The 72089-nt window shown below is 44.0% G+C and overlaps 1 protein-coding gene and 1 pseudogene across 1 annotated transcript; one reads left to right on the plus strand and one right to left on the minus strand.

Moving 5' to 3' along the window:
- Nucleotides 1-7607: 7607 nt before the first annotated feature.
- MCHR2 (melanin concentrating hormone receptor 2) lies at nt 7608-50672 on the minus strand. Its single transcript, XM_019486374.2, has 8 exons — nt 50631-50672; nt 50402-50489; nt 49189-49240; nt 47669-47851; nt 38885-39094; nt 14069-14263; nt 10647-10766; nt 7608-8484 (listed from the first exon to the last, which is right to left on the minus strand). Exons 1-8 carry the CDS (start codon nt 50670-50672, stop codon nt 8160-8162), a joined length of 1215 nt encoding a protein of 404 aa, XP_019341919.1. The 3' UTR covers nt 7608-8159.
- Nucleotides 50673-50997: 325 nt separating this feature from the next.
- On the plus strand, nt 50998-53933 carry LOC132249312 (uncharacterized protein K02A2.6-like; annotated as a pseudogene).
- Nucleotides 53934-72089: the final 18156 nt, after the last annotated feature.

Genomic DNA, 72089 nt, shown 5'->3' on the forward strand with positions numbered 1-72089 from the left:
ACTGCTGCTGCTGTGATGTATTGTGCATTAGCCATTATATATGGATTAAATGGCTTCTGCAGGTCCTGTTCAACCTTACTTCTCTATGATTCTTTAAATGTGGTTATGCTGTGTGCCTCCTTGGATACCATGTGTGGCAGGCCAGTAGGGGGTGCTCCTGCACTGAGGCACCCACCTCACTACACCTGAACACCTGCCAAGCTCCGAGTGCCTCCATGGGGTACCTCACATCTGGTTGGCCCCCCCCCCCCCCTTCCTGGAGCATGCCCCCAAGCCTGGGAGTAATGCTGCCACCACTCGTAAGTCTTGGTCTGTTAGTGACTCTGCCTCATGAGGTACACAGGCTTTATAGACCCAAAGGGGGTACTCAACCCACTATAAGAACTTGGTGTATTTCTCTTAGTCTGAAGCACAAATAGTGGCTTCCCTTAGTCAGCCAGACCAAGGGGACCCTAAGGCATAATCTAGACCCTCTCTCAGTAAGTCTCCCACACTAGGTACAGAGGAAAACTTTATTGATTACACGGAGTAGGTTTGGAATAGGGTACAGCAATATCAAAGAATAACGCTTAGAGCAAACAGTGGCATGCTAGCTTTTGATCATGCATCTGAATCACTGCAAGCTATATATCTAGTTAGATCTCAAGTATCTTACAAATATCATCCAGAGGCAGGTGGAGATTCCCTCTGGAGGCAGGCAGTTCCTTGACCATGAGTTTCAAGAGAGAGGGAGCAAGTTTCAGATGGTCCAGCTTCTCTGAGAGTCCTCATCATGGCTACTGGGTAGACTGGCAGGGTATCTAGCCCCCTCCCAATCCTGACGTAATTGCTTAGAACATGGGGAGTTTAAGCCCCCACCCAGGTGTGTCAGGCCAGTCACATAGGCAAAGGGAGCAGCTTCTCCCCTCCCTCTGGAATGTATCCAGCTCAGGTTACAACTGAGGGTTACCTGAAGCAGATGGGGACAGAGGTGTCTGCCTTCTGCAGTGACCACGGTAACCAAATTGTCAGATAGGTAATAAGCCTGATAGCATAGTTTGAGGAGAGACTGAGATGGCATTCTGCTACACCACGTTTGCTTTCAGTTTGGGTTTCTGTTGGAACAAAGTTATCAGTCATGTAAACTACGTGGTACTCTCTCCTGGGCTAGTCTAATCTTTCCACCCCTGTGAAGCTACAAGAGGTGCCTCCAGCTGCTCTGGGGGCAGAGTGAGATCCAGAGCAGTTCCTGCCCTGCTCCAGGAGGATAGCATGGGGAGCTGGGCTTCACTAGGTACAGCAACTGTGGTAGTGGCGATGGGTAGATGGCCCTGTCCTGAATCTGACCCTGGGTGGGTGAGGAACACCCAGAGGGATCAGGCATAAGGGTGGAAACTGCTTCCTGCTGCTGCTGTCCCAGGCTGAGCCCAGCTCCCTGCAGGGCCTGGAGTAGGACAGGAGGGTGCTGGAGTGCAGCTCACCCTGGAACAGCTGGAGATTGTGGGGACAGTAGCAGTAGAAGGTGAGGCAGAGTGAAGGGGAGGGAGGTGCTGATGAACACATAAGGGAAGGAAGGGAGGATTTTTACCTGATTTATGAACTTAAAAAATTCCCCTGCTGCTGCTCCTGTGTTGTGGTCTGAAAGTCAGGGTAGGGTGCATCCATGCCACTGCATTCATTCTGGATCTACTTTTGGCTCTAATTAGAGGGACTAATAGATGCTGTAGCCCACTCATTAAGCCCCACAAATAGAGAAAAGCAACCCAAGTCTATCTGATGCGGGGCAGACAGATACTTGAACACTGCTGTATCAACCAGGTGTTGGGTGGGACACAACTCCCTCAAAATAATAAATGTCATTAAAACAGATGTGAGGAAGGAAGACTCACTAGCAGTCACATGTTCAGAAAGTGGTAGTCCTTGCTTTAATTGTGAAGGTGCCTGAAGCTATCTTTTTGAGCAGCCAAGATACTCTCACTGTCCTTAGTAGTGAATTTGTTGGCTGGGGGAAGAGAGAGCAATCTCTACTCTTATGGTCTTGTGGTGAAAAAGAGAAATTCACCATTGCTACTGAAAAGTCAGGCTGTTAAAAGCGTATTTGAAGGTAGGTGGATTGTAGGTTGTCGAGATGAAAAGGGAGGTCCTGGAAACAGATTGTGGGGGTAGGGGTGAAAGCTCCAGGATTGTTCTAAAGCATTAATGGATTCACTTTGCCACATTCTTTTGGACTCTTGGAGATCCAAAAATTCTCTCCCAAACCTGCATTTCATTAGCTAGCACACCTTTGTGGAATATTAGTAAAATGATTACAATTCAAATGTATTTTCATTGTGCCAGTACACTGCACAGTACTTGACTACATTATGGAATATTCATCTCAAAGTGCATTTCTGGCTATACATAGTAGAGTAGAGAACTCCAAGGAAGTTCTCTAATTGTGTAGAGAACTCCCCTGGAAATATTCACTTTCAACTTTGTATGCATATTTATAAAGCTTAACTTTCTTCAAAAGGGAAATGACTGGGTCTGTTTTATTTAGATTGCTGTTGGTTTTGATTATGCTGTTTCAGTCTAAAAAGTCTCCCAGGCCTGTGCTGATTTTCTTTCTTTCTTTCTTTTTGAGAATGTGCATGCCTAAAAAGCACAAACAATGGATATTTAAACTTAATATGAACTAATCCATCAGTGTAACAAGATAACTTTGAAGGAAGACAGCGGTGTACTAACAGGGGGGCATGCTGGGGGCCATGGTCCCCAGGTGTTGGCCTGGGGGAGGTGGGGGGGCATCAGCCGGAGAGCCCCCCATGTTTGCTGTGTGGCCCACCAGTCTGCCCAGTGGGTTGTAGGCTTGTTCTGCCATTCCAACTGGAAATTCTGGCCAGTGCCCCTCTCCCCACGGCTGGTGTGTTGCACTGGTAACTCCCCTGTAGATGTGCCATGGGGTGGGAGGCAGGGCCCTGCACAGGCTGTCTTTTTTTTTTTTTTCTTTTTTTTTCTCCCCTCAGGCCCACCCCCTGCTTGGATCATCCCAGGGGGAGGCGCAAATGGAGGCGTTGGCCCCCGGGCGCCAGGGACCCTTGGTGCTCCAATGATAGCAGAACTTCTTAAAGGTGAGAAAACATCATTCCTCCCCTGGTCTCCCTGCTGAGATCAGCAGAAAGATTGAAGGCCTCAGTTATGATTTGTTTTATGAACACTTGTTCACTGGAAATTGGATAGAGAGCTCCACATGCCTAACAGTGATGTGTGTGTGTGTGTGTGTGTGTGTGCACTTATGTGGTTTTGCTAGATCATGACTGTATAGGGGAAGTTATTCCTTATCTTACCCCATTACTAACTTCCAAGGTACCTTGTTTTTCCCACAATCACATGCTGAATGACAACCTGTGTATATAAGAGGCTGTGTGTTTATAAGGAGCTAGAGTTTTGCTGTTAATTTTGATGGGAACAGGATCAAGCCTGTAATGTCTCTAAGTACATATTGCATAAAAATACAATGAAGGCATGACTGACTCCTTGGTAGATGAGTACCTTGGAATGTTTCAGGTAGAACATTCTAACTTACCCATCATCACTCTCTTTTAAAAACCTGTTAATGAAGTCGGAATAAAATAACCTACTTGAAATGCAGATCCATACAGTAACCACAGTACAACTTAATAGCTCATATTCAAAGGTTTCGTATTTTACATTAGTGTTTTATACATATTTAGAATACAACCTGTTTCTGAAAACTGAATAATTTAGACAACTGAAGATTGCAAAAAATTACTAAATTGTAAATCAATGTTTTTATGTATGTAGCAATTATGAAGTCATGTTCAAGCAATTACACTAACATTATTAGTGATGGTGGGAAAGTGTTTCAGTGTGATACCAGTAATAAGGTCCTTTATAATGCATGTTACAACTTCTTGCTCTAGACCTGGATAGATTCTTTTTTGCAGATCTATATTTTTCTTTTTCTTTTCAAATTATTTCAGCCAAAATGATAGCAAATATCCTAGTCTTCATTTTGTAGGTGACTTTAAAATTCAGTAAGTTTGTAAAGATAATTATCTTCTATAAAATGGGTATTTTCACTTTGCTACCAATAGCATATTATACCAGAATGGAAAATAGTTTAGATCAATCCAAAAGCTCTGGACATTTTACAGGAAATTGTACTTTGTTTTAATTTTCAGTAATTGAATATCAAATTGAGATATATGCATACTAAATATTAAGACCTTTATTTACCAACACTTAACAAGATTTGAACTTTGATAAAAGACTATAAGAATGTGGAAGTTGAGGGAGAAAGAAGGATGGGAAACAATACCCTATATTATCAGCCTATTGATCAAGCATGACTTCAGTCTCAGTACTATGAAATTAAAAATTGCCCCACACACAAGCTGTATAACTTCATTTCCATTATCCAGCTGTGACACATGTGATATCTCAGAAACCCTGAGGCCTTCAAGGACTATTGTACTGACATGTGATACATTCTATGGAGACACAGGTTCTTCAGGAACACTTCTGAATCAATACTGTAAGCGTTATGTAGCATGGTTCTCCTGGTTCACTGGGAGGTGACTGATGCAAATTACTGGGCAGGTGAAAAAGCCTGAGGAAAGCTTTACCATATAATGGACATTACACAGAGTGCTTTGTTCTGGTTCAAGAACATATTTAGTTAGTCTCTGAGGTGCAAATCTATCCTGCCTTCTGCCTGGTTCAAGAAAGCAGACAAAAGTGGTGAAGGATATTAAGTAGCAGCCCTGTGTAGGGGGCGTTACTTCACAGAGCCACCCACCCACTCAGTTGCCTAGGTGACAAGGTTGAAACCTAATAGCACACAATTTGAAAGAGGAGGGGTGGGATGTCCCAAGGCAGGGCAGAGAGAGAGGGATTTCTTCACACCCTAACCTAGGATCTAGGGCCACATATAGAGCTACAGACTGAATTGATGAACCAACTGAACTATATTTGTACCTGTTAGTGCCTTGTGTTGATGATTAACATCTAAACATCTAGATTAGATGAGCTAGCATGTGTGTGGATTGCTTATCATTTGAGGATGCTTTTTTATTCTTGTCATGCTATTGTCCTAAAATAAATGGTACTGTGTGATGTGAAATGTGATTGATCTCTGTGTCCCTCTTTCACTGTTCATGAGAGTTGGCAGGACTTCAGGTGCTGAATTAAGGCCAGACCTGCTATAAGTCCATGCAAGAAAGATGACAACTGACCTGAGTGGCTTGCACCATATGGGCACATCCACACATGCAAGCACGTGCGCTTGCAGCAGCTCAAATAGAAGTGGTGCAGATTTGAACTGGGGCTTTTTGCCTTGGCGCACATGCTTGGACATGCGTTTTGGTGTGGAGCAAATTGTGCCACTTGGGGCAAAATAACCCTGCCTGGCTCCTCCCAGATCTTCAGCCAGGGGGAGCTAGAGCCTGGGGCTAGCTCTTGTGTTGTCCCCACCAGTATAAAAAGCTTCCCTGTCCTGGCCCCATCCATACAAAAAGCTGCCCTGGCAAGCAGCTTGGGGCTACTTGCTCTCTGGAGCTTCTGGGGCCCAGCCAACTGATACTTGGGGACACTACCAGCTGGACTGCTGCAGCAGCATCCCAAATCCACTTTTAAAAATACCCCAAAATACATGTTCTTCCACATTTAAAACAAACAAACAAAAAAAACACTCTACACACCTACACACCCAGAGAGAGAGAGACAGTGATAAGCTGGGTAATGCTTTATTGGTATATTTACAATGTTAAAGCAATTTGGAATCCTACCACTGTCTCTATCATCATGAAAAAATAAATTCTAAATACCTATATGTGTTGATGTGTGCTTTTGGTTTTCTTCATACGTGATGGGTGTGTGATGGGGGGATATGGTGTTTGTAGACAAGGGATGTGGCGGAAGGCAGGTGGGTGGATGTGGAGGGGTGTGGGTTGGTCTGTGAGTAGGAGTGGGGCAATTGCTGGGAGCACTGTGGTTGTGGGGGACCTTGTGTGGGGGCTGCTCAGGAGGGGTGGGTGCCCTGGCCCCCACAGGGTGTAGGCCCCCCAGCACATGGAATGCCCCCCCCACCAGGGTCCCAGCTCCACCCTGGAAGGCCACAGCCCCTATCCCCCACAGGGTTCCAGCCTCCCCTGCCTAGGATCCCAGGCACCCCGGGAGTACAAGCCACCCAGGCCCAGCCCAGCACACTAGGACCATGTGGAGCCAAGCTGCATCCTGCTGGCCCCAGGTGGCTCATGTTCCCTGGCCCAGCCCAGCGTGCAGGGACCGTGTGGAGCTAAGCTGGGTCCTGCCGGCTTTGGGGCTACTCGGGCTGCCAGGCAGCTGGTGGCACGAGCAGGCTCAGGGCCGGCACAACCCAGCTCGGCTCCACACAGTCACCACATGCTGGGCTGGGTCCTGCCGCTATAGGAAGGGCTGGGCCAGGCGGCAGGACCCGGTGCCGTATGCAGGATCCACGTGCTGCACCGAGTCCTGCCAGTATGGGCCGAGCCCCAGGGCCGGTGCCCGCCTCTGCCCCCTGTGCCTGTGTGAAGGGGTGAGCACCTGGCTCAGCCCCAAGTGGTTCGCTAGTCTGGCTTTGCACCAGAGTGCGTCACAGGGCTGTGGGGGGTGCGGCTCCTGTGTGTACTTCCTGGAGCCGTGGAACCCGCTCCAGTGCAAAGCCGGACTAGTGAGCCTCAGGGATCTGGGCCAGGTCCTCACTCCTCTACCCCGCAGCCCCAGGGACATCACCACTCTCCAACCCCGCCCCCCCCAACATCCCCTTGCCACCCCTCACCCACCTACACCCATGGAATGCACCCCCCCCAACTTACCTTGGACAGTGTTGGGGGCAGCAGGAACACCAAAGAGATGCTCTAGCCAAAACCAGAGCATCTCTTTTGGAGGACTGACTCTGGGCATGGTCTTGAACCATGCCTTGCTCTGCTCTATTGCGGAGCATTTTTTTTTTAGAACACTGGATATCCAGAGGTCTAATTTTCTCCCCGTCCTGCAATCTTGCAGCCCAGGGAATATTTTTTGTTCCCGCACGTGCCTGTTGCTCTGCCTCAGCGGGGTTTGAAGTGGGGCAAGAGGCACGTGTGTGCTCGTCGGGATGCGCCCTACCAGACCAAAAGGTGGGGGTGAAAGATGCAATTAATCCTAACACTTTGGCAGCTGCTTATTTAGATAAACCTCTCAATTTCAATGATTTCAGTAGAAATTTTGCCAAAGTAAGCTGGTCTAGATTTGGCTTCACATTGTAGCTTCATTATAGTCTGGTGATTTCAGTGGGAACCATGGAAATGAAATGCTGGCAACCCTTGCAAATGTGTGCCCAAAGTCTGTCTCCATTGAAGTGGATGGGTGTCATGCCATTGATCTATTAAGCTAGGTATTAATCTAGTGGGAAAAGGACTGTGCTTTAGAGAATGAGGAGTCTTTTTAGGGCTTTCTTGTAAGTAGTCATTTTGGAAAGAAAAAACAATGCTCAGTCCTTGGAACACACAGCTCTTTGTCATAACAAGGTTTAATATTGTCCAATGAAACAAACTGTACATTAACTATAAATATTAGTCCATTCATTCTATCATTTGCAAGCACATGTAGAAAGGCATATTTTTATAGGCATCTTCCCCCTCTAAGAAGTTCCTTTCCTTCTTTGTCTCTTCCATCTTGTAGACTCTCATAACAGTGAGAGTGAGCACCAAAGCAGACTGCTTTATGTATGCTACATATATTGATGGCTGCTATCTTCTGGCTCACAGGTACTTGATTTTTTTGGCTTGTTATTTTTTTCACTGACTCCTTGTTTCCATTACCTTGCATACAATGATGGATATTGAATGCATATCTGAACATATCAGCCAGAGACCTTCTATCCTGTGAACTGCATATTTTTAACAATCCATTTTGGCCTTTTGGCCCATGTCTTATTCATAATTAGAAGACAACTATATAATGACAAAAATACTTTTGAACAAAGTCTTTCCCCATATTCTTTAATCATACAAATGATAAATCTGATTTGCCTCTTGCACTAGCTTCACACTGGTGCAGCTGGTGTAACATACTGAATTACATCAGTGTAAATGAGAAGGGAATCAGGTCAACCCTAGTTTAACCACTGGAACAAACATATAGGTAAGACATTACTCTCCAAGAAATAGAATATTCTAAAAGCTTGACTTCATTGTGTTTTCAATATTATTTACTTCCCGTTCTGTCATCTTGACTTTGATGCTTGTGCACTGAGACAGACGTTTCTGGAAGTTCCCACTAAGCAGTATATAAAGGAAAGGGTTAATACTGCTGCTGGCATAGCTGAGGCAGATTGCAGAGTAATAGCTCACATAGAATGCCAGTGTTGGCTGAGAGATGCGCAGATTCACAAGCTGTATCACATGGTATGGGGCAGCACTTACAACAAACACTCCGACCAGCACAAGCACCATCTTGGTCAGTCTCATGACCCTTTGTCTTGGGATACCGGTGTTGTAACTGCAACACAAACATGAACTGGGCTAACTGTAAAATATCAGGTATTAAAAATAATGGAAAGGGAAATACAGATCAGTGAAAAGCAAGTACCATAGGTTAAATAAATTTGGGATGTAAGCAGGCACAAAAACCAGTACAAGTTTCCCTTGATTTATGCAGGTTCTATTTATGCAAATTTACTCGTATGCGATGACCCTCTATATACCCGAAATTTGTTATATGCGAGGTAAATTCTCTCTTATGTGATCAGCATAAGCATGCTGCCCCTCCCCCAAGCAGGTAAGTCTGTGAGTTTGTGAGGGGAGGGGGCAAGGCCATGAGCGGAGGTTATTGGTGAGGAGAGTGGAAAGGGCTGTTGGGCCGGGGACCCATGGACTTACACCAGCCCGTGATCCAGTAGACCCAGGAGTGGACAAAGCCAGCTACCTGCAGCCACTGGGGTTCTGCTTCCCCAGGGCACTGTGCCCCGAACCCCCAGGTGCAGCACAGCCCAGCGGCTGCAAGCAGGTGGCATCCACTGTTCCCGGGGCTGCAGAACGGGTGGGTGGCAGCTTGGAGCAGGATGAGAGCAGGATGGGGCCAGTGGCCACTGCAGACTGGGGCTGGCAGTGGCACTGGGTTCTGCCCAGTGTTCAGGGTAGGCCATGGCGATGGGAGTGGGGCTGCTGTCACCCCAAAATTTGCTGTAGTCTCCTCCCCCCCAGCACCACTGCTGAGCACTGGGAAGAGCCCCAGCCTGCAGCAGCTGCTGGCCTCAGCCTGTTTTTGTCCTGCTGCAGGCTGCCACCTACCCCTGCTGCAGCCCCAGGAGTGGTGGACACCACTGGCTTGCAGCCTCTGGGCTGCGGTGTGCCATGGGGTTTTGGGGCATGATGCCCATGGGAAGCGGAGCCCCAGGGGGTTCGGGACATGGTGCAAACCAGTGGCTGCAGGCAGCTGGCGTCAGCCACTCTTGGGGCCACTGCAGCAGGGGCTGTGGTGAGTGAGGAGAAGTGGAGCAGTGGGGTGAGTAGGGAGAAGGGTGAGTGGGGCTGCCACCTGCCCTGACTGCCAGGAAGAGCGCAGTGCTGCCCCTGCTGCAGTCCTTGGAGTGGCAGACGCTGCCTGCTTGCAGCTGCTGAGCTGCCCTGCCCACCTCACCCCACCCCACCCCTTCCCTAGCCCCAGCCTCACTCCCTCCCTCCCTCACCACCATAGGAATGCATCCCTCTCTGTTCCACTGTAAGCTGGGTTCGCTTTATGTGAATTCAATTTATGCGCTGTTCTCTGGGAACACATCTACCGCATAAATTGAGGGAAACCTGTAACTTTATTTTTATTTCAGTGGGCATTAATTGTCAGGGTTACATTTGATCCTAAAGATTCATTGATCCTAATGGTTCAGATAAATTGTGGAGTTTTCTATACACTAATGTGATGACAATTTGTTTGGGTCAGACTATAGTAGGCAGCTGCTGATCCTCTGTATCATGGTATGTGTGTAAGAGGTCTAATCAGGTACCTGATAAATCTGTCTGTTCAGAGTCCTGTGATCATCACCCCAGACCTTTGACACATATGCCTAGGCAAGAGTATGGAGGAGTGGAGGCTGCCCAAGACCTACCATTCCCCTTTTAGATTGATACAGAATCCAAAGGCCAGACTGAGTCTGGATATTCAGTGCCTCAATGGTTGTAGCTTCTGCCAGAGACAAACAGATAAGAACTGCTAGTTCTCGAGGTTGCAACATTGTGACATTTTATAGGAGTTACCCCGCCACAAGTAGCCTCACCACAGTGCCACCAAGCCATCCAGTTGGATGGATTTTACAGTCAGAATACGGTGAACCAAATAATAGAACAATTCTTATGTTGCAAATCACTTAGAAAGACCACAACAGGTCAGGATGTTTTTAATGCTATGGATTTCCCATTTGAAATCCCTGGGTTTATTTTGTGAATACTGTTTGCACACTTAAGAGTGCTAACATTGCATGGCAATCTGAGGCACCCTTGAAAGGATCCCCCGAGGCCCCCCAAGGCTCCCTAGGGTGCTGTGGCTCAGTGGAGTTTGGCTTGACAGTACCTCTGCCCTTGTGTGAATCTAAGCTTTGACCCATTGACCCAGTCTTTCCATCACTGATCACAAAGCTGAATTATGAAATACTTTGAATGATACTTTACCATCCTGCTTTCTTGTTTTGCTGATACATTTCCCATGTGTAACACAAAATTAGAATGTAGCAAATAAATATTAGTGGTAAAGGAAAAAAGAAAGTTGTTTTGGTCAGATACAGTGTGTACCTATAAAACAGACAGAAGAGACAATGTGGTTACACATATATCTTATAAGTTATGATTATCTTAGCAATAAACATATTTATTCATATTCATATTAGGAATTATGCACCCAGAGCTACAAATGAAATCAATGGGAGCTGACAGTGTCCAGCATTTTTCAAAATAAACTCAAAAGTTGCTTAAGCTAGGCTCTCAAAAGTAGGCATGCAACTTTAGAGGCTTCTGAACAGTTTGATCAGAACATATTTATAAAATAAAACACAAAATATATATTTACAGGTCATATACTTTGGGCATAATTCTGAATGAACCTAGAACAGATAGTTATAAACTGAGTAAAATAAAGTATTCAGTATTGATTTAACAGTCTGGTGACTCGCAATGATAAAATTCCCACCAAGTTCTATTATTACTACTGCTTCTGCCATTATTACTACCACCAAAGCTATCACATTGGACTGAGAGGCAGGTCTGAAAATCCTGATCTTTAATAATATATTTCACAGACAATTCATAAGAACAATAGGAACGTAGGGCTGGAAGGGACCTCAAGAGATAATCAGGTTCAATCCCACTTTGAGGCATGATTAAGCAGACACAGGCCATTATTGATAGATATTTGTGTAACATTCTTAAAAACCTCCAGTGAAAGGAATTCCACAGCCCTCTTAGGCAGCCTATTTCCCTTGCATTTCAATCCTTATAGTTAAGAGGTCTTTCCGGGTACTGTACCAAAATCTCTGTCTGCAAAGTAAGCCAATTACTTCTTGCTCTGCATCAAGGACCACTAATTGCTACCCTCTTAAAGCCTGTTAAATGTTTGTAGACTGTTATCATGCTTCCCTTCCAAGTCTTTTCTTTTCTAGTGAAAATAAAATCAAGCCCCTTCAGAGGTCTTATATTTTAAACATTTGATAATACTTGTTTTTTTTTCTTTTGGATTCTTCAATTTGCTTACAACTTCTTTAGAGTTTGAGACCCAAAGTATGGCCCACAGGCTGGATCTGGCCCTTGGAGCCAATTTATCTAGTAGGGGTGAGGGACTGATGGCATTTCTTCAGCGGGGGGACTTGGCACGTGAAGCAACTGAGCCATGGGTAGAAGCAGTGGCATTAACACTGTGGGGAGGGAAATGGTGATTGTGGCTGTGGCTGCAGACTAGAGGCAGCACCATGGGCTGGGTTAGAGGAGGCCTGTGTTCAGAGATAAGCTCTGTTATAGTGGCCCCCTGCTGCAAAAAGCTGCTGACCCCTTCTGTATGAGGAGTAAGCAGTCCTAAATAGAATGAAATAATTACCTTCTTCGTAATATGCTCCATATTTTCTGGAAATGGTAGTATGCTGCTGATTCATGTTCATTTTGTTGTCCACTGTAACTACCAGATTGGGGTTTTTTTTCTGATGTTCCCTTGCCTAGCTACTTATTTGTTATTATCAAGGTATAATTGCATTTTTTTCTTCTTCAGTTTTGTTTTATTGATTTCAGACCATTTATCCAACTTAACAAGATTATTTTGAATTTTAATTCTACCCTTTAAAATACTGGTAACCACTCCCACCTTGGATTCATCAGCAACTTTGATAAGTATACTTTCTATTCCATCATTTAGTAATAAGGAAAATGATTCCTGAACAGAACCCTGCTCACCCTTGCTTGATATGATCTCTCAGAATGACCAAGTTTTGTTATGTGGGACTGTAAATCGTACTCAAGTCAAGATAGATCACATCTCCTGATTCATCCTTATCCAATAGACCAGCTAACCAGTCAAAGAAAGACATTAGATTGTTTCGACATGATTTGTTCTTGGAAAATTTAGGATGGCTGTATCACATTATTACCTTCTAAGGACAAGTCTATACTGTGGTTGTGATGTATCCCAGAGAGGACAGCCCAACCATACCCAGTCTATCTGCTACTACACACCCACTCCAAACTAAAAAAATACATTGGTGAAGATGCTCTGGAGTCTTCTTCTGCAGCTGCTGTCAAGCCATCAATATCTGCTGTATTTGAGTGCTGCTACTGGGATGATTCTGGAAAGTCCTCAGTGGTGTATTTCTGAGTTTGGAATATAATGGGCAGGAGCTTTAAACGAGGCGTGCTTGAGGCTACCCCGACTGGGATATGCCACTACTGTGGTGTAAACATACCCACAGTGCTTACAAATGTGATTGTTCAATCTACTTAAATATCTGTCCGGCTGTTGAAGTTAGGTTGGTAGGTCTGTAATTCAGTAGTGTGAATTACAGACCTTCCCCCCCTCCTTAAAAATAGGTACCATTTCTGTCCATCTCCACTCCTCTGGGACCTTACCTTTTTGAGTTCACATAGATAATCACTAAAAAGTCCTTGGTTAGTTCCCTGAATAATTTAAAGTGAATTCTATCAGGTCCTAGCAACTTGAATACATCAAAGTTACTGACGTATTTTTAGCTGCATTCTATCTGTTCTGATTTGTGTTTCAAACCTCTTGCTTATTAATATAATTAATTGCTCACAATTAACAACCCCCTATTTTTGTTGTTGTTGTTGTGAAGACTGAAGCAATGAGTATTTGTTTTCCTGGTTTGACCAGTTCTCTTTCTTTCTCTGTTAAGAAATAGCTTTTCTTATTTTTATGTTCCTGCTTAGTTGTAATTCATCTAGCATGTTCCAATTCCACAAATGAGACAGGAACCTGTAGACTAGGCTCCCAGACCTGGGAGGATCAGGTATGTATTATGAAGAATACAAGCTATTATTTTTTCATCACCCATATTCTCAAACTAGCAGAGTGCGGTTAGTGATCATGGGGCATGTTTGTAGAAAAAAACAGTTGCCTAGTTCCAACCAAAGGATAAGTACATGAGGTCAAGCCTTCAGCTCATGTTCAGCTCCATTGAATTTCATAGTGCTGAAGGCATAAATAGTAATTATAAAATCCAAGAGTGCTTTAGAGGCCATGGTGTCCTGAAAAGCTAAGTAAAAGATCAAAGTTTACCTCATGCTTCCACTCTTGTCAGGGGATAGTAATACTGCAGACAAATTGGGTCAGACCTTCAAAGGATATAAATCAGAACTGAAATCAACAGTGGGCATGTCTATATGTGTCCCTGACTGTGCAGTACCCACATAGTTTTCGACCCTACTCCCCAGCAGCTGTAGCATCACAGTTGGTACCCACTGATGCTATGTCACTGTAGCAACAAGCTACATTGCCATAGCTCATTGCTACAGTGACATAGCATTTCATGTAGATGTGCCCAGTATCACCCTAATTTACATGAGGGGACTATCTGGAGCACTGTATTTTAAAATCTTACCAAAGTACGTGGTCAGGTGATGTTAAATCAAAAGCACAACTTTCCAAACCATCTTTGAATTTGATTACTTTTGTGTAGACCCATGCAGGAAATACCAGAATAAGAGAAGCTATCCAAAGGCATAAATTGACTCGAATGGTCTTAGATATTGTTCTCAGGTGGGTGAGGCGAAATGGTTGGACAAGAGCCAAGTATCTATAAAAACAGGTAAAAGAACAAAATTATGGAAAAACGATAGAATTCTCATGTTGTGGTTCCTAAAATAATGAATAAATAAAATAACCAACCAAAGCTACATTTCAAAAGTTGTCAGTTGCTACACACAGGAGGAAAACATTCTGTCAGTCTTTTATTCAAGTAGTGCTTTTACGAACCCACAAGGGCAGTTATGATTTAAGCTTTGCCCCCAATGTCCTTTAATAGTTCTTACACAACTTTTTCATAAGCTGTGGATCTGAAGGAAGTAGATTTCAGAAGTCATCTGTATAAGGAGTTAGCAAAGACAAAAACCTTGAATTGGTTCTTGGAAGGCCATGGAACTATAAAATTTCATCACAGACTGTCATTTTGCAATATAATTAAAAGATGCCATGGCATATCTGAATGATAGATTTGTTAAACCAGTGGTTTATAGAATGTTAAGGCATCTACTATCAACATGGCCAATGAAATAGAATCAGAACAATTCAGGGTTTACAGACCAAAAAGTAACTTTCAGTTATCTACAGTTTTATTAAATTCAAATGCAATTTCATGACCTGTGTATGCCATAAAATGTTAAAGGTAACTTTTTTATATCAGCTCAAAGTAGATTAAAGTTGGTAATCTGTTAGCTGAAATACTGAAAATTAAACACAACAATTCATATAGCCACAAATCTGACTTTTAAATTTTTTTTTCTAGGAATATCACAGGGGTATCTGTGTGATGGGCATTAAAGTGTATTGAATTTGACATCCTTTTTTAATTCCAGTTATGTACAGTCTATTACTAGCATGGCAGCTTGGTTCACATATAAATGTTTTGTTTTGTGGAGAATGCATTGTAATGTGCAGGGAAATTCCATTTTGTTGGTGAAAAATATAAGGTTAAGGACAAGAAATGCAAAACTTGCCAACACATCTCTACCACACCCACAATAACTACACCCCACAACAAAGCCATCATCATTCCTGGATCTTGCACTTGCACCTCCAGAAATGTAATATATCTCATCCAGTGCACCAAATGCCTTGACAGAAAATATGTAGGAGAAACCAAACAACAACTGCATACCAGAATGAACACACACCGAAAATCTATTAAAGACAAGAATACCCAACTATCTGTGGGAGCACGCTTCTCACAAGACAATCATTCTCTCCAATCTCTCAGTTCTAATCCTCAAAGGGAACTTACAAAACACCTTTCGTAGATGAGCCCACAAACTTCACTTCATAAATCTAGTTCATACAAATAATCATGGACTCAATATAGACATTGGATTTATGACACATTACAACCTGCCTGACATCTGATTCACCAGGTACCTGCCAGACCTGACCTCTTACACTTTCTCCCCCTGTCCCTTTTTTCCCTCCCCTCCCCTCCCCTCCATTTCTTCCCTTTGTCTTCCTAATTTCCAGCTATTTCCTTTTGTATAGACAGTCTCTTTACTGTAGAGTCTCCCTTACTCACCTTTGGCTTTTTGCACCCCACCCCACCACTTTCTTCCCCCTCCCTTCCCTGCTCTACCTTTTATTTTCCTAATTTCTACCTATTTACATTTTCACTGACATTCTGTCACACTTTTAGCTTCTCTCATTCCTTGGAGCCTCAGAACAGCAAAGACTTCTTATGCCTGAAGAAGAATGATTACACCTGAAAGCTTGCTAAGAACTTTCTTCCAACTAAGTGGGTCTAATAAAAGATATCACATCTACTTAAAGAACCCTGCCCGCCTAAGGCTAAGTTCTACATTTTGTGGGTGCATCTATGCAAGACACAAAGTAGCATAGTTTGCTATGCAGTAAGCATATGTGTCTACACATGCACATACTTACTCTTCAGTGAACCTTGCTAATAGTGAGTAAATTTGGTACCTGCAAATGCAAGAAGCAAATTTACTCATGAGTAGCTACTGTGCAGTAATGCTTGTGTAGATGCCTGACCAGGAGCAAATCTGCTCCCAGTCAGCCAGCCACCAGGAGGCAAGAGATTTCTTCCTGCCCCCGGGACCTGCCTGCTGCTGGGGCAGGGTCCACCACCAGATCCCAGGCAGGGACTACATCTTCCTGCCCCAGCAGCTGGCAGTTCCAAGCCTCACACTCTGAGATTGCTATCAGGGAGTGGGGGATGGGAGATCCTTATCTCCCAGTACCAGCTCCATGTTTGCCGGGTTCAGGCTGGGAGATAAGGATCTCCCAGCCTTGGACTTGATGTTGTGATGCTGGTGCTGGAAGCTTGTTCCCCACCCAGTTCCATGCACGCAGAGCTGAGCAGGGAACAGGTTCCCCAGCTTGTTCCCCAACCAGCTCTGTGCTTGTGGAGCTGAGAGGGGAACAGGCTCTTCAGGCCCCACCCTGTGAGCATGGAGTGAAAGATAGGAACTGTCTAGGTTACAGGCAGGTCCTATCCCCCTGCCCCATCTGCCAGTGGGGCAGCTAGTAGTGAGCCCCCATCTGGATAGGGAATCCCCACCCAGCCAGAGGCTCACTGCTAGCTGCCCCACTGGTGGATCGGGGCAGTGAGCTGGGACCTGCCCCTCCCCTGCAGGTCTTTCAAAGTCCCCTGCCCTGATCTGGGAGCCAGGGTTGGGAGCTCCCTGCTGCTGGGGAAAGGGAGGATTGTCCCTGCCCTGGCAGAAGACAGCTTAGCCAGGGGCAGGGAACAATGTCCCAGCCCTGGCCAGGAGACAGCTGTCTCCTGGCCTGGTGCTCCCTGCCAGCCCCTGGCTTAGCACCCAGGGGGAGTCTTGAGCTCCCCTTGGTGGCAGCAGGGGTCCATTGTAGGGCCATAGGAAGTGGAAGCAGTTTGCTGCTAGGAGAAGCAAATCTTCTCCCAGTTCCCTGCATGTGTAGACACCTGTCTGGGAGGGGTTACTCATGCGTAGTTTACTCACATGTAAACTGATTTTGCATCAAATGCATGTGTAGACATGCCCTGTCTGCACCTTTTCCACACCATGCAAGCAGGATCCAAAAAACTGAGTCAGACATAGACATGGACAAAATGAATAGAATACAAATACAGACCTGTTATGTGAAGGTGGTATAAAGCTCCTATTTACATTGCCCTGAATCCTGGTTTTGTTTAATGCATGTCATGCTCACTGGGTACGTCTGCACGAGATGCTAACTGTGCAATAGCCTAATAACACTGCACAGTAGCGTGCCAGGCAAAAACCATGCTAATACACTACTGTGCAGTAGTATTAGGTTAGTGCGCAGTATCATTAAAAACCTGTGTGCTGGCACTACTGCAAAGTAGCATGAGTTAAGGCACATTGATTTAGTACTTGATTAACCAAGTAGTAAACATAATGCATGGTAACTACGGCACATTAATGAATGTGTAGATATGCCTGCTGTTCTTCTTTTATGAGGAAAAGGTGAAAGAGCTAAGATTAGTTAGTCTGGAAAAGAGAAGACTGATGGGGCATTTGATAATAGTCTTCAAATCCATGAAGGGCAATTGGTATTCTTTCTCATAGGCAGTGTACAGATCTGATGTTGAGCTCAACATACCTGGGATATATCTTGCGTGGCAGCCCCTTGGGATAGAGCGCCATACACTTCTCTTCACAGTGCTCACAAAATTGTTATCATTCTCATGGGTAGGTATAATATCCCTCACTGATTTCTCGATTGCCTCTGTGAAGGCTGCCCAATTGGCTTTCCTCAGATTGAAACACCTGCAGAAGGGAGTGTTTTGCAACATTATTGGGGACCCTAATTTGATACTTATAGGACAATGTTGGGTGTGAGGTATGGGCACCAGCACTGCTTTCTTGCATATATAGCTGATTTCACTGCTTGTGAAGCTGATGTCTGGGTTGTAGCCTTTTCTCCAGCTGTTAAATGAATTGGGTTGTTTAGGATCATGTACTAACATCAGATTACTAGTATCTGCCCATTAGTTAACTAGGATGCCATCATTGTTGTTATCGCATCCCTGTGCTGTGTAATGGGAGTTAGAGTCATCACCAGGAATCCTGGTATTCTCTGATAAACAGACTGATACAACAGGCTGCCTAAAACCCACCCCTGTTCCTTGTCTATATGGACTATCTGGCATAGCACCCCCTTACATCAGAAGGAAAATAGCAGGTGACATTAACTGGCAGGTACAAGAATTAGACAATTGCTCTATATGGACATCAACCAGCGTATAATTTTTTGTCCTCTACCACACAATTGATCACATCACCAGAATCAGCCAGAACTCCCCTCTGGCAAAAAGAATGGGAGAAACTAGGTGACAAACTGTTGAATGGAGCTAGTGAGGAATTACCCCCAGTGAGGAGTTAGCATCTGGCTCTAACTATGAATGGCATACATGGCAGCGCCTGAACAAATTGAGAGTGGGTCTCGGAAGATGTAACTTTCTCATGAAATCATGGGGTCTCTGCAACTGGTCAACGTGTTTATCAGGAGAAGCAAACCATGGATCATTTCCAGAAAGGCCTTGTAGCATCACAATGCACCCCACAAGATCTGACAACACCAACACCAGAAGCAGAATATTGGGAATAGACCATATAAAAAGGTTGGATTGGAGACATGAAGAAGACGACTCAACCAATTCTCCAATGGTAGCCACCCAATAGGGACTATTGTAGGTATTATTACAGAGCCTGGACACTTGGTGGAGGGGAAGCTGGTTTGCATTGAGCAAATTGCGAGTGAACAGGACCAGCAAACAGGGGAAGCAGTTTGCAGGAAGTTTTCTGGGTGCATGAGGAACAAGGGGAAGGGGAAAAGAAGCCAGGCACCAGATCCTGCCCTGGGAAGGTGAGTGATCCAGGGCTGCCTGTGTGTTTGGTAGGGATATGCAAAGCTTCGGGTGGTAATTCAATTTGGAGGAGATTCGGGCCAATTTGGTGGCTGAATCTCTGAATCTGAATCAAATCAAGGGACCAATTTAAAAGTCTGAATCAATTCAGAGTTCTCTGAATCTGTGGAAAAGATTCAGAGAGCTTCAATGATTAGGACAGTCCCCGATGGCTGTAGCAGGGAGCTGCAGCTGCTCTCGGAGCTGGTAAGTACTAGGGTCAGGGGAGAGAGGGCTGGGGGAGGGAACCATTGTGGGACTGCTGCCAGCCCCCCCACTCCCCCAGCCTCCCCCATGGCTGCCCCGCCCGCCCCAGCTCGGTACTTTAAAAAAAAGCTCTGGTGCTGCCGGGCAGGGGGTGATCCATGCACCCCCCTTACACCCTCTAAGGGGGGTGCATGGGGGGCTCTACATGAGGCCCCCAACTTCCCCCCTTGCTCCCCCAGCCCCCTTCATGGGTGCCCCACCCGGGCCAGCTCTGGCCCCTTAAGGAAAAAAAAACAGAGAAAAACCCTGCACTCACTGCTCCTGCAGTGGCCTCAGGGCTTTGGGGGGCTTGTGCAGAGCTCCCCCATATGGCATGGGGCAGTGGGCAGTGGGGATTGCTCTCCACCAGCAGGAGTGGTGAGTCCAGGGGTTTTTTCGGGTTTTTTTTCCTTAAAGGGCCAGAGCTGGCCAGGGTGGGGCACCCATGTGGGGGCTGGGGGAGCAAGGGGAGGGGGGTTGAGGGGCTTGTGCAGAGCTCCCCATGCAGCGTGGGGCAGTGGGGGGCAGCGGGGATCAGTTAATTATGATTATGACTTCATTCGTTCTGGATCAGTTAATTACTTAATTAAGGATTTCCAACAATTGACTGTAAAAGAAATAATCTTCCTTTGTGTTTTGTAATTAATTAACATTTCAAGGGATAATTCTTTAAATTTACCAATGCAGAACAGAAAAGGTGATAAAATGAAGTATAATGTGAAAAGGAATTCTCTAAAATGACAGCTGTGAGCCTATTGATATATGAGGCTAGATTTGTCCCCCTGTGAATCAGACTTATCTCTGCAGAACAAGCCTTTGGACTCATGCAATTTCCCCCTTCCTCTGTGGAAATAAGAATGACTGTAGCTTAAAATATTTATTTATTGCCTTTGCCTCCATGTGTTTGCCTTTCTGTAGTATGTCTGTGTTTGCTGCTCTTTCCAGTGATGTTCACATTCACTGTACACTATCAGAAAAAAAGCTACACGAGACATTTACTGCAAAGCTGACTAATTAACTGTGAGTAAATGTCTCAGTGTCTTCACATGTGCGCCTATTAGGATGCACAAAACTAATAAACTCTGAAGTAGGGTAGAACTTTTAAATACAAGTCCTACCCTGCTGTGGAGTTTTTTTGTCTGCAGCAGCGTACATGGGTACATTGACCTTGGGTATTTTACAGGCAGGTTAAATGAGCCTCCTCTGTGCTATCCTAATATCTGAACATGACAGAAGTGGGACGCATAACCCAAATTAACTTTTGAAACTAAAATGGAGATAGGTCATTCTCAGGATTTTTTCTCCTTTTATGAAAATATTTGGAGGAAACAGAATCCTCTACAACCAGATACTCTTACTTAAGTCAGTAACTGGTCTATCTCCTCACTGCTGCCAATGAGGAACCTTCCCAAATAAGGACTGCAGGAAGCATGCCAGGTATAGCAGCCACATTATCCTCCCTGGCAGACAGTACACATTAGTGGTGTATATCAAAAACAGATTCTATTCCACCAATTGGGTGTCAAAGTGGACTTAGGTGCTTAAGTCCAATTCTACTCTAACCTGTTCAAGCCCCCAAATTAATTTAAATTATTATATTGTTATAATATTGATAGATTAACATATCTATTTTTAACCCACTGTCTTCTTAACCTCCAGCCACAAGAAAAGCAGAGAAGAGGAGGGAGATCTGAAAAGAAGACTTTTTGCATTAACTGTTGTTCAGGGACTCAAGTAGGGTGGAATAGAATTTCATTTAGGTGCCTAGTTCACTATGTACCTAATAGGTAGAAAAGAATCTGGCCCTAAGAGTCTAGTGACAGAATTAGGCAGCAGTAAAAGACAGGTTAAACATAAGCAGTTAGGTTTATCAAAATGAAAGTGAGCACCAGAAAGCATATAATTCAGAAGTATACGATGATAAAGAGATAAAGGAAACAGTAATCAGGGCAGTATGCTCAGGACTAAATTCAGGTGCAATTTGGTGGAGGGGAAAGGGTGGAGGGTGAGGGGGAGGTGATCTGAGCCTCCCAAAACTAAAAAGCATATTAACATCTTATTATCTGGGGGAAAAATAAACATGGTACCAAACTCCATCTGTACCTTGGAAATTGAGAAAAAATGTTTGAAATCCAGTCTGCTGATTTGCTTATATAGGAGAAAAGTGTTCCAGATACTATCTTCAGACTAACGGGTTGAAAAAATGAGACTAGGTAAAATCTCAGGTTGTGGATTTTACGTTTAAGTAAAAGGGGAAAAAACACTATTTTCTCTCCCTGCCATCTATCCCTATTAGGCCTGAGGTGTCCACATAAAATATGACATTAGAGGATTTAATTTCTTATAACTAACACATCAAATCAGTCAAATGATGAGAAACAAACAGAAGCCATAAGCTATAAAGAGATTTTTATCTCGAAAGGAAAGAATAGACAGATTTTCTATTAAGACCACTGAAGACTTTTCTATTGCTATTGATTTTCCTTGGAATGTTTGCAGATGTTATGGTGATGGGTGAAAGAATACAATTCCAAAATAGATACATTAAAAATTAAAATATCAGGATAACATAAGACTAATTTATAGTTGCACAGGGTTTATTTTCATAACAATATTGACTCTTGCTGATAAAAAGTGAGTCATAGGATTTTTGTATGTTAACTTGAAGAAAGTCAATTCTCACAAAGTGGGACTGGAAAAATCCTGGCTAGAGCTACTGGGTTTAAATTATATAATAAAGTCTCAGTAGCTTAAATGTCATAATTGGGGAAAATGTGATGATAAAAATTTGTTCCTGGGCACATCTACGAGTGCAGTTAATGTGCAGCAATATACTCTGGCACATATTGCACCAGAGTTTATTGGTCCCAGGCACTGTGTTGGAAAGTGGCGTGTTGAGCTGGGTCAGAGCAGCCCTGGCTAGCAGGGATCCAGGGGGTCAGCTTGCCAGCTCAGGGCTGCTGCAACCCAGCCCACTGTGATGTGAAGGGGCTAGCTGGGGCAATAGTGTTGCAAGGTGTTCCAGTGTGGGACTAGTTGGCAGGCAGCCCCAGCACTGAAGCACTGCCCCAGCCAGCCTCATCAGCGTCTACACGTACATTGCTGCAAAGTAAAAAACACTGTTGCAGGATAAACACTTTTATTTATAAGTACTAACCTGCAGTGGAGTTGTTTACTCTGTCCTAATAGCACTGCACGTCTAGACATTGAGCTGTTTACTGCAGAGCTAATTAGGCAAGCCCACAGTAAATGTACCGCATAATAGTTTATGAGGGCCTCTTAGTTGCATCAGTGCCACAAGTAGTTGTGGGAATAGAAAATGATGGGGCCTGCATGGGTCAGTGTGACAGGGGGCTGGCTCATGGCTGGTCACTGTACTGGCCTGCCCACCTGTCTAGGGCAGTCTGCCCTCATTCACCTGCCACATCTTGCTGTTTACAAATACTGATTGAGTACTACAGGAAGCTGCCCATTTAATGCCCCAATGCGTAGGGCGATATAAATGGCTCCAACCTTCCCTATACTGTGTCCCATGCCTTGCAGATGGCATCCAAATTTCTATTACTCTGTCTCAAACCCAGTTTCAAAATGTCTGAGGGCTTACTGAGGTCTCAACTCCTTTGCCCCCCTCACTGGGCCTCACACTCACGCCCCCCTTCACTGGAGCTCACTCAAATAACTACCTGTGGGGCTGGCCTATATGCAGTCCTTCAGGTCTCCCCTGTGGCCCTGCTTTGCATACCCCTGTTCAGCCCTTCAAGTCACCCCTGCAACCCTACTGTGCAGCCCTTCAGATTGCCCTGGGGACCCTACTCTGTGCAGCCTAATTTCACTCGACTCCTTTGCCCCCTTGCTTGGGTCACTCTTTGGACACCCTGCACTGGGGTCCCAGGGTCTTATACCCCATGGCCTTAAGTGTCCAGAGACATGCCTGGCCCCACTCTTCCTGTCCCTACTCTGGGTTACCCACCAGGTTGTGGGGGCTGGGGCTATAAGGCATCACTCACTCACCTTTCACTGGGGAGGGAACTGGCATGGCATTTTCTGGGGACCACCCCACCATGGGTGGATTCATCACACCATCCTACCCCAGCAGGATGTAGTTTTTGGTCATGCCCCAGGACCAGGACCCCCTCTACCCTCACACCTCCTTCTTTGTACTTCCAAGATGTCACGAGCAGCTGCTCCGCCTAGGTGGTGTTCTTCTGGCTCCTTGCAGCACACCGCTAGCTCAGCCGTGAGGGCCTGAGTTAAAATGGAGGCTGTTCAGCCCCCTCCTCCTATCACAAGGCCCTCCTGCAATTATGTGACCACCTCATCGGGGTGGCCTGCACCTGCTGGCTGCCCTGTTGACTGTTCTGGCCCTTAAAGTGGCAGGCACCAAAGGTGCTTTGCCACAGCCAGAGATCAGTGGGAAATTCTGGCTCAAACTATGTGCATCCATGGCTGCATATACAGGGATGAATCCTACATACTCATTCAAGGGTCACTCTTTCTGGTATAGGGCAACCACCCATCCCTAATTGGGTGGGACAGTCATGAAACATCAACATCAAGCCCTAGTCCAGGGGTGAATGACTCCAGGATAGTTGCTATCCTGGATTCCCTTCGACGCACTCATCAATGGTCCCAGTATTATGTGCAAGGATCTATTTTCCATTCGCTATGGAAAAATGTGTATTTTCTTCCAACTGCTGTGTGCACAGAGAGAACAAAAAAAGAGAACAGAAAATGTAGATGTGCACAGAACTCAGAAGTGCACAGAACTTATGGTCATAAGAATTTAACACAAGACCTAAGACTTTGCTAATGAAATTAATTAATATCAGGAGGTTTCTCAAAAATGGTGTACATGACCTGCAGGTGGAAGCAACTACAAAATGTCTGGACACTTGTAGAATGTCATGATGGACTGAAGAAGTGACCAGCAAACTGCCTGTCATTGACTGGGACTTATTAGACTTGTTAGCTGTGGTGTATGTGTTGAGTTGCAGCAAAACCTTAAGAAGTGAAAAATCTAGCTCCTGAAGAAAATCAAATAGTTATAGACCATAGCTGCCTAGATACAGAAAAGGACCAGTCGGAGGAACTAATTAAGACCTGATATTTACAACAGTATTTTCCCCAGTTTGCAACCCAGAGGAGGGAAGATGAGCTGTTTAAGGTCAGATAACATGAGGAAATTCCCCTGGAAAGGTTATTTGGTTTAGTTCAATACAGTTCAAATGAATAAGGGGATGGGCAGAATATGAGGTTGCTGCAAGCCAACTTGGGCAGCCAAACTCTAATGCAGAATTTACCCCAGAGAAAAGACTAAGTTATCCAGACCATGTATAAATCCTTGACAGCCATCCCTCTGCATTGGCTATGCATCTGAGCCAACTGTCCATCTGAGCCATCCATCTGAGTTGGTCATAGCACAGTAAAGAGTTAGAAGGAGATAGAGAAAAAGAAACCTCATCTGAACTGGCAAAAGACCTGAGAGGACCTGTGTTCCTGGCATATATAAACAGAATCATACTACTGGAAAGAACATCCGGAGAGGACTTCCAGGATAATTTGGTAATGGACCAATTTATAGAATGCTTAGATGATCTTCAAATCACAAAGCAAAGGTGAAAGGAGGTCAGAGACAATCCACATTAATTATCACATTAGTTTAATCTTCTACTGTAAGAGTACACCAAAAGGGGAATCAGCTGCTAATTAAGAAGCCAGATATTAGTAGTCCACTTGGTACAGCTCTGTGTCTAATAATCATGAGGGGAATGGAAATTATAACTTGATTTGTGACTTTATTAAATGATTTATTACATACACACACACACGCATACATACACGTATGCAATTTTCCTTGTTTTCAGGAAATATATATAGTTCATTGAACTTGCTTTGCAATTTTGCTTGTTTTCAGGAAATATATACATTTTCTGAAAACAAGGAAAATTGGCAATAATGTAAAAAATATGGGCAGCAGTTCAGTTAATGGCTAGCATAGCACTCATATGCTAGAGACAGAAATTATACATAAACCAGTATAAGCAATCAGAGAAATCAGTTCAAATCTGTAACACAATAGAAGTTCAGTGCACATAAATTGCTTTCAAAATGGCCAAAACCAGTTTAAGATAAACCTGGATGAATGTAGTATCAGACTTAACTGATTTAGGTTAAATAAGTTTATTGAACTTTTGGTCTAGATCCCCTCCAGATTCATGTTAACTCACAGTCCCCCAGTATCCCAGAATGTTTTGCACCTCTCCTGCAACCCCGTCCCTCCCCCCTTGGAGAGTGGGCTGACTAGCCTTGGCCTAAGCTGTCTGCTCCAGCCAAGCAGGGAGGCATTCTCTAGTGTTTTCCAACTTCTGGCCTTGGCTACTGCAGGCATGTGGCTGCATTTCTGGAATCAAAAGTGAATGGCTGTTCGCTTGCTTGTCAGTTCAATCTACACAGCTTACACTAACCCATGAAGACTGAATCAATTCAGCCTCATGCTTTTTGACTTTATGTACTTAGTCATAAGGAAATATCAGGGTTATATTTACCTGCTCCTGTCCCTTTGAGGATTGAAGGTTTGCTGAAGAGTTCATGAAAATACACCTGAAGTGTAGGAGGGTGCTTCTGTACAGTTTGGTAGGCACTGAAAGGACTGCAGTAATGGAGCTTGTGCAAGAAGTTTCTTTCCTTCTTTCCTTCTTTTTTTGATATTAAGTTTAATATGATCTGGGAGCTTATCATTTGAGCAGCCAGAAAACAGTGAATTGCAATGATCTGACTTTCCTTAGCTACATCTATGCCCTGGGGATTTATGCTGTTTTAACTATGGTGGCAGCCCAAAGAAGGTCAGCTGCCCAGTTTATGACAGCTTTGCTGGCAAAAGGGTTTTTTTTGCTGCCAAAGGGAAGCTGGCTTCCCTGGACATCCAAGGCCCTGTTGGCAGAAGCCACCATTGGCTGGCAGATTTGAGTTCTGCTGTCAGAGGTACATCAGCTATGGAGTGAGAGATTTTCACACCTGAAATATCTCTGCTGATATAACTTTATAACATGGACAACAGCTCAAAGATAAGCGTACAGAAGAGAGCTCTGTGGACTGCTCCAGGAAAAGCTGCCAATGAAGATCTGTTTACAAGCACTCTGGCTGAGAGAAACACAGAGGACTTTCATGTATATAGATGTAAGGATTTTTACATCAGGGAAGAATTGAGCAATTTAGAAAAATCTGTGATTCTCTGGGACCAACTGGAGTCAGAACTGAAGAATAAATAATGTGTTGTTTGAATAAAACATAAAAATAAAATTAATCACAAATCACTTGCAGCAAAAAGGTAAAAGAAGTAGAAGATCAGAGACTGTGACATAGCTAAAATTAAATGATATAACTATATACAAGTGAGAGACAGTAGGCTTAAAAATTAAAGTTGTGTGGAACATGTTTTTAGGAAACCAGGAAATAAATTAAAAACCAAACCCCTGTGAAAAATCTGTTATCTGCAACCCAGCAAGCAGAACTAATTTTACAGGGCTTTAAAACAACAGGACTCTCCAAAGCAGTTCAGCTTATTAAATTGAGATTCTGCCTTGGTATGCGAAAGGAGAGAGGCAGTAATGTCTGCCCAAGACGGAGCCTTAGGAGCTAGGTGGGGAGAGAACCTACTCCAACTCTAAAACTGGGGCGGGTCTATTTTCTGGAAAAAGGCTGAAAACTGAAGTTTTTTTGCCAGTATCGAAAAGAGCACAAAAGTCAAAAGAATCACCCCAAGATTTTCTGGGCTGAGTACTTGATTAGAAACCGAATGTACCATTTCCATCACAAGAAACTGAGTCTAACTCTGCCCTTATACAAAATAAGTTTCTTTATTCAATCCTGACAGAGGCCTTTGACAGATGTTAAGTTTAAAGTGCAATGGGATCTAAGATGTGATGCCAACAATCACACCTTCTATCATGCCACATGTGCTTGGCAGAATGTGTGATTTTTGGGATCATGGCTTAGATCTCTATTGTGCCTTACTTGTCAGTGCAGTGGGAGTCTGGGATCATGATCCTGGGCTCCTCAACACCAGCAAATTTAAACCCAGGTGCTGACAAGCTCACCGTGTGCTGTGACCTATGAAATGATGTATGCTGTCCAGCTGGATGGCATGTGATTTTTACAGGACCCAGCTCGTGGGGACCTCATTTTGCTGGGACAGCACCCTGGATTCTGGGGCTGTTGCATGTTGGATCCTAACACTCTGCTGAGTATCGAGATATGTCATGGGTCACCCCTGACTGGCCACATATTCAATTTGAGGTGTGATACAAATGAGCCACAACATTGTCTTATATTATATGTGGAATAACTTTGTGGCTCATTTACTGCATTATCACACCTTAAATTGACTTGTACCCATGGCCGGATTACTATTTAAGGTGCAATTAACTTGTTCATTGTTTCTTAAACATAATGTGTGTCAGGGGGCAGGGTGGCAGAATCATAACCTTCAATCACTGATGTGGCCTCATTTAAATGAGAGTCAGGTTGCAAATGAGACCTGATTTGAGAGGCTGTAGAGTACTGCTGTACACTACTGCTGTACACTATTGTAAGTGTAAAGGCAGAGAAACAGAGATATGGGGGAATAGAGTAAGATAGTAGCATGCTGTTCCATACCATTGCTATACAAAGAACACAGATCAGGGAGAGAAACAGTACCTTCTCCCTGAGAAAAAGAAGCCTCAATGAGCAGCTCATTGATGAAAGAGAGAAGGGAACTAAAACGTCATTGCTGATGAAATCAAAAGTACCAAAGCTGAAATAAAATCATGTCCAGGAGCTTTATCAATGATGAAAGCACTACTGATGGTAACCAGGGACGTGCGGAGAGGCAGGCATCAAGATGTGATACCTGCAAGCAATCCAGAAGGTAGGATGTGAGCCTGTTGTTTCAGATGTGGGAGTAAAGAATACAGCCTGTCAGGATGCTGTACAGCAAAGCTGTCAAATTAATTTGGACCATGGGACTGGTCCACAGGCCAGATAAATGCTGTGAGGCTGGCCGCACAGCCTGGATCGGGCCCACATACCCTCCCTCCCCCAACCTGAGCATGCTCGTGGAACTTGCTTCTGCTGGTTCAGGACTGTACCTCATGTGGCACCTGCTCTGGCTGGAATGGGACATGAGCAGCAGGAGACTTCTGCTCTAGCTGGTCCAGGGCATATGCCATGTACAGCACGGGTCCTAGACTGACTGAAGCAGGGCAGCACTGTCATGTGCGGTACAGCGCTGAAGCAAGTGCTGGATCCCCGGCATGCAGGGGAACCATGGAACAGCCCTCCTCCTGCATGCTGGTTTCAATGCCTGCTCTGGATGGGCTGGGACTGTACAGCATGTGATGCCCACTCTGGGACTTGCACTGCACATGGTGCTCCAGCCTAAGACTGGCTAGAGCAGGCACCACATGTGGCTTGAGTCTCACTCTGGCCAGAGTGGGCACTGCATGCTGTGCAGTCTTTCACTGGCTGGAATGGGTGCTGTAGGCATTGGATCCAGCTCACCGGGGGGGGGGGGGGGGGTAGAGGGGAGGAGGCTAGACTGGGAGCCAAATGATGTAGCTCCCATCAATGATGTAGCTCCCTATAGTTGCAGCCTTATCCTGGTTCCAGACAATACCACTGCCTCCCCTGAAAATGAAGCAACTTCCATGCTCACCATATCCTGGTATATTCAAAGCAGAAGAATAGTGCTGGAAAGCGAGCATTGTTTTAATAGTTGTGGCAATTACAAACTCGTCTGAGGGTGTCAGTTTGTCATAGCAGAGCCACAGGTAGCACATGAACTGGACTCTCACATTGAACAGCAACCTTGACTTCCCCTATGTGGCTTCAAAACAGATGTCTCCCCTCTAGCTGTCGAACACCTCCTGGGGGATCAAGTCCTGCAGCAGGAGCAGGGCATATTGGCTGGTGTTCCCCAGAGATCTGTCTTCCACAAAGAGCCCATAGTCCCCTGGGCTGGGGGTTACAGGAGAGGATGCTGGCCAGCCCCCAGTGGGATGTCATGCCCCATTCCAGGGAGTCTCCCTAGGGGTGACAGAAATGAGAATCCCATGGGAGGGACCCTGGGATGCCAGGCAGTAGGGAAAGGTCCCCACTGCATCTTAACTAGGAGCTAGAGGAGTGGGAGATGGACCTAGGACAGGAGTGGCATGAGGGAGCCAGTGACCCATACCCCAGGGAAGCAGAAAGGCCCCTAATGGGGCCTGCTTTGGTGGGCAGTGGTGGGAGAGGGGAACAGGACTGGAGTTTCTGGGGCCCAAGGCTAGGGCCATCCATGACACTGCCCTCCTCCCTAAGCTGATCCATGCCCCCTGGCACTCATCCCGTTACATAGGCCCCCCATGCAGGTCCAGGAGAGTCCCAGCAGGGAGCAGAAGTGCTCAGAACTGGAGGAGGGACAGGTTGCCTCTGGGACAGTGGTTGGCATTGGAGCCTGCCTGCCTCAGCTTGTCCACCTACCAGTGGGAAGTCCGTAGAGGAAAATTTTCACTCCCTGTGACCCCTCTCCTGACTTCGGTCCTGTAGTGGGGGAGTGCCCAGCCACAGTGGGGATGGGCAACTCCCAGACTTGGTTTTGCTGTGTGACATCGGCCCCAGGCATGACAGAGGGTTGTGGAGTTAGGGTCCCCACAGAGGGAGAATGGGTCCTGGGGGCAGGGGGCAAGGGGCTGGAGGTCTTGTGAGGGAGGGTCAGGAGTTCACAGCCCCTGCTATGGTGATGCCTCCTGCCTCAAAGACTCTTTCCACCCTGCCCTGCAGCTGTATCCTGCCTCTGCCGCACAGTCCTTTAGGAGGGCAGTGGGTTTGGGATCACCCACCTGTCTAGCTCCTATGAAGAGAAGTCCCTGGTCTTCACTCCCAAGTCTGGGAATTAATTTGCTAGGTCTATAGTCCCCTTCCCCATGCCTCTCCTTAAACAAGTTTCTGTGTTGAGTTCAGCCCCTGTGGCATACTCCCTGACCCAAACCCCCTCCTTGTTCCCTATCCTGACTGCTTTCTCCCCCCACCCCCCACTCCTCCACCAGGTTATTCTTCCCTGTTCACAAATCTCCTGCACCTCTGCCTCTGCTCCTTTCCCCACCTCCCTCTAAAGGTTGCTGGTTTGGGTTAAAGGGAAGAGGGACCAAGTTGTGACATAGGGAGTGTTCAACAAGTTTTCTTTATTAAAAACAAGAAAAGTTTGGCATTTGGGACATTGTAAACTACATGTCTCTCTCACTCTACATTGCCCCACATCCCTGGGAATGGTCTCCAGGTAGCCAGGCTTGTCAGCTGTGCTGCCTGGGATGCAGAGTCAGAGGAGCCCATGGCAGGAGAGCCATTGCCCAGTGCCAGGGCAGGGGCACTTAGGGACATGAAACCCTCAGGTCCTACACATCTGTGTAGGAGCTGTACTGATTCCCAATGGCCAGGGCTTCAAGGATCCAGACTACCTGCTGCTCTACAGGGCCATTGCTCCCAACACCAGCAGGGGCTCTCTCTGCAACCTCTGTGCCATGCCTGGTCTGTGTGCTGCGCTGCCTCTGCCCAGGCTTCACAGAAGATGTCCAGGAGCTTTATCAATGATAAATGTCTTCCTGGTCTCACAGATGTTGTGGAGGGTGCATGCAGATGAGCTGCAGCATGTTTTCCTCCTCCATCTCAAGGTGAGTGCTGAGAGCCCACCAGTGCACTATGAGGCAGCTGAAGGCACACTCCACAGTCATGTGGTGCCTGCTCGGGCAGTAACTGAAGTGCTCCTTTCAGTGGCTCAGCTGCCTTGTGTAGGGCTTCATGATCCAGGGCAGGAGGGGGTAAGCCATGATGAGGGGAGGTTGATGATAAGATCAATGACAAAACTGGGGACTCCTGGAGCATAGTGTCTACTCTCCATCATTCAGGGGGAGTGGGGAGTTGTGGAAGATGTGGGCATCATGGGTCCTGCTCACCCAGCCAATGAAGATGTGGGTGAAGTGGACTTGGTAGTCAATGTAGCCTTGTAAGATGATGGAAAAGTAGCCCTTGTGGTTGCTGAATGCCTGGGTGCCTTGGGGCAGGAAGAGGATGGGGATGTGAGTGCTGTCTGTGGTCCCTGTGCAGTGGGAGAAACCTATTTGGTAGAAGCTGGCAACCACCTCCTGCAAGTTGATTAGATGGATAAAGTGGTTGGCCAAGACATTTTGGATGTCCAGGCACACCTGCTGGACAGTCTCTCTGGTCATGGACTTGCCTACACTGAACTGGTTGGTGACATAGTAGAGAATGCTGAGGATGGCCAGCTTCATGATGGTGATGGCCACCTGCTTCTCTGGAGTAGGGCTGGCTGTATTCTCATGTCCTGGTGCATGATGTGGCGGGCCAGCTGGGTAATGATGTCCATGAAGGTGGCTCAGTGCATGCAGAAGGCCTGAACCCACTGTTCATCATCCCAGGTGTCCAGGATGGTCTGCTCCCACCAGTCACTGTTGATGACAGAGGCCCAGAACAGGGACTTGATGATCTGGATGTGATGCCACAGGACCCTGGCATCCATGGCATCCTGGGTGGGCTTGTCCTCATTGACCACTTGGAAGTCAATGGCTCAGTCCAGGACAACTGGTGGGTGCAGGATGTGATAGGTGGCTCTACGTGGATGCCCAGCTGCTTTCTTAGGGTCAGGAAACCATATCCCATGGTGACCAGCTGCCACATCATGTCCAGATAGCTCTGCATGGTGTCCCACAAGAGTCACATAGGGTGATAAGCAGGCCACACCACAAATAATCAGTGGTGAAAGGAGAGATGCATGAAGACCATCATTTGACAAAGACCATTTGTGAAGCTTATGGATTTATGTTGGAAAGTTAGGGATGGACTGCATGCTCTAATCTGTTGAGAGAGATGTTAAGATGACCTTGTGTGAAAGATCTGTTGCACACCTAAGAGAATGAAAGGGTTATATTAACTCTAGACCTGAACTATATGACTCAAGACTATTTCTAAGAATGCTATAAACTGATAGCCTGATTTCAATCTGACTTATTCTGACATAAATCTTGAGTAAATCTGTTGAAGTCAGTAGTGTTTCACTAAAGTAAAATGATGAAAGTGAGAGTAGAATTTGGACCATAATGATTAGTTATGCACTAGTACTCACTGAAACATTTTGGCATTTATTTAAGTATGCTTATAGTTTTAGGACCACCGTTAGATTACTAACAAATAATACTGAATCCTAAAAACATAAAACAAGAAGGGTGTTTTGCATAAATAGAGGTACAAGTGGCAGTTATATGTTTATCTATCTGTACATTTCTTTCTGACAGAAAGTGAAGACATTTTAGAAATATTACACTGTTTTGATTTCTAAATTCAGTGTTAGGAATTTACATGGTCTGCCAGACCTATTCCTTCTGGTGTGTTAAACTAAACATTTTCAAATAGGGCTTTTGAGAAAGAAAAAATTACTCAATTAAAATTCATTTCCTTACCCTGAAATAAATCCACTGAGATGAATGAAAGTAAAAGAACTAATTTTGCTACTAACCTTTGATGATCTGAAGAATATCAGACCTAGCGCTCATCTGAAGTTTCAAGATGCTGTTCTGTTAACACTAGTAAAATATTATTGATTCTGTTATTCTAATTTAGCGCCCAATGTGCATAGTTTATTATTTCATATATATGGATTTATATTGCATAGATCTCATCCTGCTCACATTCTAGTAAAAGGAAGATATGCCAGTTGGCCAGTTACCTCACTTGGAACAGAGCTAGGTCAAGGAATGAAAATCTGAGGCGACATAAATATTAATTTAGATTACATTTTTTTAATTAGTGTAAATACAATTCACATGATAAGGAGAAGGAGGGATGTGCTTCTAAAAGGGAAAACAAAGAGAAAGTATGAAGAAAGATAAAATAAATAACATTCTTATAGGATGATGAGGGGAACTGGAAAGAGGAAGAGAGGTTTCTGGACGGTTGTGTACCAAGCACTCGGGAAATCAAACCAGAAGGCAGCTACCCCTCACACAACAGAGCATGCTGGGATTTCAACATGTTTAACAAAGATTTTTTTCCTACAACTCTGCCCATTTGTAGTATCCCTTATTTCTAATGAGACAGCTCCTTGGGAAAGCATGATTTCTCTCCTCTACTTATCGTTGTTTATCTCCATTACTGTACCTTCTGCTCCTCTCTTTGCTTCTGCCATAGTGTATGTCCTTTGAGGAAGATTGAACATCCTGCAGTGTTTTCTCAGCCCTAGGCATTTTGCTGTAGGTTGCGTTGATGGTTCAAAAATGACTTAAACATGATCTGAGTGCTCACCTGAGGATTACCCTTACTTTAGGGTTTGAATAAAGAAAAACGAGCATGGCTGGAATGCCGTCCATCTCCAGTAAGCCCCAGTAGCCAGCACAATTTACAACAAGCTGGACACCATTCTAAAATGTCATGTCAGACTGGATGGCTGTCTGGTATCCTGAAGGACAGAAAACTACGAAGTTCCCCCTTGATTGCTGAAGTATGGTGGGTGCCAAACAGCTGATCCTGAAGTTCTGGTTTGCTTGTGTCAGGGTGCTGGTAATCTCTTAGCTAGTGTCCCAACCCAGAATTTTTCTCAGGACATGTCAATCCTGGAATAAATAATTGTAGAAAGGAAACTGTCTGACCTAATCCTGTTGCTATATCACCCCTTGCTTGCAGATCCATATAGCAGTACTTATTGTGAAGTATATAAGCTACTTTGCCTTTTGGGTAGAACTATGAGATTATTGGTCAAGCAAAAATAGGAGAAACCAATAGGAGCAGGAATTACATTTGCTGCTTTCAAAAATATCATTAGCAAATTGCTTGGGGAAAAAATCAGCTTTTCTGAAGATCCAAGGCATGTGTCATACTTACTGATGAAATAATCAAAATAGTCTATTGGGTTTACCCTAAGTATTTAGTTTACTTAGGTTACCTTACATAGCAGCTCCAGTACATGTGTGGGACTTCCCTTCATTCAAACTTCCTACTTTTCCTCCATCCTGGTCATTGTGGACTTATGCTTGGTGTCCCTAAGTTGCAGAGTAGAATGGAGAGTATTTTGGTATTTTCCATACTTCTGAGCATTGTTGGCTGCCACATAGGGTCAGGAAGGAATTTTTCCCCCTCCTCTTGCTATAGATTCTTTTTCACCTTCCTCAGAAGCATTGGATGTCAGCTGCAGAAAATGTTTGGGATTTTGACTGGAGTGTGCCAGCTTTCCTGGCTAGAGTGCCTTGCTGGCTAGAGGGCCCTGCTCTTCCACTCAGGGTCAGATTGTTTACCATATTTGGAATCAGGAAGAAATTTTACCCTATGGTCAGATATGTACAGACTGGGGTGGCCTTTGCCTTCTTCTATAGTGCGAGCACGACCCTCTTCCTTGGATCTCTTGAGAATATTTTAACAACTGTAGCAACAGGATACTGATCACCATTGTCCTGCTGCTTTAGCTCTGGCAGGCTTAAGTGCTATACTTTATGGTTGTGTGACAGGGTTACTTGTGCAGTTTTAGTAATAGGTTAGACAAGAATTTGTATAGGACTAGTTAGATAGGAATGATCCTGCTTCAGGCAGAGGATTGGACCCAAGAGTCACTCTAATTAAATCACCGCCCCCCTCCCCACCCCACCCCACCCCTGGAGCACATGTAAAGATGTGTTAAGACCCTTGGTCTGCAGGGGAAAAATGCCAATAAACAGCTTTAGCATCCCCATGCACAATTGTCACCAAATATTGGGTGTGTCTACACGTGCACTTTACTGTGCATTAAATGAATGTGCAGTAAAGCATCACCTTCTACACACACACTGCAGTAGAATAATTTACTCTGGCTTCAGATGGTCTTGTCAGACACAGGTGCTATCCTACACTGCAGTAAATTACTGAGTTTAAACATATGCATGGACAGTGACATTGGGATTAGTTTATTCCAGTTTAAATCGACCTGGAGTATATTCAGATGTATTAATTGTATGTGTAGATGCACCCACTGTGTTGCTTTCTCATGAGCTTGATTACTGTATTTACTCAACTATAAGATGACCCTGATTATAAGATGACCCCCCAATAATTATATTCTCTATATGGAAAATGCATATAATTTGTTATAATTTTCCAGATATATAATTTAATTATTTGACATTTATCTTGAATTTTCCCCCTTCCCACTGCTACAGAAAAAAAAACAATATTGGGGGTCAGGTAGTACCTTTGCCCTCTGCCCCCACAACTTCTTCCCCCTGCAGCCCCCTCCCCTCTTTTTACATCCAGAACCTGCTCTCTGGGAGCACATGGAAATGAGGTGCAAATCTGAAAACACTGTCCTTGAAATAAACATAACTGTAGTGATTTGCATATAGTAACTATTAATTTAGTTCATCCAGAATTGATGCATTTAACTTTTTTGAAACTGCTGCAAATTTTAGCATTGGTGATCAATAAACACACTTTTGAGTAGCTTTTTTGCACCTACTATAGTACTAACTATGCATGATAGTAATTCAAAGCCAAAAGGCTTATGATTTACTATGTAGTTCATTGGGCTGGGCCCCAGCGGAGTCAACAGCATTTCAAGCCATGGTGACCTCACAGCTCAGCATTGTTCAGTATGTGTGCGTACTCCAGATAACTCTCATAAAGGGAGTGCTAATTAGCCCCCCCCCCCACTCATGCCTGGAACTGGGTGTTCTTGTCATGGACCCTGGGATCTTCTAAAAATTGATATGCAAATGAGGTGCAGAGCAACTTGGTTTGGCTTCACCTTATAGGGGGTGGGGCCATACTAATCATATGAACATGTTTCCCCTATATGGGTCATGCTCAGTGTTGGCTACATTTAATTAAGATCAGAGTTGGTTTCCATTATTGATCACATGCTGCTTTAAGGAGCAGTTCAAAGACAGACAATGCATTTAATGTGGTTTCCTTGTATGCGAATCTAAGATGAGGGACTTTCCCCCCTCTGCTGATTGGAGGAAAAAACCTCATCTTGTATTTGAGCAAATACAGTATTTACAGGAAGGAAGAACTCAAAATCTATCAAGGACATACAATCTTAGATTCAATTGTAACTATTAAGTGAAAGTACATTTAGGCACCTAAGAGTGAGTCTATTCCACCCTACTCAAGTCCCTGAAAATCCATTAATGCAGGGGTGTAAGACCTAAGGCCCATGAGCTAGTTCTGGCCTATGAGCCATACCATCCAGCCTGTGGGTCTTGGCCAACTCCATGCATTGCATGTGCTGGCTCCATGGCTGGTCCAGATCAGGCCATGCTGGAGCCAGCGGGTAGAGCCAGTCTGATGGGGTACCCTGTGCCAGCTTCCTGTGTCATGTGCTGTACATGCAGCCAGTCCAACCACTTGCACCACGTTCAGTACATGCCTGACCTAGGGCTCGCTGTAGATGTGGGGTTGGTATAGTGTGTGCACTGCATGTGGTTGTGGTGGGGGAGCATTCCCAGGGCCAGTCTAATTGTTGGCCCTTTCACCTGTCTAGGGCAGTCTGCCCACCTGACTCATGTGCTATACCTTTGTTGGAACTGAATAGTTGTTCACAGGCGGGAGGCTGCCCATTTATTGCTTGATGCCGAGGGCATAATACACAGCTCTGACCTTCCCTTTACCATGTCCCATGCCTTGCAGATGGCATCACATAGCAGTGACAATTCTTTCAGCCCCTTACCGGGCTGAACTCAGTCCCATGCTAAGCCTCTCTCATACTACCCCTAGCAGGGCCACACTCACTCTGCCCCTTTCTTGGGCCTCAGTCACACTACCCTACTTTGTATAGCTTGTCAGGACCACCCAGGTTGCCTACTCTATACAGCCCCTCAGGATTCATCTCTTGCACTCTTGGTCCTGGTCCCCTCACAAACTTCACGTCTGTTTTAAAATGGTGAAATAAGGCAAAGCGTGCCTAAATTTGTACCTTCAAATACAGGTATCAAATTTAAGCACAATTAATTAAAGCACATTAATGCATGCGTAGACATGACCCAGCAATAACTTTAGTGCTGGGTCTACTCAGCTACTAGGGGTACATGACAGGGCTGCATGGATTTGGCACTAACTGCATACCTACCCAGCCACTGTATAGCCCACAACACACACTCAGTCTATATGTGCATGAATATGCATCCACAGTATGGGGATAACTGGACTGCAGCCTGTATATAAGTGCCAACCCTGTTCCCTTCACTTTTTTGGTTAGAGAGCTGATATTTGGATGCACAAAGGGAAATATTTTTCTACCCATTGCATTTTTCCTCACATGAATAACATGCTGATTTATGAACAGAGTCTTTAAAATGGGACTTCCATGACAGTTGCCATTTTCCTACACATTGTTTATCCAGTTCCTTGCCATTTAATCATTTCTTCTGATATCATTCTACACTTTTTACTAAAAATATTGATTTTTTAATCTATGTTTGGACTTTATTTTTCTATTTGTATTCTCTATTGAGAAGTGTCAAGGTTCTCACCTTAGTCCTGTTCTCCTCCTCATCCTGTGGCGATTCCAGTCAACTCACAAGGGTTGAGATGCTACTTTTTATGCTGACAGCTCATAAATCCACTCTTCTACCCATCACATTTTGTTTTTTACTTCTAATACGTATCTCCTAGCCTGTCGCTTTAAGATTCTATAAATACAGGGATATAAAACTCACCCAGCTTCCCAGGCCAGATCCAGACCATGTGGGCATATTATGGCCCACATCTGGACCCACATTCACCAGTGGGATGAACAACAGTTGTGGTGCAGCAGTTAATACAGCCGTCATTTGCCCAGCTGCCCCAAATTCCTGTCTTCTCCAGGAGCTCCATGGGCCATATGAAACAGCACCATGGTTTGGATCCAGATTGCGGACCATATCATCAACATCCCTGTCTGAATACATTCCTAATGCCTTCCTCCTGTGAATGTATCCATGAAGTTCTGTTTTGTTCACACTTTCCCCTGCACTTGGTAAAGTCTCCTGGGAACTGTTCAGAATTCTCCTTAACATAGTGAACACAGACAAACTGCTTTTGGAAGTCATTGATATGGTAGAAATTAAGACCCTTATTATGCTGTCAAAACTATTACTGACTTCCAACACAGAAAACAGATATTAGAAATAACATAAACAGATATTAGACTCTCTATCTATGCTTTGTTATAAAATAAGGTTAGTGTAAATATATTGAGTTTCAGTGAAAATGAGTATTATTATGAATATTATTACAAGTGCACCTTAAGTCAGCAAGGAATGTAGGCATGAAGTTGGTTGCATTATTTCTCAAAATTAACCATCTATTTAAGTATCATGTTAATTTGAGGCTCCAAATAGCAATGTAAGGACATGATATCATTTGCAAAGCAACACCTGGAGCAAATGACAGTCTCTTATTCTTGAACTATTAAAGTTTTGATATTGGGACACTCTTTGTAAATGTGAAATTCCAACAGTACTATATTTGCTGTGCTGCATTTAAAGGTATTCATAGTAAACTACCTACCTGTCCAAACTCATTACCGTCATAATAGCGCTGCATGCAAATTGGTTGCATGTATCCAATGATGTAATGATGTTACACAGAGGGCTACCAAACACCCACTCTCCTCCTCGAGCCCATTGATGAATAAGAAAGGGCATACCAATGATATGAACCAAATCTGCTATAGCCAGATTGCAGATATAGATATCTGGAATCGATTTCTTTTTAGTTCTGAAATAAATGACATAGTATCAGAAAGGTAGTTAGATGTGTTCATCTGAAGCCAGGCAGAAGGCAGGGTAGAGCAGCACTTTATAGAGTAACTAATTCAAAGATACAAAAGCTTTTGTGAGTCCAAGCTCGCTTCATCAGATGCTGATAGTATAAGTGATTCCTGACATATCCAGCTTTGAGCAGTGTTGAATTAGATGACATCCTGCAGTCTCTTCCAGCCCTACTTTTTTATGATTCTACGACAGTGGCTCTTAAACTTTTTAGATTCAAGGAACATCTCTAACTTTTGTGAATTGAGCAATACTGTGTTTCAAAAATGAATTTATTATAGTGTTTACCTCCTTACAGAGGGCCCAGGCAGTGGGGGGGGGGGGGGTGGATAAAATGACCAGGCAAGGATGAGCCTGAGCTTATCTTGTACCATATGACACCCTTCAAAGGTACCTCATGACCCTAGAACCCTGGTTGAGAATTATTGTTCTATGAATACTATTTATACAAAAAGTAGTGCTGGCTGAAAATCAGGATTTCTTCATCACAGAAACATTTAGTGCATCTGAAATTTGGTTTCAGTCTGAATCAGAAACTTGAAATTCACGGGGTTCCCAGGATACGCCTATCAAACACACAGCTTGCAGCCTTCCCAGATGTGGGGCAGACCCCCTAGGAATGGAATCCAGGTACATTTCCATTCAAATGTTCACAACAAAACATTTTGGACTCAACAAATTGAACTTTTAACCAAACTTTCTTTTGCTGGAGAATTTCCAAACATCTCTACTAATACTATTAAGTTACTCATGTCCAAGTCAGTGACCTTCCATTTCCATTTGCAAACTACATAATTTAAAGAGCTTTTGGGCCTATTTTTATTCACAATACCTGCATGGTAAGCAATGGAAATTCTTGGGTGTAAAATCAATTCAAGCGAGAGGAGTGGGAATCTGGTGTTAGAGGAGAGAATGTGACCAAGGGATAGGGTGATGCAATGCATAAATGGGCAGGTTTTGGAGGGTACTCGGTCATTAAAGATGCAGATAGTGGACCGGTGGGATTTTCAAAAGTGCCTAAGGTTAAATGAGTCCCAGTGAATGAGACACGGGTCCTCTAGGTGATCAATACTTAAAAATTATACAATGTATACACACATGTAGTGCATTAAGACTGTATAGGGAACCTTAATTCTGCTGTTTCCTTACTTTTGATGGCTTGATGTTACAACCTTAACTTACAACTAGCAGCATGTGAAGCAGGCAATATTCGATTTGGATTCAGATTTGGCCTGATTTGGGGGACAGTGATTCGGTTTACTGATTTGGATCACTGTCTGGGTTTGATTCAGCGAAATCTGAATGTGAAGATTCGATGCTGATTCAGAGAATTAGCGATTCAGCCATAGACACAGCTTTATATTGGGCCAAATCTGGATATTGGGCAACCTGAACAACCTTAACTAACTCTTTTATAATAGCTTTTATTTATAATATATCTATAAACAGTAAAGACTAGTGGGAAAGTCTTCAGTGGAGCCATCTGATCTCCACCAGATGTGGATTCGGTGCTTTAAAAAAATTGTCAGTAAAGCCTTCAGTTTGAGCTGGGAGGAATATGTGCAGATGAGCTGTATTTCAGTGGGGCTTGTGTCACTGGCAGTATTTCTGGACATATTGGTGCATAAAAACATGAGTAACAAAGCACAGAGTCAGAAATATGATGAAAAGGAATACATTTATGAGATATATGTTAATTTCAAAAACCTCCTTGGGATTTTATTACATTGCATTAGCTCATCACCTGTTAACTTGCAATTTATTAAAGTATGCTCAACTTAAAGCATGTGCACAGACCCTTGACTACAGTGAACACAAGTCATCACATTGAGTTACTCATCTGCTTAAAAGTAAGCATGTGCTGAAATGCTTTATAGAATCTGGTCCATACTTCAATATGTATTTCATGCCCTAGCAAAGAGTGCAATTATATACATGCTCTAAAGGGTTTCTGAAAGCAGTAGGTGCGTGTATGCCTATAATATTCCTTTTAAATTTATTTTCCAGCAGTTGGAATAAGCTTGTTTGTAAATGTTGCTCCAATATACAAAAGGTAACAGAGCAGATCTACAGTCAGGAAAATTCCAATTAACTCACATAGTGGCACAATTCAGCAAATTGCTTTTGCCACTGACATTTCACAAATAATCAGTTCCACTCAGACAGCATCTCATAGTTCATATTATTTGCACTAATGCAACAACATCCTAAAAGCTACCAATTGAGAACATTGTAGCTGTTTTATAACTCTTCAGTTTTGTTACATTACAGTTACATCGCAATATTTGAAATTACTTATTTCATATACTGTATTGCTTTACATCATTGTAACACCAATTTATTTATTTACAGTTTACCAATATTTGTATTAATACTGTGTTGTCTATAACCTGCCAACCTCCATTATTTCTTAACTCTACCAGGAAAGCAACAACTTGCAGCCTTAATTGCAAACGCTTATACATTCTTCTAGTTTATTTCTTCTGTTAAATTAATAATTTTTCACCAGTTGCTAAGATATCACCTTGGTCGTCCATATTTGGCAGGTGGGCGTGGGGTGAAAGGGGGAGAGGAATAGGTTATATTCAAAGCATTAGAATATTTATGTAAAGTTGCTATTCCATACAACTGTTTCAAAGAATATGAAAATAATCACTACTTCAGTCCTAAACGTTAAATGTCTAATTTCTGTGGCTGGTCCCACACACTAACCAGTTCTCTTCCTACATGTCAAACTGACTAGGAAGGAATTGGAAAGACTTATCCCAATTTGTTAACAATAATGTGCTAAACAGAGCTGATTGTGATCATTCAGACACTGCCTAGATTCTAATAACAACTTTGAAGAGCATGACAAGTTCATTTATGTGCTGTTACAAATCATCATGCCTCCTCCATAGGGTGATGCAATGCATAAATGGGCAGGTTTTGGAGGGTACTCGGTCATTCAGACCCTACATTAACTGGGATTTTGAGAGCACAGCAAATGTTCTGAATATCAAAAAAATCCTTCATAATCAATGTAGGAAGAGGATATTTAGGTCAAAGATCATGTATTTTGTACCATCACACACCTGTGCATAATAGACAATAATAGTTTTTCAGGATACAATTTGATGGCTTTATAGACGCCCAGCTTCTGGCCATTCCTGGTAATACCCACTGTGTTATCTTAGGTCTTTCTCAATGTTGTCCTTCAACAAACATCAACACAGTAGAAATGGCCTTCCAAGAGATGATTAGTTGGCCTGTCTTCCAGGATCCTTACTATACATGTGGTCTAGTAAAGTCCTTGGAATTTTACATTTACTACACTTGGGTTCTCTTGCAATAATCCTCTTTACACTTGTCTACACTTTATTCTCCTAAACCACACTTGGTACTTAATTTTTTAAAGATGCTTGGGTGTCCTTCATCCTTCTTAATAACTAACTAGGTCTCATAACCTATATAAGTTCTGCAGAAATGAGTAACAGGCCTCCCCTACTTTGTATCCATGCCTTAATTTGTTCTTTCATCAAATTGTTATGAGTCATAATGCTTTAAAGCAAGAGTGTCAAACTCAACCTTCTTCCAGACCGTAGGGATACTCAGGGGCTAGATCTGGGTATGGCATCAGAGGCAGGACAAGCCATGGTGGCTCAGGGGTTAATGCTGTGGGTGCTCATCCTGCAGCACCACCACACATTCCCAGCAGGCCCCCTCTCTCCCTGCCCCCAAATTCCTGGCCCCTCTAGAAGCCCGGAGGCCAGATGACATGCCTGTACAAGCCAGATCCAGCCCATGGGCTGTAAATTTGACACCCTGGGCACTTAAAGAACTTATATTTTTTACGCAATTAGGCCTTGAAAGCACTCTATAGTCATGTTGTGACATACGTGCATGGCTGCAGAGCACTTTTAAAGTGGCCAATAATGTGAAAAATGAACCCTCCTCAAATGAAGTATTAGATGAAGGTGCCCTGCTTTAGAGCACCTTAGGGAACTTGTGTTCCCTAAGATTAATTTTTCATGCACTGGGGGCTGGGCTGATGCAGCCCGCCATGCCCCCAGGACTGTCAGCAGGGAGGGAGGGGGAAGGAGGAAGCTAATAGAACTCAGCTGCCAGCTGGGCTTTGCCCAGCCTCAGCTGAAGGGGAGGGGTTGAGTCGGAGGCCTCCCACCTCGTGGTCCCCCTGGTCCCCTGGCTGTCCCCAATCCATGCCCCCTCCATCTCAGGCTTGGGGAATCCCAGCCAGCAGCTTGCTGCTGCTCACTTTGTTCTCCCCTCTCCTTCCCTGCTGACAGTCTCAGATCTGGTGGGTGGAAGTGGGGCTGGGGAGAGTGGCAGTGCATTAGTCTTCTTGGAAGCCTGCTGGCCAGGAGGGCCAGTGCAGGCAGGCTCAATCCCACCCAAACCAACTGGCAAACATCTGTTTGGTCCAGGGGGTGGAGTGGGGAGAGGGATGGGGGCAGAACTCTAACTCATGGCACTTTATGTAAAGCACCATATGTTAGAGCATGGGCCTGAATGTCTGTCTTTGTCCCCTTGCTCTGAAATATTTAAACTATCTAACTTGTTGGTATGTCTGTTCATTGATAGCTGGATAACTTTGTCCAAAATGTTCTTGTTCAGACAGCTCACTACCAGGAGTGACTTTATCTCATAGACCAATTAGAAAACCTTTACCCATGTCCATTGGGTAATATATTGATGCAATGCATGAAAAATATTGTGATTATAACATTATCGTTGTTTCTATATTTGAAAATAATCATAAATTAAAGCAAGAGAAACAGACATCCCATACTAGCTCTCTCTTGGTACAGAGGAATTGCCCATCTCTTCCATCTCACTGAAAAACAAAGAGCCAGCAATCCAGTACAGACAGCCTACATGCCAATGATATAATTCTACCCTTTTTCTTCATCATAAAAACATAGGACTGTAAGGGATGCTTGGAACATCAACTCCAGACCTTGCTATTGCAGGCCTCCACTTCATGCAATAGTTTTTATAGATTGGTCAAGCTCCATCAGCATCTCACCATTGCTGTCACTTTTTTGCCATCACCCCTTCATTGTTCAGATGGTTCTTTTTATTTCCACCCTAAAGAAACATTTAGTTTATACATATTTTTTTTTACCCTATTTACCTCCTTTCCTCTATCCCGTCCCTCAGAATTTATTGCAAAGCTTTGAATACCTTTGAAGTGAGGCTAATAGGCCAGATTTCTGTTATCCCTTTTTTAAAGATAGCTATTACCTTTGTTACTTTCCATTCACACTGTAGCAGAGCCCCCTCAATAGATTTATTAAAAACCTTTTGTTTTCATACCTGTGATTTTATGTGCCAATTCTTTCAGAATCCTAGGACAGAGATTGGCCAGTTGCCCTGTTGAGCTCTTTGAACTTCCCACCTGTGCTCAGAAAGTTCTTTATCTCTTTTTCTTTTTCTTTTTAACTGTGGTACAGTAAATCTCTACTCTCCATTATTTTGGGATGAAAGTTACCCAGTGCATTTCTGGATGCTTTCAATGTAGAATCACAGCTACTGTCTCTAAGGGAAGTCCAGCTCAATCAACTACCCTTACAGGTTCTGTAATATTAATCTGCAGTATGAAATCCAGGGTTCTTTCTGGGTCACACATCTCCATGTGAACAAGCCTTCAAATAGTACCTAAGCAGGGACAGAATTCAGCTTGCTCTCTCTTTGAAGAATAGACTTTCATGTTAACAAAAAAAAAAAGTAAAACTGTATTTAATAAAGAAAGCAAATATGACCCCGGGCACATAATTTTTGCTGATCTCAGCCAATGACAAAAATTACCACATTAAATTTTCAAATGCACTGTTTTCAAACCCTGCATGTAAACATTCATTGTCATGAATTGCAATACTTAAATTTTAGTGTGAACCTTGGGGTTTTTTTTCTTAAAACTAATCTTTCCTTATTCCCATCTGTCTTTATGATTTTTTACTTCATGCCAAAGGCATGACAAAAGCTGTTCATGGGAGGGAGATAATTTTGTACCTTTTCATTTCTTTCCCTAAGATTGCATAACTAATTTTAGCTGCTCAAAGAAATGTATCGCCCTGTATGTCCATTCATTCATTTAAAATGTCTTATTCACTTCATATTCACACTAGACAAATGCTATTTCCATAATTATTCTTCTTAGTAGAGCTGTAAGCTGCTTTTGGTGTCAGCTTTTGTGCAATATTCATTGGATTTTAAGCAATTAAGAGATTTTTTTTCAAAGGCACAAAGATCAGTTAGGTGCCTAATCCCCATTGTGCCTTTGAGAATCTACCCATCCATTGAACCTATTTATTAAATCTTGATGATGGTGAAGTGTATTAGCCATAAGCCATAACATTTATGATCAATTCACACTACCATTGCACAGTTAAAAATCAGCTTCTAGGGAATATGTCTATTAACCCAAGAGCTTGTGGTAGAACCAGATAGTTTAAGACCTCCAACAAAAAAAACCTGCTGATAAAAGTCAGAAAACTAGAAAATGTTTTTTGATGCACAGAAGTCAATTCTGTGGTTCAGTAAGGCAGCTATGCAATGTTAGTAGCTAGAACACAGAAAAGTTGTCCTAAACTGGCAGCTGTCTCGGTCAGGGGTGTCAAACTTATAGCCAAAGGAGCTGTGCTGTCTGGTCTTGGGCTTGTAGAGGGGTTATGAATTTAAGGATAGGGCAAGCAGGGTGGACACAATGGTAAAGAGCAAGCAGCAGCTGTTACTACTGCTCAGCACACCATGGCTGCTACTGCTCATCCTGCTGCAGTCGCAGCATCTAGATCCAATCTATGAAGAGCCTGATGGTCCAGATCCAACTTTGTGAGGTGGGGTGGGTTTAAAACCCCTGGTCTAGGCTGCTTAGCTAGCCTCTACTGGCCTGTGAGCATCCCCAAGTAATGCCTACGCTCTTGTCTCCACATAAGGGTCATACTGAAGAAAGAACGGGAATTCTAGAAGACCTTTGTAAACCAACATTGTCTAGATATTGGCATGATATAAACCATAATCTTAGACCAATGGACAATGTTCAAGAGACAAAAGCATAATGTTTCAACTGATTTTTTTAAATACTTAAAAATATTATTTCATTAAAACAAATCTCAAAATAAGGTTTTTGGTTCCTTGAGTCTATTTCTGTTCAAGAAAACACGTTCCACATGCAAATGAAATTTGCAGTTATGCTTTTCACTAAACATTACAGGGTACATCTATACATGCAAATGCTCCAGGGTGGGTTTACGCTAGAGTAAATTTACTCTAGCATAAACCCACCCCAGGCAGGCATCTACATCTGTGGGAAAATGGGAGCAGATTTGCTGCTCATGGCAGCAGTCTGCTCCCATCCCTGGGACCAGAGACAGCTGTCTCCTGGCACAGGCTGGGACACTGCCCCAGCAGCAGGGAGCTCCCAGCCCTCTCTACATAATTGTGATCACGATTGTGAAGCAGGGACTGGCAGCTCCCTACCCAGGCCCTGATGGCGGAGCCCACCCTGGCATCATACAGCTTCTAGGGGCAGGGAGCAATCTCCTGTCCCCTGCTGCCTGGCTGACCGGGAGCACATTTGTTCCCAGTCTGCCATCTACACGTGATCTATTGTGCAGTAAGTAATCAGTAGTAAATTTGCTACTTGTATTTCCAGGTAGCAAAGTTACTTGTGATTAGAGGCAATTACTGTGTAGTAAGCATCTGAATGTGTAGATGGTGATGCTTACTGTGCAGTAGTTTGCTTTAATCTTGAGTAAAGTGTCTTGTGTAGACACATCCACCAAGTAGTGAGCTCTTGCCCAGATTTTCTGCTGGGTAAGGAGACTGGTTGCTGATCCAAATTGCATTGTTTTTAAACAGTGTGGAACTGGCAGAAATAGTGACTAAAAGAGTAGATCAGTGGTTCCCAAACTGTGGGTTGCAACCCCAAATGGGGTCACAACATCAGCAGATGGAGTCATGGGGGTGAGGGGCTAGGGTTGGGAGTGAGGGGCCATGCTGAGGAAATGGAGGCATAAATGGGGTCATGCTGCAGAAAAGTTTGGGAAGCACTGCAGTAGATAAAGCGTAAGGCCATATATAAAATGCATGAAAACCAATGGATTTTTGTTATTTACTTCAGTGGGAGCAGGACTGGGTTTTAATAAAGCCCCCCTATCCATTCAGGAATGGGTCTTCAACAGGTTTTGTATCAATGAGCTTTAGGGTGGAGCCTCCTCTCTGACTGGAAGCTGAATTCACAGCACAGTTTGGGAGGGAGAAAGGGGAGGAGGACAGGGAAAAGTGGCAGTGGTATGGGCACAACTTCTAGCTCCTTGATCCTAGCACAGCTTCTTGCTGCTCAGCCCCAGTGTGGGCATGAATACAGGCAAAGGCCTGCAGCTCTTAGAGCCAGATCCAGTGGCTCTCAGTGGATCCAGATCTAGCCCACTAAGTGTATGTTCCTGACCCCTGCCTTAAATTATTCATATATTTTTGCAATAGTTAACCACTGTTGCATAACGTATGCTATATTCCATACCTTATTATAGTGATCACAATGAGGATATTTCCAATGAAACCAGTAGAACAGATAATCCCAATTAGAGAAGGAAGGATAATTGTTTCTGCTGCACTGATCACCTGATAGTAATGACCTCCACTCCAAGATTTGTTAAACAAGTCAGGTGTACTATTCCAACAGGCAGCCTGAATTTCATTCGTTCTTCAGAGACTTTGGGTCTTTAAGTCTGCAACAGCAACAGAAAATAAATTATTCATTGAATCTTAAAATTTGAATATGATTAGTCAAGCACATTATCTTGGCATACATTATTTTTAATAATAATCTGAATCTTCTGAATGTAATCTTCTAACTGATTGTGTATTTTCATTAATGGACCCATAAGAGTTGGATCATATTATTTTGAAAAATAAATACAGATTCATACTGTGTAAGTAGAGCCTTGACTTCAGCATGGATTCACTTAACTTTTGATCACCTGCCCTAGGGCAGTGATTCAAAATGGCCTAGAGAGGCACCTGGGATACCCAGGTAGTCAATGGAGAGACTTTGGAGACATGCATGGATGGAGACAGATGCTGCCTTTGTGCCTTTGTGCAAATTTTTACAGCAGCACAAATGCCTAGCAAACAGATATCTATGCCTTTTGTCACATCACAGATGCCCAAAATTGTGGCTGCAACAAAAGGTAGCATACATTTGTTCTGTTTTATTGTGGCAGATGTCTGTCTGCTTTATGGCAGAAGAGTGGAAGTGCTGAGCTACTCCCACTTTCAAACCACCACAGGCAGATGTGGGGCTCCAGGGCCCTGATCCTGCATGCCCCAAGAATTCCCATTTCATTAATAAAATTATTGAATAGTACTAACCCAAGACATATTCCCATGCTTGGGGAACACAGGATTGGACCCTGGAAGCCAGGGTAGTGTCTGTCTGGGTTCTCTGTTTGCAGATGTGTGCTTCTGAAATCCAACAAAAGGAGATTTCTCAGGTGTAAGTATTGCCCAGACATATCCCAGCTTGGGGCACACTTCTGCATATGGGGAAACCTGTCTGCAATACACATGCCTAGGGAATAATCTCTGTGAGTGGCAGAGGCCCAGCTATGCAGGCCATTTATGCATTATCCCATGAAGCAGATCAGCTGTGCCAGGACACATCCCAGCACAGCTGATCCACTTCATTTGGCAATGCCTGTTTATAGCTTATAAGACACTGGGGTATAAGTGCCTCCATGTTACATACAGAGAATGGGTAGTGTAAAGTACCTCTAAAGTGCAATTCAGAAGCTTGGAAGAATGTAGAAATAGCTAGCTAGGACTGCTAATGTACAGGAGTATGTCTGAATTCCCACCCTCTCAGGAGCTTATATACCTGACTCTTGCTATCTGCATTTCCATTTACTTGCAATTCACAATGCATCAATCCACTTTTTGCACTTCTGGGTAAGTTTCTGGAGGTAGGCGATTCATCCTTATGTAGCCTGATAGTTCAAATGCAAGATCTACCAGAATGAGTTAACCAAGGGCACACACTACTGTTCAAGTTGAAGCTGAGCCAGTGGGGAGCCAAAATGTAAGAGGTATGGTTCTAGAATGAGGAAAACAAGCCAGCTTATTAGGGTAGGCCCTTGGAAAGGAGTCCCCCATTCAAGCTGCCAGGCTTAGTTACATTTTTTTAACCAATCACTGTCCAATATAAAATGTACAAACGGTACAGTAAGCAAGAGGAAATCTGTTAGCTTGGACAATTCTCAGGGAGGGAAAAAGATCCTTGGTCCTGGCCCCTGCTCTGCAGGCACAATGAAACTATCTACAGAAAGGGTAACACTGCTCTGTGTTGGAGACAGAGCATGTTTGATGTCTGGCCTGATGCTAGAATGAAGTCCTCCAGCATGAATGACTTGTGTCCCCCAGTGGCTGGGGGGGCACAGCGGTGGCAGGAGTGCAGTGGTGGCAGCAAGAGCAGTGGGAGCACAGTGGTGGTAAGCAGGGGAGCTCCCACTGCCAGTCCTGTCAGTGGTGGGGTGGGGGTGGTGAGCACTGACCAAGAGTTGATGACCACCCACAGCTGCTGCTGGAAGTGTTGGTGACACCTTTTTGTAGGGGGTGCACCGCCATGCGCAGGGGGTGAACCCCCTACAAAACTATTGTCTTAATTGAGGCCAAAAAGTTTGATTTTCAAGTATCCCACTAGGCAGAGACTCATTGAAAAATGCAACCCTAACTCTCCAAAGTCAGTAATAAGAAATCATTTTAAGTATTGTAGAACAGTTAAAGTCCACACTTGTGCTGTATGACTAGAGGCAAGAAGTTTCTAGAGGGTTTGAACTCTCAACCTTGATGAAGTCATGACCTACTTTTAAGGTCTGGGCATGCGCAGTGTATAATGGTAATGCAACTGTTTATCAATGTTGATATGTTAATTATGATAATGTTGCTTGTATTGGTTTGAAATAGTTTGAATTGATTGGTCCTTTTAAGTATTGCCCAGGTTTGAATTTGATTGGGTATTGTGCAAAGGGCGATGATTGGACCATTGGGTGAGTGACAGGTGGTGTGATTAGAAGACCATAAATCCTATCCAGAGCAGCTAGCAGGAGCTCTGTGTGCTCTGTGCACTCAGGTTTGGGCTGCACCTTGCTCTCACTCTGACTGGACAGTCCTGACTCCAGGCTCTTGGGGTGTGGGAATTTGTCAAGTTCAGGTTCCTTGCTGTGACCTGGTTGGGACTGAGCTCGCTGAGGCTTACCTGTCTCGTGCTCATTCCTTTGGGCTTCGGCTGAGGAAGCTGGAATTGGGTAAAGTATCACCCTTTCCGTATTGGAGGTGCCGAGTACCTAAGCAGGGAAAAGCTAGAAATCCTCAGGGACTGTCAGAGGGTTTCTCCTGCTGAGAAGGCCTAGGGTGTTCTTGCTGCCATCTGTGGTTTCTGGGGTGTCTGTGAAGTTGCACAGCAGTTAACTATTGTTTTATCTTACCGTGTTTTCCTTGTACTGTCCTTTTAAGGACAAAGCCCTCATGTTTGGACTGCAGGGTTCAGTTGCTTTGTGGCAGTTTTGCAGCACTGGGACTCCACGTTCTTTGCCATGTGGAGCCAGAGGCATTCTTGGTTCCTCTCCCTCCCCAGATGTGAGGTACAAAAACTATATTTGATTTAAAATGTTGGTGTTGTTGAAACTCAAGGTTCTGAGATCATTGCAACTGTAGTAATAAATAGAGAGAAGTGCAAAATGGAAGTGGACTTGGGTTCAGGAGTATCTCTCATACATTAAAACACATTCTTCCAGTTGTTTCGGCACCCTGTCCCCAAGTTATTGAAACCTGAGTGTCGCCTGTGTGACTACAATGGACAGTGTGGAAACTTTGGGTAGCTGCAGTGTAGATGTCCAGTATGGATCTGTTAGACAGCATCTACCCTTCATTGTCACTAAGGATTCCCGCAAAAGTCTTCTGGGGAGAAATTGGTTCTCACCATTGGGAATCAGTGTTCAAAGCGTACACAGTCTCTGCACAGAAAGTCTGGAAAGGCTTGCAAGGGAGTTTCCCCACGTATTGTCTGAGGAATTAGGAATTTACTCTGGTCCACCTGTGATGTTCCAAATGGATCTTGTGATAGCCCTGATCTTAATGAAAGCTTGGAATGTACCTTTCGCACTGCAGCTGAAAATTGATGCAGAATTAGATTGGCCTATCGTGCAAGGCCACACCAATTGTTCCTGTTTTAAAGCCTAACATCAGTGTTTACATCTGTGGGGATTACAAGCGCACTGTTAATAAAGCACTTAAGCAGGATCTGCACCCAGTGCCTGCCATTAACCAGTTACTGTCTGTTCTTGCAGGAGGGAAAGTTTTTGCCAAACTTGACCTTGCTCAAGCCTATCAGCAATTGATAGTGGATGACAAGGATGCTAAGGCCCAAACAATAATTACACGCTGGGGAGCGTTCCGTGTCAAGCGCCTCCAATTTGCAACTTCTGTGGCACCAGGTATTTTCCAGCGATTTATGGAAAAAATGCTAGCAGGAATTCCCAGGGTTGTTCCACACTTTGATGATGCGTTAATCATGGGGCTGTCTAGAGAGAAACTCACTAAGAGACTCAGAGGAGTTTTACAGAGATTCGATAAAGCAGGTATCAGAGTAAAAAGAGAGATGTCAACTTGGACTTTCCAATATCAACTTTCCGGGATATCAAATGGATGCTTCTGGCATTCACCCAGTTGAAGGCAAGGTAAAAGCAATACATGATGCCCCTACCTGACACCAAAATGCAGACAGGATCTTCAAGCATTCTTAGGACTTCTCAATTTTTATCACATCTTCTTAAGAGACAATCCCACCATAGCAGAGCATCTTCATCGCTTATGGGATAAAGGAGCTCAGTGGAAGAGAACTTGCCAGCACAATGAAGCCTTCTAGCACATCAAGAAATTACTGATATCAGACTCTGTCCTTGTTCACTAGGATGAGCAGAAGCCACTGTCCATTACTTGTGATGCCTTGCTGTTTGGTTTTGGCGCTGTCCTCAGTCACACATTGCTTGATGGCACAGACACACCTGTTTCTTTTTACTCTAGAACAGTGACTTCAACCAAGAGGAACTATGCACAGATTGATAAAGAAGCATTGGCAATCATTGAAGGAGTTAAAAATTTCACATTTACATTTATGGCCTCAAATTTGAAATCCGAACAGACCACAAACCCCTTCTTGGAATTTTTACTATGGACAAACCAACTTCTCCTATTTTGTCTGCCTGCATACAATGCTGGAGCACCATGCTAAATGCATATGGCTATACACTCATGTACAAATCTGGGAAAACGATTGCAAATGCTGATGCATTGAGCCACCTACCACTACAAATACCTGATTGTACTACTCCTCCACCAACGGAAGTCCTCATGCTGGAATCCATGCCAGAAGCCCCTCATCAGGTTGCTCAGATAGCAAGGATGACTGCAAAAGACCCTATCCTTGCCTTTGTTCTCAACTGGATGTGGAGGGGCTGGCCTGCAGACAAATTGACTGAGGAATTCAGGCCATTTTCATAACATCAGCATGAGCTGTCTGCCCACAAGGGTTGCCTCTTGTGGGAAAATCATGTCGTAATTGCAGAAGCAGGACACCAAATCATACTGACAACATTGCATGCAGCACACCCAGGCATTGTGAGGATGAAAGCAGTGGCTAGAAGTTATGAATGGTGGCCAGGTATGGACAATGACATAGAACGGGTTGTGAGGGAGTGCAGCACTTGTCAAGCAACCCATCATAATCCACCGAAGGCACCAGTATTCCCTTGGGAATTGACAAAGGAACACTGGTCATGCATCCACATTGATTTTTCTGGCCCTTTTCAAGGTAAGAACTTTTTAATTGTTGTTGACTAGTACTCAAAATGGCTTGAAGTTATTACTGTCTCAACTCTTACATCAACTGCCACTATAACAGCTCTCTGTCAGCTGTTTGCAACCCATGGGGTGTCTGACACTATCATTTCTGATAATGGCAGTGCATTCACCTCATCAGGGTTCCAAGATTTTGCCAGCCACAACCTCATTCAAACTGTTGCCATTGCACCTCTCAGGCCACAGGCTGATGGGAAGCTGAGCAAATGGTGCAGACCACACAAGATGCATTGAAAAGGATCATTGTAGGAGACTGGCCTACCAGATTGGCCAGATTTTTGTTTGCTCAACATGTAATTCCTTGCCCTACAACAGGGTCCAGCCCATCAGAGCTTCTTATGGGCCATCGTCTCAAGACATGCCTTAACCGTGTTAACCCAGACCTTGTGAGAGACATGCAGTTTCAGAAAGAAAAGGAGTTGGACTCCACATTGGCATCTGGTACCTTACGTTTTTTCATTCCACAAGAGACTGTGTTTGCTCGGAACTATGGGACAGGCCCACAGTGGTTTCAATCTAAAATTGTAAGCGCCACAGGACCCATATCATATATAGTCCAGACTGATGATGGATAAGTTTGGAGATGTCATGTGGACCATCTACGTGGGCATTCTCCTACTGATAACCCTTCACCTGAGCAATTCCCAAGCACCAATCCACCACTGATAGACATGGATTCACTGGGGAAGTGCCTACCTGTTTCCACCAGTGCAAACCCTTTGCCATCATCACCAGAAGAAAGCATCACTGTTGAGTCTCCAGATAGGCTGACAGGGCTATCATCTGCTGAACCCCTCCCTGAGTCCGGTTCTATGGGAAGACCACAGCGGAAGTGGAGTCCTCTCAAATGGTTGGCCGACTATTCTGTCTAGGGGGAAGGGGTGTTGTATCTTATTGTGTTTTCCTTGTACTGTCCCTTTAAGACCAAAGCCCTCATGTTTGGCACTGCAGGGTTCGGTTGCTTTGTGGCAGTTTTGAAGCACTGGCACTCCATGTTCTCTGCCATGAAGAGTCAAAGGCAATCTTTGTTCCTCTCCCTCCGCAAGACTGGACTGGGTTAAGTCAGAGGCAGAGCAGGCATAAGATCAGCATACATCTACTGATGCAACTGTTAAGATCCACCCTGGATATGATTCTAGAGAGTTATAATAATAAATGACTGTTAGTTCAACACAGGAGTGTCCAGAGTATTGTTGCTGAACTCACAACATATCAACTGTGTAGTGACCGAAGCTCATTGTAATGTGTAGTTGATTAGTTGTGTGGGACACTGAGTTTGGGATATGCATTGGGTTATTGTTCCATTGGGTGTCTTTTATTGTGTTGTGGCTCAGGTATTATGGAAATATTGCATCGGATAGTTGTTGCATGGATTTTGTTGTGTAATACAGCTTATATTGCTCAACCTACATATGTTATATTGTGTAGCTACTGTTCCTAACTCTGAGTGGGGTCAGGCAGTAAATCAATGCTCAGGGAAATTAACTTAAATTAATGCCCCGAACCTGACTACCTGTGGGTCATAGAGGATTAATGACCCTCTGGATTAATTAGTTAATTGGCATCCCCACGGGTGGTCCTTCAGTATCCAGTAGCATATTTATAACCAAGTTGATGTTTTTGTACAGGATGATAAGTAACCATCTTTTCTAAAAATTAGTTGAGATTTGTCTAAAAGTGTTCGTATAGGCATATAAGAGCTGTTGATATGTACTATTTTAGTCATACAGGCCTGAATACTATCAGAAAGTATATCATTATTGAATATCTATATCTATATCTATATCTATGTATAGATATATATAATTAACTCCAGAAAAAAGGACTATTTCACTTTAACATGAAACAAGATTAAGTGTCATGCTATTTTGAGAGCATTGAGCAAAAAATGTTGACTGGATGTGATTAATAGATGGCTTGTAGTGTCTATTGTGATCTGCAGCCCGATGCCAACAGCTGGTGCCAAAAAATGATGTATTGCAAAATTCACCTTAATGCATCATCATACTCGTGGTGTTTCTCTTTTTGTCACTTTACCCACATGACACAAGTGATTTACTTTGCCCTGTGCGTTGTCCAGGCATCACACCAGGTTAAGGGTTAATTTGGGTCTAGGGGTAAACTAAGTCAGGAAGCCAAAGGATCAGGCGGAGCATGGAGTCTGGGGACAAGCCAAGTCAAGAAGCTGGGAGGTCCAGGAGAGGACAGGCAGAGGCAAAAGTCACCAGGAACAGCAAGACAGTCTGGCTAGTGGTTGAGCCCTATTGCCCAGAAATTACATTTTCCAGGACAGGGGTTTTTTGGGAGGGAGTGAAGGTCAACTGACCCTGGTCAGCCACTCCAATGGCATGGAGTGGGCAGATGGCTAGACCTGGATGGAGGATCTGGCCAGCTTTGCTCAGCCTGAATAGTCAGTTGAAGAGGTAGCAGACTGGGCGAGTCCTAATCCGGGCAGACTGAGGCCATGGCCTGACCCCAGGGCTTGTAAAGAATCCTGACTCATTTTCCATTTTTGTAACAAAATTTGCATTTCAGGAACACTTGGACTTCCTCGCAAATTTTTGGGTTGTCCTGGAAACTTCAGAATTTCAGCTTTAGCACAGGGGCCAGAATGCAATAGATAATCTGGCCTTGAATGTATTAGAAAAAGAAATCATAACAAATGCACAATGTTAAATATGTCTCTTATCATGTATGTGGATCATACAGTACTTGGAACAGGGACTATCACATTATTGTGTGTGTGCCATGCCTTGAACAATGTAGTCCATTGTTGAATAGGGTCTCCAGGTGCTAATGCAGTTAAAAATAAGCTTATACATTGAAAAATATTTTGTGTGGACTGAAGGAAAAAAACACAGCCTTCAGGATATGTCAATTTTCTCTAAAGGATTTAGATGAGCTTGGATTCATCATTAGGAGGTTACCTTTTAGCTGTAGGAGGCATTGACACATGAATTGCTCATACCATACTGCACAAATGCACACTGAATACCTAATTAAAATTTAGCTTCCTAAGATAAGACAAAATCTGTTTTACTGAAATTTAAAATTCCTTTATGCATGTGGGAGTAAATTACCCTTTTACAAGATTTTAGTTTTTAAAGGGGAAGTATTTCACCACTATTCACTGACATACAGAAAACAGTAGCTGGGTTCCACTAACAGTGTACAAAATATAGGAAAGGCACTATTAAAATTCATAGGTATAACTTTCTTGCAAATCTCAGGAAGCATATGCTACCAGTTGTACCAAATAATCACAATGAAAGTCAGAAATGTAATTATAAAGCTAATATAAAAATGATTTTAAAATATTCTCTTGCAGACTTAATTACATAAAATGCTTCCTTTCATAGATGTCTTGTTTCTATTATATAAATAAGATATGGTAGAATATTACTTACCTACTATTCCCACATTCATACAGGTAATAGTGAAAGGCACTATTACCTGTATGAATGTGGGAATAGTAGGTAAGTAATATTGTTATATTAAAGTAAATGCCTTTAATTAAAAAATATCAAACCACATTACAAACATTTAAATATGTTTCAGAATAAAACCAGGAGACAGTGCTCACCAGCTGCTGCTGGGTGGAGGGCGACCCCTGCTGCCCCCCATGCTGCATGGGGGGCTCTGCATGAGCCCCCTGACCCCCCCCATTGCTCCTCCAGCCCCGCCCCGCCAGCTCTGGCCCTTTAAGGAAAAAAAAAGCCGAGGAAAACCCCCAGACTCACCACTCCTGCTGGCAGGGGGCGATCTCCCGCTGCCCCCATTGCTGTGCACCATGTGGGGAGCTCAGCACAAGCCCCTGAAGCCCCAAGGCCACTGAAGGAGCGATGAGTCCTGGGGCTTTTCTCAGCTTTTTGTTTTCTTAAAGGACTGGAGCCCTGGTGGGTGGGGCACCTGTGGGGGGAGCAAGGGGGGGGGTAAGGGGGCTCATGCAGAGCCCCCCATGCAGTGTGGGGGGCAGAAGGGGTTGTCCACCCACCTGGCAACACCTGGTGAGCACCAGGGCTTTTTTTTTAAATACTGGGAACTGGGGTGGGCAGAGGCAGCCATGGAGGGGCTGGTGCAGCGGACAGGGTTCGGGGGGGCTGGGGGAGCAGGGTCAGGGGGCTGTCAGGGGTCCCCCCATGGTCCTCTCCCCCCTCCCCCAGCACCCCCTTCGCTGCCCCTAGTACTTACCAGCTCGGAGTCAGCTGCAGCTCCCTCCTGCAGCCACCAGGGAGTGCCCGAATCATCAAAGCTCTCTGAATCGTTGCCGAAGATTTGGAGAGCTTTGAATCAATTTGGACCTTTTAATTGGTCCCCTGATTTGATTCAGATTCAGAGAATTGGGCTGAATCTCCGAATTGAATCATCACCTGAAGCTTCACATAGCCCTACCCTTTAGATATTGGATTTTCCTATCAATTTCCCCTCAATTTTCTCTTCATCAGACTAAATAACCCTAGTTCTTTCAGTCTTTCCTCATAAGGCATGCTTTCCAGGCCTCTAATTGTTTTTGTTGCTCTCAGCTGGACTCTTTCCAACCTGCCCACATCTTTCTTGAAGTGCTGGACCTAAACCTGGACACAATACTCCAGGTGAGGCCTCACCAGCGATGAATAGAAGAGAAAAATCATTTCCCTTGATTTGCTAGTGACTCTCCTGTTAATACAACCCCCTATACTGTTGGCCTTTTTCAGAAGAGCACACTGTTAGCTCATAATCAGCATATTCTCTAATGCAGGGGTGCTCAAACCCCTAGCCTGTGTTGACGTGTTATCTGGCCCATGGGGCTCCACATTGGTCTGGAAATTTGGCGGTGAGACAGTAGTTCCACTGCTCCCCTGATGGCAAATTTCCAAACCTAAGAAGAGCCCCAGGCTCTGTGTACTGTATCAGTCACCCAATCCCAAGCTGCAGGCCTGTGTAGGGGCAGTGTTGGAGGGCCATGAAGGGACAGAGTCCAGTGATTCTGGACTCAGAATCAGCCTCTGGGGGCAAGAGGGGTGGCACTAAGGCTCATGGACCAGGCCAGTACCAGCTCTCCAAGCTACTACCAGCTCCCAATCCCATAGCATGGGGGTGGGAGGAGATGGTGCCAGGCCCCACAAATCCAATCCCAGTACAAGGAACAGGAAAGGGTTGATGCTGGGTCCTAGAACCTGATCCTGGCATGCAGGTCTCCATCTCACTTACAGACTATCCCTTTTCCATTCACCTGGCCCGCAGGGCCAAAAGGTTGAGCTTCTGGTAGACTGAAGGTCTATTGTAACCCCCAGGTACTTCTCTTTGGTACTGCATCCTAGCCAGTCATTCCCCAGTCTGTACTTGTGCATGCAATATTGCATTCCAAGTGTAGAACTTTGTACATGTCTTTGTTGAATTTCATCTGGTTAATTGTGAATCATTTTCCCAATCTATCTAAGTGTACTGGGGCCTCTACCCCATCACTGAAGGAGGGAGGGAGCCTGGAGGGACTAATAGTAGCAGAAAGTCCTCTAATAAAATGGCTGCCCACCCCAACTCTGGGTCATAAGTAGTTGGTCAGGTGACTCAGAAAGATGTTTAAAGGCTGTATAAAATAGAACTGTGACTGAGGCTAGGAGAGAGGGGAGCTTGACTTGCCAAGGAGGAAGGGCTCCAGATTGTGGGGATCTTCAAGAAAGCCTCTGCATCACCAAATAATTAATCAAAGCATGTTTATCTTATGTTGTAGCTCCTTACCATGGTGTGATATTGACCCAGAGTTGGGGGAGCGGGGGGGAACTTTTTGTTTGGAAGTAGAGGCTTATGTTATTTTTTACATTGAAGTTTGAACTGGAGAACTGCATTGTGGCTGCAGTGAGAGGAGGTGGCCACTGAGAAGGATTCCTGGGGCACCCAGGGTCCTAAACCCTTCAAAGCAAGCAGCATGAGTGAGCTAAGGCCAAGAGGGCAAAGGCCCAGTTATAAGCCCTGAGAAGCTTGGAGGCCACAATCAGCTCCTAGGGGGAGTGCTGCTATCAGCTGAAGGATGGTAGCATGTAGTAGAAAAGATTGAGGGCATGAGCCCACCAAGGGAGAACCTGGGGCCCAGAGCCCACCAATGGTGAGACCAGGGTGCAGAGCCTGCCAAGGGTGAGACCGGGGCCTGCGGCCCAGGAACCTAGGGTCCTGGGACAGTGGACTTCAGATGGGGCGAACAAGATAGAGTAAAGTTGTTCAAAGCCAGGGGGAATTCAACCAAGACAAGGATCTAGGACCTGAAGCACAGCCCCCTGACCTCTAGGGTCAGCCTCCCTGTCCAATTATAACATCAAGGCATGGCAGGAAAGACAACAGGGTGGGACCCTGAAAGGCCAGAGGGGGTGAGCAAGGCGGGATCCAAGCAACATCTAGAGGGAGATTTGGCTGCCCTAGGGCATAGCCCATTACACCAGCTCATTCTGGATCCTAACCCTGCCCTCTGGAGTGCTTGCAACTCCATCCAACTTGGTGTCATTTGCACATTTTTAAAGTGTGCACTCAATTTCATCCTCCAAATAATTAATAAAGATATAAAACAATGTTGGAGTGAGGACAGATACTTGGGGAACCCCACTGGATATCTCCTCCCAGCTGGACATTGAGCCAGCCATTGATGACTACTTGTTGTTGTTGCATGATGATGCAACCCATTATGTATCCACCTTACAATACTTTCATCTAGTCTGTATTTCCTTAGCTTATTAATGAGAATTTTGTGGGAATCAGTGTCAAAAGCCTTGCTAAAGTCAAGGTATATCACATTCACTATGCTCCCTCATCCACAGATCCTGTCTCTTTATCACAGAAGGCAATCGGATCGGTCAGGCATGACTTCCTCTTGGTGAATCCATGCTGGGGCTAGAGTAAAGTTCCAATCACCTTGTTCTCCTCTCTTCATAATAGATTCCTTGAGGACCTGCACTGTGACATTTTCAGGTATCCAGAGGTCAGGCTGATTGGTTTGTAAATCCCCGGTCTTCCTTCTTCCCTTTCATCAAGATGGGCACTATTTTTGCCTTTTTCCAGTTATCCAGGACCTCATTCCTACCTCTAGGAGTTCTCAAAAGGATGGCTAATGGCTCTGAAATTACCTCAGCTAGTTCCGTCAGTATGCTGGGGTGCAACCCATCCAGCCCTGTTGACTAAAGCATCTAGATTCTCTAAGTATTCCCTAACCTGTTGCACCATTTATTTAGGCTGTTTGACTCCTCCACTATTGTTGCTTCTAACTGAGGTCATCATCTATCAGTTGACTCTATTTGGAAGACTGAAGTAAAAAGGCATTAAATACTTCATCTTTCTCTGAATCATCCATAACTAGATTCTATACAGTTCCTTTGGTCTTCCTCTTCCTTTTGGCATACTTGTAGAAACCCTTTTCATTGCCTTTCATGTCTGTTGCCAGCTCCTTCTCAAATTATGCCTTGGCCTTCATAATTTGTCCAAGATTACAAGTCAAGTCATTGACAATATGTGAATATAATCCAGTGAGTCTTCCATTCACAAGAATTTACCCTTACAAAAGGTACATTACTAAAATGTTTATAAAATATATTAGAAGCATAAGTGCTGCCAATGTTAGTGAACTTATAGTTTATATGATATTCAGGAAAAAGTATGTAGGAGGGTGGCTGTATCCTTCCTGGTTCCCCTGAGAACCTGCCTGCCACAACTTTGATTGAAAGGAAAAGATGTTCAGGGTTTATCCCTGAGGGTGGGAACACACCACAGACCACCCAGCTGGTTAACTTCCTGGGGGTGCTAACTTTATTGGTATCAGTGTTACATTGTTTCCTCCCTGCTAAATGCCTTATTAGCAGAGGGAACAGTGTGGTCATTCTAATTAACACCTAAGCCAGCGAGTCTCCCGGCTGCTTTAGTCAATTTTGACTTGCACGGCATTCTCACCATCAATTACCGCATTGATGGAGGCATGTATTGGCTGTCTCAGTCGGCTTTCTGGTGGAGAGGCATTTCTGCCATGATCCCTCTGGTCCTGCTGCATGTCCTGGCTGCCTGGTGGGGCGAATGGCTTTGCAAGGCTCTCCCCTCTGTGCACTGCCCCAGGGTCCTCTGCCTCAGTGTTTCTCTTCCTGCTCAGCTCTGCAGGGTCCCCTAGATTCTCCCTTAGTTACCCATGCTGTCTATGGGCCTCGGGTTTTCTACCCCCGCTCCTTACCAGGGAACAGCGCCTATTCCTGTCACTGGTCCCCGACTCCCCTCGGGGTCTTGTGCCTCCTCCTCTTCCTTTCTCTCCTCTTCTGTGGTCTCCTCCTTCTCCTCCGGTGCCCGAGGGCAAAGTACGGTCCCTAGCAGCTGAGCTTATGTAGGTGGTGGTGGGTTTAATTACCCTGATCTTCTGTAGGTGTGCGAAGTCCCTACACCTGTGTAGCATGCTCCCCATGGTTTCTTGAATCTGACGCTATCCTAGTAATGGGGCTTCTGCCCAAGCCCGTGTTACAAAGTATAATTTGGGGGGGGGACTGGAGTGTTGGGGGGTTGTTTTGTTTTCCTTTGAAGTACAGTTCTTGGTTGAGGGACCAGTACTGATAGCATTCGATATGAAGAATATCTTTTGACTAAAAGTGGAATTTTCTGTCTAGTTCTTAACTCATATTAAAATATGTGTGTGTGTGTGTGTGTGTGTGTGCGTGTGCGCACGCACGTGCGTGCACGTGAGGGGGAGGTAGTTTGTGTCAGTGTGCTGCCAAATCAGATTGGTGAGTGACATAGCAAGAAGGAAATTATACTTCTGTTTGTTTGGAAATACTTGGATGTACTACAATTACACTTAACACTGATGATTATAAGCTCTTACAGGAGGTAGTAGAAAAATTGTTTGTGTCTTCAATAGCATTAAAACCTTTATAAGTATCAACCGAAGCATGTAAAAACACATCATATTTTCAGTAACGATCTTTTTTCTATATTTGAGACATACTGATTAAAAGGTGTTGCCTTAGAAATTAGATTTTTCTTTTATAAAACGAGGTGATTCCATAAAATTCAAACTGATTACTCATAGCATAGCTATAAATGGCTAAACTCACAGATTCACAGAAGTTTAGGGTTGGAAGGGATCTCATGAAATCATCAGGTCCAGCCCCCTGCTCTAAGCAGGAAAGACTGCTGGTGTCAAATAACCCCAGCAAAGTGTGCATCCAGTCTCCTTTTGAAGAACTCCAGGGTAGATGCCCGCACCATCCCTGCTGGGAGTCTATTCCATAGTCTGGTCACACAAACTGTAAAGAAGTTTTTCCTTATATCCAGTCTGAAACCTCCTTCTAGGGGTTTATGGCCATTGTTCCAGGTTTTCCCCTGGGTTGCTTTGGAGAATAGCTGTTTGCCTAGACCCTGATGCTCTCTCCTGATCTATTTGTAAGCTGCCACCAAATTCCCCTAAAGTCTTCTCTTTTCTAGGCTGAACAGTCCCATATCTGTCAGCCTGTCCTTGTATGGCTTGGTCTTCAGGCTTTTAATCATATGAGTGGCTCTTCTTTGGACTCTGTCAAACTTCTCCACATACTTCTTGAAGTGCGGTGCCCAGAACTGGATGCAGTATTTCAGCTGCAGTCTCACCAATGCCGAGTAGAGCAGGAGAATAACTTCCTTAGTTTTGCTAGAAATGCATCAGTTGATGCATGCCAGTGTATTGTTTGCTCTGCTAACTGTAGCATCACAGTGGTGGCTCATATTCTTTTTATCATCAATTATGACACCCAGGTCCCTTTTGGACATGGTGCTAGCTAGCATACCACCACCAAATCTGTAAGTTTGTTGTGGATTTTTTCTCTCCAGATGGAGCACTTTACACTTCTCAGTTTCGAACAGCATCTGGTTTTGGTCCTCCCATTTAACTAATCTGTCTAGGTCTGCCTGGATTGTCAGCCTATCCTGAGGCGTGCCACACTTTCCCAAAGCTTAGTGTCATCGGCAAACTTTGGCAGCGTGCTTTCACCCCCACGTCCAAATCATTGATGTTGATGTTGAAAAGCACCAGTCCAAGTACCAAACCCTGGGGGACCCCACTGCCTACCTTCTGCCAGGTAAACACAGATCCATCTGTTAGTACTCTCTGGGTCCAACCCCGCAGCCAGTTTCCCACCCATCTAACCATTGAATTGTTGAGCCCACAGTCCCCTAGTTTTACCTTAAAAGCCTCATGGGACACCAAGTCAAAGGTCTTCCTAAAGTCCAAGTAAATGATGTCGACCTCATCTCCCTTATTCAGGTGGTGAGTAACCTGGTTGTGGAAGGAGATGAGGTTAGTCAGACATGACCTACCCATGACAAAGCTGTGCTGGCTGTCATTCAGAATTTTGCCTTCTATTAGCTTATTGCCTATGGAGTCCTTGAGAATTTTTTCAAGGATTTTTCCTGGGATTGGGGTCAGGCTGATCAGCCTGTAGTTCCCTGGGTTTTCTCTCCTCCCCTTCTTGAAGATGGGCACAACATTGGTCCTCTTTCAGTCTTCAGGGACCTCTCTTGAGCGCCACGAATTCTCAAAGAGGTTTGCCAGCAGTCCTGTGATGACTTCAGCTAGTTTGTTCAGCACTTTCGGATGGAGTTAATCTGGTCCTGCTGACTTATAGATATCCAGCCTCTCTAGCTGTTGTTTCACCAACTCTACATTGAAATCTCAAAACTCTCACGTGGGCTTCTATAGGGGTCTGTCTTTGGTCAATATTATTTAATATTTTCATTAATAGAATGGACAGTGGAATTGAGAAAACAATTATTATGTGTGCAGATGGTACCAGGATGGGAGGGTTTGCAGGCAGAGGACAGATTTGGAATTCAAAATTATCTTGACAAACTGGAAAAAAATAGATTGAAATTCTGTAAGGGCAAGTACACAATACTGTACTAACACCAAATGAGGAATGACCGGCTAGGCAACAGCTCTGCAGAACAGGATCAGAAACTAAACCTAAGTCAGCATTTTCATGCAGTTGTAAAATAAGCTAATGTTGTACTGAGATAGGTGAGCAAGAGTATCATGTAAAAAGTATATGAAATAATCTTGCCACTCTTCTCAGCACTTCTACATCTGAACTAGTGCATTCAATTTTGGACACTACCCTCAACAAAAATGTAGACTACTTGCAGGGAATCAAGAGGAGGGCAGCAAAAATTATTAGAAGTCTAGAATGCATGACCTATGAGGAAAGACTGAAAGTCTGAGATTTGTTCTGTATAAAGAGTTGATGGAGGGGATATACGATAACAGTCTTCAACTATATGAAAGAAGAAGACAATATGAAAGAGGAAGACACAATAAAAGAGCCAATGGAGTCAATAGGAAGCCAGTGGGGGCTAGCAAAACCCTCAGCCCCTTCCCCAAACCAGGGATTGCCTCTTTGGGGAAGAGGCAGGGAGCAGCAGAGCCAGACTTGTAGAGGAGTGTACAGGGTTTCACATTTGCAAAAGAAACTCTCTGACAAGGGAGATCTTTCAGGTTGAGATGGATGTACTTCTCCTGGAAGGGGCAGTGTATATGTCTCATTTTTACCAGAACAGTAATTTTCCCAATAGAAATGTAAAACTTGGACCTTACTGCCTGAAAAGAGGTTTGAAGAAGACTTCCATATGAAACATCCCTACTGTTGATGTTATATTACTTTTCCGAGGCTAGAACTGCAGTTGCAGCTTTTAGAAGCTCCGTGCTTAGCCATCTGTTACATGGAGATGACTGAAAGCTTGAAGCATACTGTTTCAGATGGCTTTCAAATGTCAAGGTAAAGCATGCTTTAGCAGAGAGAGAATTTTTGGTGACTATATGAAGGAACAAGAAATTCACAAAATCTATTTTATTGCTCATTAAACACTCTTTTTAAAGACTTTTTGCACCAAAACAAAGTTTGTGTGGAATAGAGAGATATGACAAAATATTTGGGAAAACTAAGTAGAAGCTCTGTAGTGAACTGGTGGAAAGAGAATATCTTAGGAAATGCTAGCTTACTATAAATAATAAGGTTCCTTGTTTAGCATTAGAGGAGATTTTTTGTGTGATCCTTAATCCAATTGGTGTATATGGTATTTTTGGTTCTGTCATAACCTCCTTAGGGAATGCTACTTTATTCAGCTCATTCTTTTTCAGCAAGTTGTTACTTTATTCTAAGCATGAGTAATACAGAATTGAAGAAGCTATTTTCTAGAAAGATGGTGTCTGTCTCATTTCTGTACCCTTGTTTTTTTGTTTTATTTGTTGTGCATTTCTTTAGTACACATTGCTTTATTGAAAAAAACTGAAGCAGTAAACTTGTTCTCTGTAATTTCTTCGTTCCCTGACGTATTTAGCAGAACAAAATTGCAATAGTGCTAACATTTCTTTGAATTCTGATATTTTCATCTCTACTGTTAGTTAATGTATTTATTTTAAAGGAATTCTACTCACATTTTAGTTATTCTTAAAATGTTCTTTCTTCTTTTCTCTCCAAATTGTTTGTATTTCCTAGATTTCTGACATTTTTCAGCCCATTTCCTGGTACACATTATTTTTCTTAAGTACTCACATATATAACTTGTAATCAAGTTATCATTTTTTCATGAATGTGATCTTGATGACTAAGAAGCCTTTTAATAGAGACTACAAGTAGTTTGATGGACCTAATTTAAAATGCTTAAGATATATGTGATGAAATAGATCTGGATTGTAAATCAGAGATGGTGGGGTGAGCAGAAGAGAATAGAATTGCCTAGGAAACTAGAAATAACATTCCATTTTTTAGCATATTGACAAATATTAGATAAAGTCAACTAGGGCTATGGACTTCACTGTCTGTATATGTGGATTCAACACAGAGAATTAAAAGGGGTTGAGGCTTAGGCTTTGAAGGAAGCTGGTGTCACTGATTGATTAAATCCTTCATAACATCACAGGGAGCTCATCTACATGTCTGATTAAGTGCATGAATAAACTCCGGTGCATATTGCTTCAGAGTTTATTCATGCACAGCACATGGAGCCTGGTCAGAGTAGTCCAGGCTAGCAGGGGTCTGGGGGGTCAGCCTGCTAACCCAGGGCTGATTTGACTAGGCTCCCTATTCTGTGGAGGAGATGGTTGAGGCACAAGGGTGCTTCGGCACTGAGGCTGCCTGCTGGCTAGCCCCACACTGAAGCACCCTGTGCCCCAGCCAGCCAGGGCAGCATCTACACATGCACTGCTGCACATGAAAAAACTCAGCAGCAGGGTAGTACTTGTCTTTTATAAGCACTACCCTGGTGTGGAGTTTATTAGTTGCATGTGCCCTAATAGAGGTGCACGTGTAGACACCTAGGCTAGGTGCAGACATTCAAAAAGCCCAGGCCTGAATTGGTTCAATCTTTGCAGGTTAGTCTAACCTTCATAGATTGAACCAGTTTGTAAGTAAATAGACATTCACTTTTGATTCTGGACATGCAGGCACATGGCTGCAGTGGCTTAGGCCAGAAGCTGGTGGGGGTGCTAGAGCTAGCCCTTGGCTGAAAGGAAATTGAGCTGTGGGGGGATGGGGGGCTTGGCCAGGGGAGGGGGAATGTGACCTTGCTGCAGGTGCAGAGGTGGGGTAGGTGGGAGCTGGGGCTAATCATGGAGCTCAACTCACTGCTGTCTCCCGCTGTGGCAGTGCAGCTCAGACTGGAGCAGCCCTAGGGGGTGGGGGTCAGTGCCTGCTGCCTCCTGCCTCCAGCCTTGTATAGGAACCACAATTTGCAGGTGGACTGCAGCTAGAGCATGACTCCCTGCTCCCCTCCCTTCTCCTGGTGATGGAGTGAACTATCATGGCAGGTGGCGGTGCGGTACCTGCCTCCCACCGCCTGCTTGTGGCAGTGCCAGACACTCAGGATGGGCTGCCATGTGCCAATCTCTGCCCATGCCCCTGGGTCACAGGGCCAGGCTGGACCACACTGCGGTAGTCGGTTGCCTTCCCTCACTGCCGCCCATGTCCCTGGCCTGTGGCAACCCTCCCCAAGTGTCTGGTACCGCCACGAGCAGGAGCAGCAGGAGGTGAGGGGAGCAGAACAGCCCTGCCAGCCCTAGCCAGGGCATAGCTTCCTCTTGCCTCCAGTGGCTCCTCAGCATCCCATTCCTCATCCCACTCTGGTCATGCCCCTGCCCCTGCTCCAGCTAGAGAGCAGAGAGGTGGAGCCAGCCCTGCTCTCTGGAGCAAAGAGCATAGCCCAGCCCAGGGCTGCAGAGCATGCTGGGATGCTTGGGGACTCTGGTTTAACTTAAACTGGTAAGGGGTCTGGGACAGAAGTTCTATAAACTGGTTTGACCCAAATCAGTTAAGTCTGATACTTAACCAGGTTTATCTTAAACTGTTTTGGCCATTTTGAAACTGGTTTATACGCACTGAACTTATGCTGTGTTACAGGTTTAAACCAGTTTCTGATCACTTAAACTGGTTTATGTCCCTAACTAGTGACTTCTGTCCCTAGCCCAAGACATTTACTACACAGTTAATTAGTCAACTGTGCAGTAAATGTCTCATGTAGATGGGCACAAGGGAGAGCTACTTCTGGACTTTAGGGCCAACTCACAAATCAAAACAGTAAATGGTTTGCTTTGATTCTCTGTTGAGCCCCTTAAAGGAGGTCTTTAAATCTGAACAGAGACATGTTAAAAAAACTATTAAACAATCTACACTACAGTGAAATGTTTATTTCAAGTCTCTAATGCTGTGTCTATTTTCTTGCTTATAAATAACACCCCCAGTGAACAGTTATCCTGTTGGCTTTCAATACCATTTTATTTAGCACATAGCTCCAGGAGCAAGAGCACATTAATATGTAGTTTAAAAATCTGCCTGTCCTGGCAAGTGATTACTCATAGCTCTAAGTTATTATTACAGGAGAAAACTTAGCTTAATTCTGATTTGCTTTCCATGGCATACCACATTTTTACAAATAGAAAGAGGAATCAGAGAGATTAGCTTCTTTATTCTGTAATTTATACAAACGAAATGAGAAATTTTTTGAAAGTTAATCAAATAAAAATCACTTGCTTATTAAACTCCTGGGTATGGCCTGATTCCATAATGAAGGAGCCAGAGGTGACATTTGCTTTGATCCAAATCTGACATCATTTTATAACTCTTGATTTTTTTTGCTTCCTTTGCCATTATCAAATTCTTGTTTGAAAGGCAGTCTCACATGTTGGTTTTCATGGTTTGGTAGCTCAGTGATTTGTTCAATCTTTTGGAATGTTGTGAAATAAAAGAATTGCCATGTTACGCACAGGAATTTCTTTTCTGGGATCATTTTCTTATTACTCATGTAGCCTCTGCTCTTCATAATGAAATGACAGGTCCAGAAGTTAGAAGATATGAATTCTGTTCTTTCTTCTGCCACTGACTCACTACCTGACTTTGGCTGACTTTCTTATGATGTTAATTAACCCTCAAATTTCCATATCTTAGTAAAGTGATCTTGGATCTACAAAGAAAAATATTGTTTGTTTAGCACCCAGACACCTTTGCCAAACTACATCTTACTAAGAAGTAGGGGTGCACTGATAGAGATTTTGGGGATCAATACCGATAGCCGATTTTAAGCAGGCATATTGGTCAATACCGATCAGATTTCTGATACAGCTGCATGCAGGTGGTAAGTCTGTTGTGGTGGACAGGGAGGTGGGGGAGGCAAGGGGCATGGAGGGACAGATCAAGGCCCCTGTGGTGAAGGAGGGGGTGGAGCAGAGGCTGAAGCTCATTAGTATCCTGCTGGATTAGTTAATTCACATAAGTTTGGTAACTATGCAAATAATGGTTGCAATGATTATGCCAAAAAATCATATTTTTATTTTGACTTCTATTCCTTGTAGTCTCCAGGTTCCCACCTGACACCTGTACCCCCTCCCCTCCTCAAATCTCTGCCTGAAACAACAGCTGGAGTCTCTGGGTTTCCCCTCTCTCCTCCAGCTGACATTTCCTGCTTCTACCCCAGGGAGTGCAGCAATATGGTACACACCACAGGCAGGTAGAGGGGTGAGTCCCAGGTCATGTGGGTGCATGGCACAGCAGTGGAAGGAGGATGGGATCACACCTTCTACATGTAGGAGAGGGTGTGGTGGGGGGTGGGCAGCAATGGGGAAGGATGGGGGCATGGTGCAGCAGGGGGCCATCCCCATGGCAGGCAGCCAGCTTTGGCTGGTGCAGCCCATGTGGCATGTGGTTCACACTTGCCCCGTGGGGCATGCATTTATACAGCATACATTTTAGTCAGCTGAGTGAGTCAAAAATCAATATAGCTAGCTTTAGATTTGTAGTGATACAGTATCTGGATTTCAGATACTGCAAGGGAATTACTGCTCATTTTGCAAAAGGTTTTTTTTTTTTTTTACAGTATGTAAATACTGAGCCAAACTAAATGCATATGGATCCCAATTTATTTTTCAAAAAACTTTCTCTGCAATTCATCTTACCACGGGTTACATTTGTACCATGTCTCCAAGTAAAGGCAAGGTTGTAATTGTATCCTAAGCAACTACAAAGGGATTGGGAGAAAGGTCATAAGGGCCCCTTGTATAACAGTCAAGGAATGGGATGATTCACCTCTGCGGACACTAACAAACTTCTTGTAAAATGGTGTGGGGTGGGAAGCTGATGAGCAAAACTGAGCCAATGTAGAAATTGAAGCAGGGGTGTAGCAAGCTCATTCAGCACCAGGGATGGAGGGGGTGGGTATGATGACCACTGTGGGGGTTGAGGGAATGGGACATCTTATCTACCTGGGCTCTCTGCACACTAAAGGCAGCTGTTACTGTTGCTACTGCTGCTGTTTTAGTAGCATTGGCTGTGGAAGCAGCAGCCCCATGACACAGGTTTCCAATAAATTATTAGGCACATGGCTGTGCCTACTGTGGCAAAGATTCTTTGGGAAGAATGGATTTTGGTATCCCCTCATAGTTGGCACCTGAGGCAACTATGAGGCGAAGGGAGCAGAGATTGTGGGGTTGGGGGTATAGGTGGCAGGGGGGTGGGGACAGGAAGGCTGCAGGGGGTAGAAATGGGGGACAGAGGGCAAGGGAGCCACCTGACTCCTCTAGCTACCTGATCCCCAGCCACTGCTTTCCCTGCTGTACCAGTTGTGGGGGAGGGATGAATTCAAGACAACCCTCCAATAATTAGATTCCATACCTGGAAAATTATAAAAATTTTTAAAAAATCCATATATAGAACATAATTATTGGGTGGGGGGTGGTCTTAAATTCAGGGTCATCTTAGATTCAAGTAAATATGGTATGTATGGGCTTGTATGGCTGGGGTCTTATTCTGAATTGCAATATATGCATTTTAAAGGTCAATATTTTCAGAGCTGAGAAAAAGCCATGTTTAATATTTTAACATTACCATTGTTTAGTAGTTCACCCCTGTCATTATGGAATTGCTGTCAGTTATTTAAATATTCTGGAAAGATAAATTTCCCATGTTCCAGTGATTTTTCAAGCATGTGTTGGATGCTTCACATAATGGGATAACAAGTCATATTCATTACATTTTAGTAAACATATTGGAATAAATTAATTTTATTTTTGAAGGGCATCATAAAAGCTTTAGGGTATTCATATGTGAAATTATTTATTTTCTAAAAATTGCTACTTCAGATGTTGAAGTGTCCCACATTTCCCAATCAATAAACTAATACATTCTTCAAGCAACTATTACATTATTATCCATTTTAAATGTCATGGAAAATAATCAAATTTTAAAATGTTCCATCCTCCTTAGAAAAAGTGTTACCCTTGACAAAGGTTTTCAGCACTTTTACAATAAAGAACAAAACAAAAAGAGTGGAGGTTAATTTCAGTCCATAACACAGATGTCCTGAATATGAATTTCATGGTAGGTTGCCTATAGAGATTCCAGTAAAAAGTGAGAAATTCAGGAATCTACTGAAATAAAGACTATGTCTAAGGATTAAGTGGAAACAATAAGAGTACTACAGTCTGGATAGCACTTTACTGCAGTAGATTTCAATTTAGTAGACTTTTACAAAGGTGAGGCACATAAGTTAGGGAAAAATTAAGCAGTAGCATACTCAGTGTCATAAAGGAAATCAGAGGTGAACCAGAGGAAAAAACCCGTCAGTTGGCTTTCTGTCCCCTGCCATTTTCTTTGAAATGTACTATCTCACCTCCAATCTGCAAAGAATGCTGCTTTTACCCCTCCTTGGGTTTTCACACAAACACCTTTATTGCTTTGTCCTATGCTGTCCCCTCATTATCAAATCCTCCTAAAACAGTCCTTTGCCTACAAAAAGCTTACACCAGAGAGGCAGTTGATGTGTTGCAGCCAGTGTCAATATGTCCCACTGTTTCATTGTGTCTGTCTTTCTGTAATAACCTGTTACCTCTTGCCTTAAGGTTAGATTGATGAGCTCTTTTCAATACAGGCTGTCTTTCTGCATTATGTTTGTAGAAAACCTGGCATAATGGGGTTTTGGTCTATGGTTGGACCTTATAGGCAATACCACAATAAAAATAACAAAGAATAACAACATACTGCTAATGAAGGGAAGAGTTACAAGCTTTGGGCAGTAACCTGTCTCCTGAGATCTTTCAGTTTTTTGGAGATGATCAGCATTACATGGCAGGAATTTATTAATTTAGTGACCAACCTTCTTCTTCTTCTCGTCCCCACCCCTCCCCAAGTAATAATGAATATGAGGAAACAAGCTAAGCTAAATGTGAAAATGGCATAGAAGTGATGGTTTCCCTGTGTACCATCCTCTTTAAGAAAGAGATGTGCATGTATTTCACACTTAAAGTTTTTTTGTTCTTCTGTAGAATATGTAATGTTCAGATGCAGAAATGACTTTTACGCTGGGCAGTGTTATGCTCACACATGTGTGTTTTGTAACAAAACCCAAAACAAAAATGGTAGAGAAAAAAGAAAGGTCCTAGAATAGCTACCTCAAAGTGTATTAACTCATTCTGGATCTATAATTAACACAGATTATTTCTCTTCCACCTTATATGAACACTTGCACTACTGCAGCAAGAAGATGAGTGTTGGCACTGAAGGACAGGTATCGCTGTTTAGAAT

Source organism: Alligator mississippiensis, chromosome 1 (assembly GCF_030867095.1).
Source record: "Alligator mississippiensis isolate rAllMis1 chromosome 1, rAllMis1, whole genome shotgun sequence".
Taxonomy (NCBI): domain Eukaryota; kingdom Metazoa; phylum Chordata; order Crocodylia; family Alligatoridae; genus Alligator; species Alligator mississippiensis.

What these genes read in the sequence shown, in the direction of transcription:
- MCHR2 (XM_019486374.2), bottom strand. Translation starts at nt 50,672, where the DNA reads ATGAGGGCTTTGTCCTTAAAAGGACAGTACAAGGAAAACACG. An exon ending in AAGGAATGAGCACGAGACAG is followed by an intron (nt 49,241 to 50,401) that starts GTAAGCCTCAGC and finishes TCCTCATTCTAG; the next exon opens with AACCATACCTCTTACATTTT. An exon ending in ACGGTAATGAGTTTGGACAG is followed by an intron (nt 14,264 to 38,884) that starts GTAGGTAGTTTA and finishes CTGTTTTTATAG; the next exon opens with ATACTTGGCTCTTGTCCAAC.